Source organism: Nuphar pumila, chromosome 7, assembly GCF_984573655.1.
Source record: "Nuphar pumila chromosome 7, dmNupPumi1.hap1.1, whole genome shotgun sequence".
Lineage (NCBI taxonomy): Eukaryota > Viridiplantae > Streptophyta > Magnoliopsida > Nymphaeales > Nymphaeaceae > Nuphar > Nuphar pumila.
The window spans coordinates 69228088-69300176 of record NC_143255.1 but is presented as its reverse complement, the minus strand read 5'-3'; positions in this window follow the sequence as shown (position 1 = coordinate 69300176).

Here is a 72089-nt window from a genome sequence, read left to right as displayed (position 1 = left end):
CTTGACGAAGGGTATCTCGTTTGTTGTGAACCTTTTTAGACAGAGAGGTAGAAGCCTCGTCGGTGCCAGTGAGCCCTTACTTATCCCGTAGGTGGATACTTGACACTGTCATTTTCCCAGTCGTTCTTGGTGATGAGAACGTATCTATTGTTTCGTGCTTTGCATGTTGTGTGGGATGCCGGTGATGGCATTGGACTCCTGGGAGGGTCGTGTTCTTGGGATGGCTCAACAACGATTTCCAGGGCTTTGCCGCTCGTGAGAGAGCGTTGCGGGAATTTTGTTTCCCCCACCACTGTCTGGAGGATAGTGGTGTGTTGGCTCAGGAGGTGACTCCTGGTAGCGCCAACTGTACCGCTGAATGGAGTAATTCTTCAGCGATGCCGTTAGCGTGGTGATTCGCTAGCGATGCCATTAGAGTGGTGGTTCTCTAATGAAGGTCATTGGAGTGGTGACTCTTCAGAGATACCGTTGAAGTGGTGACGCTTCAGCGATGTCGTTAGCGTGGTGATTCGCTAGCGATGCCATTAGAGTGGTGATTTTCTAATGAAGGTCATTGGAGTGGTGACTCTCCAGTGATACCGTTGAAGTAGTGACGCTTCAGCGATGCCGTTAGCGTGGTGATTCGCTAGCGATGCCATTAGAGTGGTGATTTTCTAATGAAGGTCATTGGAGTGGTGACTCTCTAGTGATACCGTTGAAGTGGTGACGCTTCAGCGATGCCGTTAGCGTGGTGATTCGCTAGCGATGCCATTAGAGTGGTGATTTTCTAATGAAGGTCATTGGAGTGGTGACTCTCCAGTGATACCGTTGAAGTGGTGACGCTTCAGCGATGCCGTTAGCGTGGTGATTCGCTAGCGATGCCATTAGAGTGGTGATTTTCTAATGAAGGTCATTGGAGTGGTGACTCTCCAGTGATACCGTTGAAGTGGTGACGCTTCAGCGATGCCGTTAGCGTGGTGATTCGCTAGCGATGCCATTAGAGTGGTGATTTTCTAATGAAGGTCATTGGAGTGGTGACTCTCCAGTGATACCGTTGAAGTGGTGACGCTTCAGCGATGCCGTTAGCGTGGTGATTCGCTAGCGATGCCATTAGAGTGGTGATTTTCTAATGAAGGTCATTGGAGTGGTGACTCTCCAGTGATACCGTTGAAGTGGTGACGCTTCAGCGATGCCGTTAGCGTGGTGATTCGCTAGCGATGCCATTAGAGTGGTGATTTTCTAATGAAGGTCATTGGAGTGGTGACTCTCCAGTGATACCGTTGAAGTGGTGACGCTTCAGCGATGCCGTTAGTGTGGTGATTCGCTAAGCGATGCCATTAGAGTGGTGATTCTCTAATGAAGGTCATTGGAGTGGTGACTCTACAGTGATATCGTTGGGATGGTGACGCTTCAGAGATGCCGTTAGCATGGTGATTCCCTAACGACGGTGTGCTTGACTAGTTGCGATTAATGACGTTACGATCAACAATGTCTCGTGACAATGCTAGATGAGTATTGATGACTCTCGTATTTTTGCCTTGTCATGTGATGATGACTTTCCTGGTTTCGTTAGAGTGGTGTTCTCTAACATTCGTCGTCGAGAATAGTGGTTTCCAGTGATAGCAACCTTGATTGGTGTCGTTTGAGATCGTTCGTAGAACGCGCTTTCGCCGTGTTGTGTTGCACGATTGAATGTGATGTAAATTTTGTCTGAATTTCTGTGTGCTTATACTTATGATAGTTGTTTGGTTGCTGCGATTGTTGTTTCGTGAGCTAGGTTTTTTTCAGACCTACCTTTTTACTCACCTTGCTTCTGATAATGATAGATGACTTGGAGGACTAGATGCAATGTTGTTATGGGCACGGTGAACAACCTTGCAGAGGTTGTGCATCAGCAAGCGGCTGCAATGCATCAGATGGGCGAGGATCTTCAGCATGTAGCACAGAGTGTGCAAAGCAGTAGTGCGGTTAAGTATAAGCGATTTATGGAGTTAGATCCTCCTGCTTTTATGGGTAAGACAGACCCTGAAGCTGCTGAGTCATGGTTACGTGAAATGGAACGTATTTTCCGTGTTCTGGATGTACCAGAAGAGAAGAAAGTGGATTTTGGCACTTATCGCTTGAAGGACCATGCAGAGAAGTGGTGGGACACTGTCTCTTCGGTCAGATTCAAGGACGCGACTATTACGTGGGATGAATTCGTGGAAGTTTTTAATTCTGCTTATTTTCCTAAGCACGAACGCAGTAGGAAGATACAAGAATTTCTGGACTTGCAGCAAGGAGCGATGACCTTATCCGATTATACTACAAGATTTCGTTGTTTGGAACGACATTGTCCGAACGTTTACGTTACAGAGGATGATCGAGCAATGAAGTTCGCTCGTGGTTTGAGGCCTACTTTGAGAACAAAGGTGTTCACTAACGGGCCTAAATCGCTCGAAGAAGCTATTGAGGTAGCTACTCTGTTAGATGAAGATCAACCCGAGTGCCAGGCTCAAGTTTTCACGATTGTGGCGGAGAAGAAGCCTAGTGTGGTGGAGTCCTCACCACCTACTAGAGGGCGGAAGCGTCAGAGAGTGCAGCAGAATGTCCAACGGAGACGACCTCAGCGATCGAATCGCCAACAAAAGCCACCTCAACGATCGGAAGTTCAGAGGAAGTGTCGGCAATGCAATGTAGAGCATGCTTTTGGAGCTTGTCCTCGTTTCCATGGAAAGTGTTTTAAGTGTAGCCAACCAGGGCATATTGCCAAGTTTTGTTTGGAGAAGCCTCCAACAGACTTAGTTGTTGTCGAGTAGGCGCTGTCAGACGAGATCTGACTCTTGCATTATTGCTTGTTGTTTCGTGATTTCGCGGACGAAATCCCTTTTAAGGAGGGTAGAATGTAATACCCGCGAATTTCTGAGTGCTTTATTGTGTGATTTGAGTTGGAATGTATGTTTGTGTGTACTTGTGAAGTAGCACGTGATTTGATTTGACTATGCTTTGTATTTTTGCCTTGTATTCGCGACCTGAAAATCGCATAAATATAATGTGCAAGTAAGTAGTGTCTAATTCTGGATGAATTAGCCTCTAAGAATTTAAGGGTTGAATTATATTATATTTTTATGGTTTGTCCCCGAATTTGGGACTTATTGGACGTAAAAACTCCGTCAGTACATGCGAATTACGAGTTTTGACCCAAGTTTGGACCCGAATCGTAATACGCTTAATTCTCGCAATTGGATGAGAATTTCCTTATGAGGCTTCATGCATTTCATATTAATTGAGGTTTGGTACAACACTAAATGATTTATCGAAATTTATTTGATATTTTAAGGCATTAAATAAGTATTGTTTTGAAACTTATTAATTGGCAATTTTTGGATCTTGGATCCGGATCACTAGTAGAGGACCCAAAGCCATTGGGCGCCCTCTCTAGAGGACCATTTTATTCATGGTTGACCAGCCGGTCAAGGTTTGACCAGCTGGGTGGCGATTTTGAAAGAAGTTGCATGGCTTTTGAAAAGAAGGCCACGATTGGCCCTTTTCTTCTTTTGAAACTCATGATGAGCCTTGAAGCTCATCATGAAAGGTGTTTTTCAATAAAGGAGACCATGGGGTTGGCGCCCCATGGTGTTTTTGTAATTGTTTCAAAACAATTCAAATGCTAAAATCTGATTGGGTGAGCTTGGGTGGCTCTTTCGTAAAACTTTCAAACATTAAAGGTACTTTGCAATGGCGTTTTTGAAAGATTTCTGAAATGATTTCTAAAGCTCAACATGCATTGGGCGTGGATACCCATGGGTGGGGCGTGGAGCACTCCAGCCCTCCATCTTATGAGTTTTAATCCTAGCCGTTCTTTTTCTAAACCCTATGTACTTAAAGGAAGTAAGAGAGAGAAAGGGGCGATTTTATTGGAGCATCCGCTCTCTCCTCTCTTGCTCTCCTCTCTCTTCTCCTTCTACTTCTTCTTCTCCAAAATTGAGTGAGAGAAGTCATGAGTGTGAGTGTGGTGTAGTTCCAGCCGTGAGCACCTTCTTCATCCCCTTAGTTGATTCAAGCCGCCAAGGTGAGACACCTCTTTTTCCTATGCTTAGTGTGGATTTCGGATAGGTAAATGAATCTTGTTTCATGCATTTTCGTAAATTGCCAATACATGTTTTTCTTTCGGAGTTGTGGATTTTAGTGGGTAAGATTGCATGCATAATGAATGTCCGGTTAAGTATGTTTTTAAGCTCCTTTCTCATGCAATATTGGCATTGTAGTTTAAGGTCATACGGTTCTCCATGTTGGCATGCTTATTGGTACTTTTTAAACCTTGTTTTAGCATTTTAGCATTTGTAAAATGTGTTTACAAGAAAAACGTTTTAGCCCTTGCGGTTCCTTAAAGGCTTTAGGTTCTTTTCCTCCATGGCATGATGTTTTGTTGGCTAGGAAGCCCAAGATCGACCTCCCTTTTTGTTCAACCGCCATGCCCAGCCGGGTCGACCCACCTGGGTTTGGGCGATGTTGACCTCGGTTGGTCGGGCTAAGCCCCACTCATTTCTTTCACCCCTTGGTTCCTGTTTTGGGCGTCCAGAAATTTCTGGACGCACCTTCGCCTTCGGATGACCCCAGACCGACCACAAGGGGCTGGTGCCGCCCTTGGCCGAGCCCATGTTGGGGCTATGGGAGTTCGGTTACCCCTGTCGGCTTGACATGGTCTAGACCGAACTTGGTTCCGACCTGTCATAGGCCCTGGCCGAGCCCAGCCCAACCAGGTTGGGTCTCCAGGCCTTTTGGCTTTTGAAGTTTTCGTCCCCGCCTTGGCTTTAGCCTTTCAGCTGCAGCTGGGTACAGGCGACAGGCCTGCACCCCCACCACTTTTTTTGTGGTGCTAGTTGTAACCAGCTGGGTCTGGACCAATCGGTCCAGACCATGCTCAGATCTGAGTGTGCCTCCTTTTGGGTCTGGACCGATTTCTGTATAGCTGAGCCCATCCGGTCTGGATGTCCCGTCCAGGCCTGGGCTGCCTTGCGTTGTTGCTGAACCATGTCGGGGTCATGTTCTGGACAAGCCCCTACACAGATCCAACACTCGGCCACTGCGTTTTTGTGACAACATAGCTGCCCCTGTTGCAGCCTCGCCATTCTATCCAAACCGGGCTTGCAATGTACGGGTTTGATGTCCCATGGCACCCAGTGATAGTTTGGGGCGGATACGTCTTTGACAACACCATCCGCAGCTGGACTTCTTTTGCCTCACCTTTACTTGTTTAGCACGCATCCAGACTGCAGCCCAAAGGGCTGCAAGTGTGTTCGGAGTGGGATCCAATATCCCTACAAGTGCACTAAGTGTTTTGACTTATGCGATGTAAGTGTGAGGATCGATGTAATGCATCATGATTCGACTTAGCGTAGTTGGTACACAATATTTTTAAGTACATAGATGACATGCGTGATGAATGTGATCACTAACTCATGTTAACTACTCTCGTATGTTTGTCAACTAAGGAACGTGGGCATAATCATGTTTGTTATGTCTTGAGGTGCCTATGGATATTGCAGTAGTGCAAAACATATGCAATTTAGCCTATGGATATTGCAGTAGTGCGAGACATATACAATTTAGCCTATGGATATTGCAGTGGTGCAAGACTTACGCAACCTTGGAACTCCTTGTCGAGTGGTTAGCGAGATGAGCTCGCTTATGGTTGCAACGTACGGGTTGGGAACCTTGGCACTACTTGTGAGTTAAGCCTTTCATGCCAAATGCTTCTAACTGTCCCATCATAGCATCATAAAATACGATGTTGGAATCATCATAGGATAGTTCTTTCACCTATGACACAATGCACAAGACTGTTCACGTACTTTATGTTCTGTGATGCATAATAGTCACTTATGCTTTGACTACTTGCATTGATGTATGCTAGTTACAGTCTTTCATATTGATACATTTCTACTTTATGTTCTGTGATGCATACCTTGTTATAAAGGTGGATCCATTGCTAAATCATGTGTTTTGGTGCATGCTATAGGAATTGTTGATAATGCTCGATGGGTAGATATCATGGTTTTATACTTGTCTATGCTGCAACTGCTCAAATACTATATAATGGCATGCTATGTTTACCATGTATAGCTTGTTTCCAATTTCCACATCCTTGGCATATCATGTTGGTTTGTCTCACCAGCTCGAAAGAGTACTGACCCCGTTTTATGGGGATACAGGTTTACTTCGACATGCGGTGGAGCTCGATGTGCTGCAGCGGACTTCAAACCCACACTTCTGAACCTCGCTTGTTGGATCCTGGCAGTGTTTTGTGTAAGGGATTGGATATACAATTTTGTAAAGATGTATTTAATAAAGGTTGTTTCATTTAAGTGTTGTTTCACACCTGTAGTGACTGCCTAGGGCTTCCCGCTTGTTGGTCTTCCCCTTTGGTTTCTTCCGCGCTTGCGTTTTGGTTTTCAAAAAAAAAAAAAATTCCTCAAAGGTCGGGAAATCTGGGTTTGGGTCGCCACAGAATTGGTATCAGAGCAATGTTTTTAAAAGGAATTAAGAAGTGTGGTTCAAGTCTCTGCACGCATCAGTGTAAACACCCCAAATTTTCACCCTCATCTAGTGTTTGTCCATTTCATAAGTCATTACAGATCATTGCATGTCATTGCATGTATTCTGCATAGCATTGCATGTCATTGCATAGCATTGCAAGTCATTGCATCTCATTTTCGAGATCCAGCACTCCTATTTCAAAACATTCAATCCAGATTTGAATTTTAAAGCTTTTATTTCAAAATCAATTTCAAAACCTGGGTTTTTATTCAATACTCTGTCATTTTCCAACCCAGGACTTTATATTTCGAAATATTTTCTCAAGGAAACAATCTGGATTCATTTCAAATTCAAATTTTAATCAATTTCAATTTACAGATGAAACCCATTGAGGTGGTGTCGCTTCTGAATTCCTCTATTCATCAAATTTCTCAAAATTTTGAAAGTTTCAGTCCGATCAGGACTCTGTCTCAGAGTCCTGATCCGGTCAGGAGTCTGTATTGAAGTCTGATTTACTTCCATTTTTAATCTTTTTCGTTTGTTTTCGAAATTTAGGTCATTTTACTGAGTCTAGTTAGTTCAGGATTCTATTTTAGAGTTCGGTCGAGTTAGGAATCTAACCCTGACTGTGTTTTCTGACTTATTTCATCATTTCTTGATAAAATCTTTTGAAAATTCTTTCATTTGGCTGTTAAAATTTAAAATTTCAGAGTCCTAAGAGTTCAGGACTCTAACCCAGAGTTCCAGTTCGCATGAGACCCTATTTTCAAAAATCTTGAATTTCAAATGTCAATTTTAACCCTTTTTCAAAGCCATTTTCAGTGTTTATTTCAAAATTTCTAAAACTCGATGTGGGCCCACTCAGTTGGCACCATATCCAGAGGAATTCTAATTCAGTTAGGATCCTATATCATTTCAAAAATTTTAATTTCAAAGTTTGCTTTTGAAAAGCTTTTGAAAACTCCTTCAATTTCAAGTTTTAAAATCATTTTTTTTTTGAAAAACTCAAGTAGGGCCCACTCGGGGTGGTGCCATATTCGAGTCAGTCAGGGCTAGACTAGGTTAGTTGATGTCTTGGTTAGTGTTAGAGGTTTAGAAGAGTCAAAACCATTTTGAAAAACTCATTTTTGAAAGTTAGTTTTTAAAACTAGTGTTTTTAAAGGTTTTTAAAGGTTTTTTTAAAAAAGCCAAATGTAGAAAATGCCAAGTGGCATTACATTTGGGGATTTTTTAGGAGAGTCTAGGGGTTAATTAGGTATTAAATAGGATAATTTAGGCTAGGGGTAGGATAGTCTTTACACCCCAAAATCGCCCCCCTTAGAAGAGTCCAATTTTTTTAAAACATTTAATTTTTAACCTAAATTTTTTATATAAATAGAAGGCTATAGGGGGTCGATTTTCCCAATTGACTTTCCTTTGGATTCTTGGAGCTTCTCTCTCCTCTCCAGCCCTTCCTCCATTGCAGCAACCTCAAGGTAACTATTTTCTCTAATTTTTAGTTTTTATTTAATTTTTTTCATTGTTTTAAACATGATTTAGCCATTGGTACCATCATCTTCATGGATTAAACCATAGATTCAACCTCAAGAACCATCAAGAATCAGAAAGAACGATCCAAGAAGGTGATCCAACCCTGTTTTGGGTGATTTACAGAGATTTTAATCCATTAGAATTGATTTTAATATGATTCTTTGCATTAATAACCAATAAAATATATGATTTGCCCTTTTTAATGGGTTAAATCTATGTTTTAAAGGTGATATCAAATTCCAGCCATTGATTCCCTATTTTTATTTTATTTTCATGGTTTATTCATGTTTGTTTTACGTTCTATAGCATAGAAATAATTTTTATTTACTGTTTTATGGTTTATTTTATTTATTTACATTAGTTAATGCATGGTTTTTTAAGTTTCTTAAATTTCTGTGTGTTCTAGGTTTAGAACAGTAAATATGATGTTTTTTCGGATGGAAGCACTCATTGTTTATTTCTGATTTTTTTATATGTGGTGCATGCATGAGTTATTGAGTTACTGTAGAAAAATCAGAGGTTTTGGATCTCGGGAACTCTGTCAAAAAAATCAGACATCAAATCGGGTTTTTAAAGTTTTAAAATCGTGGTTAAAATCAAGAAGGTAACTTGCTGTTATGATATTTCTCTCATCTTATATCCGATTTTAAATCTGTAAAATGCTATGGATTCACATTGAGAAGATTTGTCTTCTGTGAAATTTTCGGATTTTTTGATCACGGTTTAGTATTTTTGCCTTTTTAGAGAATCTGTTTTTAATTTTAAAACTCGTTAGGGTTTACCAAAACCCTAATCAGACTTGTGTTAGTCATAAATCCCAAACCACAGATCCGATTTTAGATCTGTAAAAAGTGAGTATTGTTATTTTTCTATCTACTATTCACCATTAAAATTTCAGAGACTTTTGTTTATAATTGCTATTTATGTCTGTATTTTCAATCTGGAATAGCTGTTTTAATCCCTGTTAAGAGTGATATATTTTAGCTCAGATTGCCGGAAGGGTTTCTCACTAACCGGAGATGATTTTTCCGATCTGTAAATTGGGAAATCTTTGTTTTCCTTCCTAGTTATTCTATGTAAAATTACATAAATTTTCATGGAGATTTGACCCCTGGTTCAGGTCTTGGACTGAGACTGGTTGGTGAATTAGGTCAAAAATAGCATATTTTTAGGGTTTAATGCAATTTTCGGATTAATTTAATGTCAAAAAATTATTTTTATAATTCTAATTCGACATTAGGGTTATAACAAGTGCAGGTACCAATTTTTATGGATTTTGGAATACATTTGATGGCTGAATTAAGCAAATTGCAAAACCGGGTTCCTGAAAGATCCAAAAACACTGCAAAAATCACAAAATTTGTGATATTATTGGATTTTCGTGCATAAGCATATATTTTTAGGGTTTAATCATGTTCATAATCATATTAGGATGCTTTAGGTTTAATTTTGTGCTCATTTGATTTCATTTAGTGCATAAAACCTAAGTTTTTACCAAAATCTATTTCTAAAAACCCTGATTTCAAGGCCATAGTCTTGCTATCGGGGGCAATTTGGTCATTTGACCTAAATTTCGAAATCCCTAACCCTAATTTCATATTTTTAATCATGTCATAGCATATTTGGTTTGAGTTTATTCCATTCAAATTTCAAAATTTGCATTTTATCAAAATATCTTTCTAAAAACCCTAATTTCAAGGCCATAGTCTTGTTATTAGGGGTATTTTGGTCATTTTGACCCCAATTTCGAAATTCCAAATCTTCTCTTTCATATTTATTCAATTTTATTTCATACTTTATCATTTTTATTTAAGGGAATCAAGGAAGAGGCTTATATCTAGCAAAATCCAACAATTTCCTGATATTGTTGGATAAATCTAGAAAAGCCAACATATATTCATTAACCAAGTTTTCTAGTTTTGCAGGTACATTGAAGACTTTATTTTTCATGTATTTAAATTTCAATAGTGATGTAATTTGTAATTAAACTTTGGAATACGAATTTACATTTCCTGCTTAGCTTAGGTTGCATTGCATAGTTTATTTTTATAATTTTAATATGTGATGGATGATGATTCATGAATATTCTTACAAATTCACCATGGTCTACACGAATGACACATGCACTAGCTTTTATGAAGTTTATAAACTTGGTGGAATTCATATTTATGGCCATAGTCAGAATATGAAGGATATCTAGATTTATGATCTTCAAATTAGCCACATTCAGCCTACACTCTTAGGCTAATTTCAAAATGCACTGCATTTCTCAAAAATACAAAGAGTTTTTCCCAATTCCTCAAAATCATATTCATTCATTTCATGAATTTTCCAATTCCAATTCCAATTCAAATTCCAAGTCAAAGGAATCAAATTCTTCAAAATTTCCCAAGTCTTATAGCAAAATCGATTTTCCCAAAAGCATTGAATTTCAAAGAATATTTCAAGTATTTCCCAAGTTCCAAATTCAAATTTTCTAAGTTAGAATTTCAATTTCAAAGTTTAAATTCAGAGAAACCAAGTCTCTCAGAATCGATTTTCACTAAATGTCAAGGATTTCTCAAAATCGATTTTTATTCTCTCAGAAGTATATTTCAAATCCCATTTCATGATTTCTCATGTGATATCATTTCCAAGATTTACATTTTCTAAATATTTCAATCATTCAAAGCAAACATCATGTTTTCAAATGTGCATTTTCTGAAAATTCATAGCACATGCCTGATTCTATGTGCATTTAGAAATTAGAATATGATTTAGACAAGTTGAATAGAATAGAGCATAAGATTGATCCTTGGTTCAATTACCCCTGTTAAAGGTGGCAGGAACGGTTGAACCTCGTACCGACAGGCGAGTCCCATTCTTAGGAATTTTCCCGCATTTTAAAAACGGAGGCGAGTTATTTTCAAAAACTTTTTCAAAGGTCAGTTTGATTCGCAAAAGTAAAAATTTTGCGATGATAACAATCAGCCATCGCACTGTGAGTATTTCTAACCCAGTTTCTGTTGTTTAGTAGCTGCTCTGCTTGATTTGATGAATTGTGTGCTTTCGGGTGTCTTCCGATGTGAGGCCCCATTTCGTGCTTAAGCCTTGTGTAACAGGCTTGAGACATCGTTATCGGAACCTAAGTGTTCGTTTGTGCTGGTGGATATAGTTCCCAAGCTGTATCGAGTCGACTCCGGTGAGAGTAGGAGTTTTCGACTGAGATTTAGGGAGCTACTTGCATAGTTCACCCTTCTCGTTCCACGCTGTGTTAGTGGAAACGATTGAGATGTCATAGCAATTATCAAGCTTTAGCCTTATCGTGTTATAGAGGAGATGGCTTCGATGAGAACCATCGTGTGAGGTTCAGGTGTGGATGTTTTCCCTCTTTTCCAACCTCGTTGGAATTGTGGTAGTCCTGTCCTTGACGAAGGGTATCTCGTTTGTTGTGAACCTTTTTAGACAGAGAGGTAGAAGCCTCGTCGATGCCAGTGAGCCCTTACTTATCCCGTAGGCGGATACTTGACACTATCATTTTCCCAGTCGTTCTTGGTGATGAGAACGTATCTGTTGTTTCGTGCTTTGCATGTTGTGTGGGATGCCGGTGATGGCATTGGACTCCTGGGAGGGTCGTGTTCTTGGGATGGCTCAACACCGATTTCCAGGGCTTTGCCGCTCGTGAGAGAGCGTTGCGGGAATTTTGTTTCCCCCACCACTATCTGGAGGATAGTGGTGTGTTGGCTCAGGAGGTGACTCCTGGTAGCGCCAATTGTACCGCTGAATGGAGTAATTCTTCAGCGATGCCGTTAGCGTGGTGATTCGCTAAAGATGCCATTAGAGTGGTGGTTCTCTAATGAAGGTCATTGGAGTGGTGATTCTCCAGTGATACCGTTGAAGTGGTGACGCTTCAGCGATGCCGTTAGCGTGGTGATTCGCTAGCGATGCCATTAGAGTGGTGATTTTCTAATGAAGGTCATTGGAGTGGTGACTCTCCAGTGATACCGTTGAAGTGGTGACGCTTCAGCGATGCCGTTAGCGTGGTGATTCGCTAGCGATGCCATTAGAGTGGTGATTTTCTAATGAAGGTCATTGGAGTGGTGACTCTCCAGTGATACCGTTGAAGTGGTGACGCTTCAGCGATGCCGTTAGCGTGGTGATTCGCTAGCGATGCCATTAGAGTGGTGATTTTCTAATGAAGGTCATTGGAGTGGTGACTCTCTAGTGATACCGTTGAAGTGGTGACGCTTCAGCGATGCCGTTAGCGTGGTGATTCGCTAGCGATGCCATTAAAGTGGTGATTTTCTAATGAAGGTCATTGGAGTGGTGACTCTCCAGTGATACCGTTGAAGTGGTGACGCTTCAGCGATGCCGTTAGCGTGGTGATTCGCTAGCGATGCCATTAGAGTGGTGATTTTCTAATGAAGGTCATTGGAGTGGTGACTCTCCAGTGATACCGTTGAAGTGGTGACGCTTCAGCGATGCCGTTAGCGTGGTGATTCGCTAGCGATGCCATTAGAGTGGTGATTTTCTAATGAAGGTCATTGGAGTGGTGACTCTCCAGTGATACCGTTGAAGTGGTGACGCTTCAGCGATGCCGTTAGTGTGGTGATTCGCTAAGCGATGCCATTAGAGTGGTGATTATCTAATGAAGGTCATCGGAGTGGTGACTCTCCAGTGATATCGTTGGGATGGTGACGCTTCAGAGATGCCGTTAGCATGGTGATTCCCTAACGATGGTGTGCTTGACTAGTTGCGATTAATGACGTTACGATCAACAATGTCTCGTGACGATGCTAGATGAGTATTGATGACTCTCGTATTTTTGCCTTGTCATGTGATGATGACTTTCCTGGTTTCGTTAGAGTGGTGTTCTCTAACATTCGTCGTCGAGAATAGTTGTCCAGTGATAGCAACCTTGATTGGTGTCGTTTGAGATCGTTCGTAGAACGCGCTTTCGCCGTGTTGTGTTGCACGATTGAATGTGATGTAAATTTTGTCTGAATTTCTGTGTGCTTATACTTATGATAGTTGTTTGGTTGCTGCGATTGTTGTTTTGTGAGCTAGGTTTTTTTCAGACCTACCTTTTTACTCACCTTGCTTCTGATAATGATAGATGACTTGGAGGACTAGATGCAATGTTGTTATGGGCACGGTGAACAACCTTGCAGAGGTTGTGCATCAGCAAGCTGCTGCAATGCATCAGATGGGCGAGAATCTTCAGCATGTAGCACAGAGTGTGCAAAGCAGTAGTGCGGTTAAGTATAAGCGATTTATGGAGTTAGATCCTCGTGCTTTTATGGGTAAGACAGACCCTGAAGCTGCTGAGTCATGGTTACATGAAATGGAACGTATTTTCCGTGTTCTGGATGTACCAGAAGAGAAGAAAGTGGATTTTGGCACTTATCGCTTGAAGGACCATGCAGAGAAGTGGTGGGACACTGTCTCTTCGGTCAGATTCAAGGACGCGACTGTTACGTGGGATGAATTCGTGGAAGTTTTTAACTTTGCTTATTTTCCTAAGCACAAACGCAGTAGGAAGATGCAAGAATTTCTGGACTTGCAGCAAGGAGCGATGACCTTATCCGATTATACTACAAGATTTCGTTGTTTGGAACGATATTGTCCGAACGTTTACGTTACGGAGGATGATCGAGCAATGAAGTTCGCTCGTGGTTTGAGGCCTACTTTGAGAACAAAGGTGTTCACTAACAGGCCTAAATCGCTCGAAGAAGCTATTGAGGTAGCTACTCTGTTAGATGAAGATCAACCCGAGTGCCAGGCTCAAGTTTTCACGATTGTGGCGGAGAAGAAGCCTAGTGTGGTGGAGTCCTCACCACCTACTAGAGGGCGGAAGCGTCAGAGAGTGCAGCAAAATGTCCAACGGAGACGACCTCAGCGATCGAATCGCCAACAAAAGCCACCTCAACGATCGGAAGTTCAGAGGAAGTGTCGGCAATGCAATGTAGAGCATGCTTTTGGAGCTTGTCCTCGTTTCCATGGCAAGTGTTTTAAGTGTAGCCAACCAGGGCATATTGCCAAGTTTTGTTTGGAGAAGCCTCCAACAGACTTAGTTGTTGTCGAGTAGGCGCTGTCAGACGAGATCTGACCCTTGCATTATTGCATGTTGTTTCGTGATTTCGCGGACGAAATCCCTTTTAAGGAGGGTAGAATGTAAGACCCGCGAATTTCTGAGTGCTTTATTGTGTGATTTGAGTTGGAATGTATGTTTTGGTGTACTTGTGAAGTACCACGTGATTTGATTTGACTACGCTTTGTATTTTTGCCTTGTATTCACGACCTGAAAATCGCATAAATATAATGTGCAAGTAAGTAGTGTCTAATTCTGGATGAATTAGCCTCTAAGAATTTAAGGGTTGAATTATATTATATTTTTATGGTTTGTCCCCGAATTTGGGACTTATTGGACGTAAAAACCCCGTCAGTACATGCGAATTACGAGTTTTGACCCAAGTTTGGACCCGAATCGTAATACGCTTAATTCTCGCAATTGGATGAGAATTTCCTTATGAGGCTTCATGCATTTCATATTAATTGAGGTTTGGTACAACACTAAATGATTTATCAGAATTTATTTGATATTTTAAGGCATTAAATAAGTATTGTTTTGAAACTTATTAATTGGCAATTTTTGGATCTTGGATTCGGATCACTAGTAGAGGACCCAAAGCCATTGGGCGCCCTCTCTAGAGGACCATTTTATTCATAGTTGACCAGCCGGTCAAGGTTTGACCAGCTGGGTGGTGATTTTGAAAGAAGTTGCATGGCTTTTGAAAAGATGGCCACGATTGGCCCTTTTCTTCTTTTGAAACTCATGATGAGCCTTGAAGCTCATCATGAAAGGTGTTTTTCAATAAAGGAGACCATGGGGTTGGCGCCCCATGGTGTTTTTGTAATTGTTTCAAAACAATTCAAATGCTAAAATCTGATTGGGTGAGCTTGGGTGGCTCTTTCGTAAAACTTTCAAACATTAAAGGTACTTTGCAATAGCGTTTTTGAAAGATTTCTGAAATGATTTCTAAAGCTCAACATGCATTGGGCGTGGATACCAGTGGGTGGGGCGTGGAGCACTCCAGCCCTCCATCTTATGAGTTTTAATCCTAGCCGTTCTTTTTCTAAACCCTATGTACTTAAAGGAAGTAAGAGAGAGAAAGGGGCGATTTTATTGGAGCATCCTCTCTCTCCTCTCTTGCTCTCCTCTCTCTTCTCCTTCTACTTCTTCTTCTCCAAAACTGAGTGAGAGAAGTCGTGAGGGTGGTGTAGTTCCAGCCGTGAGCACCTTCTTCATCCCCTTAGTTGATTCAAGCCGCGAAGGTGAGACACCTCTTTTTCCTATGCTTAGTGTGGATTTCGGATAGGTAAATGCATCTTGTTTCATTTATTTTCGTAAATTGCCAATACATGTTTTTCTTTCGAAGTTGTGGATTTTAATGGGTAAGATTGCATGCATAATGAATGTCCGGTTAAGTATGTTTTTAAGCTCCTTTCTCATGCAATATTGGCATTGTAGTTTAAGGTCATACAGTTCTCCATGTTGGCATGCTTATTGGTACTTTTTAAACCTTGTTTTAGCATTTTAGCATTTGTAAAATGTGTTTACAAGAAAAACGTTTTAGCCCTTGCGGTTCCTTAAAGGCTTTAGGTTCTTTTCCTCCATGGCATGATGTTTGGTTGGCTAGGAAGCCCAAAATCGACCTCCCTTTTTATTCAGCCGCCATGCCCAGCCGGGTCGACCCACCTGGGTTTGGGCGATGTTGACCTCGGTTGGTCGGGCTAAGCCCCACTCGTTTCTTTCACCCCTTGGTTCCTGTTTTGGGCGTCCAGAAATTTCTGGACGCACCTTCACCTTCGGATGACCCCAGACCGACCACAAGGGGCAGGTGCCTCCCTTGGCCGAGCCCATGTTGGGGCTATGGGAGTTCGGTTACCCCTGTCGGCTTGACATGGTCTAGACCGAACTTGGTTCCGACCTGTCATAGGCCCTGGCCGAGCCCAGCCCAACCAGGTTGGGTCTCCAGGCCTTTTGGCTTTTGGAGTTTTCGTCCCCGCCTTGGCTGCAGCCTTTCAGCTGCAGCTCGGTACAGGCGACAGGCCTGCACCCCCACCACTTTTTTTGTGGTGCTAGTTATAACCAGCTGGGTCTGGACCAATCGGTCCAGACCATGCTCAGATCTGAGTGTGCCTCCTTTTGGGTTTGGACCAATTAGTCCAGACCTGGACCGATTTCTGTATAGCTGAGCCCATCCGGTTTGGATGTCCCGTCCAGGCCTGGGCTGCCTTGCGTTGTTGCTGAACCATGTCGGGGTCATGTTCTGGACAAGCCCCTACACAGATCCAACACTCGGCCACTGCATTTTTGTGACAACATAGCTGCCCCTGTTGCAGCCTCGCCATTCTATCCAAACCGGGCCTGCAATGTACGGGTTTGGTGTCCCATGGCACCCAGTGATAGTTTGGGGCGGATACGTCTTTGACAACACCATCCGCAGCTGGACTTCTTTTGCCTCACCTTTACTTGTTTAGCACGCATCCGGACTGCAGCCCAAAGGGCTGCAAGTGTGTTCGGAGTGGGATCCAATATCCCAACAAGTGCACTAAGTGTTTTGACTTATGCGATGTAAGTGTGAGGATCGATGTAATGCATCATGATTCGACTTAGCGTAGTTGGTACACAATATTTTTAAGTACATAGATGACACGCGTGATGAATGTGATCACTAACTCATGTTAACTACTCTCGTATGTTTGTCAACTAAGGAACGTGGGGCATAATCATGTTTGCTATGTCTTGAGGTGCCTATGGATATTGCAGTAGTGCGAGACATGCAATTTAGCCTATGGATATTGCAGTAGTGCGAGACATATGCAATTTAGCCTATGGATATTGCAGTGGTGCAAGACTTACGCAACCTTGGAACTCCTTGGCGAGTGGTTAGCGAGATGAGCTCGCTTATGGTTGCAACGTACGGGTTGGGAACCTTGGCACTGCTTGTGAGTTAAGCCTTTCATGCCAAATGCTTCTAACTGTCCCATCATAGCATCATAAAATACGATGTTGGAATCATCATAGGATAGTTCTTTCACCTATGACACAATGCACAAGACTGTTCACTTGTACTTTATGTTCTGTGATGCATAATAGTCACTTATGCTTTGACTACTTGCATTGATGTATGCTAGTTACAGTCTTTCATATTGATACATTTGTACTTTATGTTCTGTGATGCATACCTTGTTATAAATGTGGATCCATTGCTAAATCATGTGTTTTGGTGCATGCTATAGGAATTGTTGATAATGCTCCATGGGTAGATATCATGGTTTTATACTTGTCTATGCTGCAACTGCTCAAATACTGTATAATGGCATGCTATGTTTACCATGTATAGCTTGTTTCCGATTTCCACATCCTTGGCATATCATGTTGGTTTGTCTCACCAGCTCGAAAGAGTACTGACCCTGTTTTATGGGGATACAGGTTTACTTCGACGTGCGGTGGAGCTCGATGTGCTGCAGCGGACTTCGAACCCACACTTCTGAACCTCGCTTGTTGGATCCTGGCAGTGTTTTGTATAAGGGATTGGATATACAATTTTGTAAAGATGTATTTAATAAAGGTTGTTTCATTTAAGTGTTGTTTCACACCTGTAGTGACCGCCTAGGGCTTCCCGCTTGTTGGTCTTCCCCTTTGGTTTCTTCCGCGCTTGCGTTTTGGTTTTCAAAAAAAAAAAAAATCCTCAAAGGTCGGGAAATCTGGGTTTGGGTCGCCACAGCCCCACATCGAAGTTTTGAAAAATTTGAAATAAGGATTGAAAATAGCTTTAAAAAGGGGTTAAAATCAACAAATGAAATTCAAAGGTTTGAAAATAAAGTCCTAAGCGAACTAGGACTCTGGGCTAGAGTCCTGAAACTTTAAGACTCTGAGATTTTGGATTTTAAAAGCCAAATGAAGGAGTTTTTGAAAGATTTTATCAAAAAAAAATGGTAAAATAAGGCAGAAAATGCAGTCAGGGTTAAAGTCCTAACTCAACCAAAACTCTGAAATAGAGTTCTCAATCAACTCAGACTCTACAAAATAACCTAATTTTTGAAAAACAAATGGAAAAGAGTAAAAATGGAAGCAAAAAATGGACTCTAGAACAGACTCCTGACTGGATTAGGACTCTAGGACAGAGTCCTGATCGGACTGAAACTCTAGATTTTTTTGGTATTTTCTGAAAAAAAGATGAAAAAACTTGTGAAAACAATGAAAACAATAACAAATATTGAAATAAAACAGAGTTCTGATTCAATTGAGACTTTGGGGATAGAGTCCTAATTGAACTAAGACTCTCAGATTTTTGCATTTTCTGAGAAAACAAATGAGAGAATTTTGAAAAACAGTTAAAAACAGGATAAAATTAAAGTTTTGGTTCAGAGTCCTGATCTGATTAGAACTCTGAGAAAGAGTCCTGATTCGATCCGAACTCTAACAATTTTTGGTTTTCTGATAAGCAAATGATGAAATTTAAACATAAATTTTGAAAATCAGTGAAAATGGAGTGAGAAAACAAACTTTGTATAGAGTCCTGATTTGATCAGGACTCTGGGGCAGAGTCCTGATTCTATCAGGACTCTAGGATAAAATCCTAGAATTTTGAAATTCTTTGCTAAGAGTGTAATTGTTTTGATAGATGGAAAGATTTTTGAAAGATTCTCTCAAAATTGAAATCAGGATCAGAGTCCTGATCCAACTAGGACTCTCTGAACAGAGTCCTGTTTTGACTGAAACTTTGAGTTTTGACTCATTTTGAAAGATTTGGTTAAAAACAGGTAAAAATAGTGACAAATGACAAAGTCCTAATCTGACTGAAACTCTGAAGAAGAGTTCTAATACGATGGGGATTCTTGAAGAAGAGTCTTAATCCAACTAGGACTCTGGGATTTTGGCCAAAACGGAAGATTTTGAAAGGTTTTCTCCAAAACAGGTAGTAAAAAGTAGAGTTCTGATCCGACTGGGACTCTGAAAAAAGAGTCCTGATCCAACTAGGGCTCTAAGATTTTGGCCAAAAGGGAGGAAACGGACAAGAGATATGACCATAATTGGTTTAAAATCAGAATGGTATTTTAAAAAGGTTCAAAAAGATTCAAAAAAATGAAAATACAGAGTCCTGATCCAACTAGGACTCTAAAATTTTTGAGATTTTTGATAAATGAAGAAATCCAGAAGCGACACCACCTAAAAGGGTCTCATCTGAGAATTGAAATAAATTGAAAATTGAGTTTAAAACGAATCCAGATTGTTTTCTGCAAAAACATTTCAAAATAAAAGGTTCTGGGGGTTGGTAAATGATAGAATGTTGATTAAAAACCCAGATTTTAAAATTGATTTTGAAAGAAAAGTTTTAAAACCCGAATCTGGATTAAATATTTTGAAAACAGGAATGCTGGATCTCTAAAATGAGATGTAATAACATGCAATGCTATGCAATGCAATGAAATGGTATGTCGAATGCATACAATGATATGCAATGACACATGAAATATATAAATACTGGATGAGGGTGAAAATTTGGGGTGTTTACAGATGCCCCTCTTTGCTACTAAGCCGGTTATAAGCCGAGCTTAGTGGCAAAGAAAAACACACCAATTTTGGACTATAAAAATGCCCCAGTTAGAAAAATCTGGCTGGGTGTGAAGGAATTAATTCAAATGATGATGGTAGATATGGAATGGAGAATAAAGAGGAAGATTCACCTCATCGAAATGAGGCTTAGGCTAAGCCCTTAACCTGGATGGGACGATGTGATCATCGCAAAATTTTTCCTCTCTTGTGGTTTCTCTCTCTTCCTTCTCTTTCCCTTTTCTAACCTCTATTTTCCTCCTTTTTTGAAGGGAAGAAAATAAAAGAAAGAAAAGAGAAAGAGAAAAGAAAAGAAAGAAAGAAAGAAAGAGAGAAAGAGAGAGAAGAGGAACTCTTTTGCGCGGTCTCACTTGACCTTGATTTGAAAATATTTAAAAAATTACTCGCCTCCATTTTGAAAATATTGCGGGAAAAATGGAGAGACGGAATTCGCTCGTCGGTACGAGGTTCGACCGTTCCTGGCGCCTTTACCAGGGGTAATCGAACCAAGGATCGAATCTATGCCTTTTGCTTTGCCTAAATATAATCTAAGAATTTATTCTAACCCTAAATGCACAAAGAATCATGCTTGTGCAATGCAAGGATGTATGCTCTTTTTGAAAATTTGATTTAGAAATTTCCAAGTATTCTGAGATGAAAGTTGGTAAAGGAGTGAAGAAATAATTGAATTTTAACTTAGAACTGGAGATAGATCAGAGAAATTCTAAGTTTTTGAAGTAAATTAGGATTTGGAAAAATAAATGAGAGAGAATGACTTGAAGTTTTGAAATGAAAAGAAAATGAAAAAGTCAAAATCGACTTTGAATTTGGATTTGAATTTAGAAAAGGAAATGAATACTTGAGATGGAATTGAATTTGGATTTTTAAGTTTGGAATGGATCTGAGGTAATCAAATGGTATTTAAGAATAGAAATGGATTTAGGGAGTTTTGGAGGAGATCTGAAAATGGAATTGGATTTTGAAATCTAGAATTGGGAATGGAGTTGGATCTAAAGATGGGTTTAAAATCTAAAATCTGAGGTCCGATATAAAATTGGGTTCTGGATCCTAAGAGGGATTTGGATCTGAAGTCTGAGATCCAATGTAGAATTAAACTCTGGATCCTAACGTGGGTTTGGATTTGAAGTCTGAGATCCAATGTAGAGTTGGATTCTGGACCCTAAAGGAGAATTGGATCTGAAGTCTGAGATCCAAAAGTGGAATTAGACTCTGGATCCTAAAGAGGAATTGGATGTGAAGTCTAAGATCCAATATGAGTGTTGAATCCTGGATCCTAAAATGGATTTGGAGTTAAATTCAGAAGATGAATCAAGAACTTCCAAGTTTAATTTGAATTTGGAAAATGAATTTTGGAAATTGAATCTTTGAATACACAAAATGAATTTCAAAGTCAAATGAGACCTTGAATTTGAAATTTAGAAGATGAATCAAGAATCTCAAAGTTAAATTGAACTTAGAGATTGGATTGGAATTTAGAATGAATTTGGAATTTCAAAGTCAAATTTGATTTTTTTGAAATCTGATTTGAAATCTGATTTGAATCTGAATATAAAATGAATTCGAAATCTCAAATTTAAATTGAACTTTGAGATTGAAAATGGAATTTTGAAAAATGAAAGGATGAATCGGATTTGATAAGGATTGAAGATAGATTGAGGAAGATATTTACATTTACTTGGAGTTCTTGAAAAATGAATTTTTGAAAGTATGATGTAATTCTATCCTAAATGATGAACGAATTTGAAGATTTTGAAATTGGATTCGAAAAGCTATCCCATTCTTTGGATGAATTAACATAAGATTGAAGATATAATACATCATTGACTATGGTCATTGAATGTATTATATAATAATCTATATTTAAATTCAAGAGAAGAATAAAATACATTCGGTGCTTTTATAGAATTTAAAATGAAATTAACTCTCAATATACCCTAACTATGGCCATTGGTATATATTTTGAGTCAATTTTAAGTTAAATTCTAATAAAAGGAAAAAAAAAATATTTAAGGAAATATGATGAATTTTGAAAATGGATCCAGTGCGGATCCAGTGTTATTTCGTAAAAGATAAAAATCCTAAGTTTTGTCCACAACCTGACTATGGCCATTGATGTGGATCATCAACTTAGGATCAATTACCTCTTACGAAAATGGTGCACGTGCCATTCGTGTTTCACCATTTGTGCAATTTTGAGGGAATAAAAAAAAATGATATGAAAATACATAATTCTAGAGAATGTTTATGCTCATACATTCTAATCTAGAGCAGGAAATGTAAGATTTTCATTAAGACCTAGCTATTACATTCCTGAATTATAAATTACAATTCCTAAACAAAAAAAAAAAAGATGAAAAATGACCCTTTTCTACCTAATTCCCGCAACATTCACCGCAGGATGAACATGGAGGGAAATTGAGAATACCATATCCAAGATTAACATGCCCATGATTATATCTAAGTCATGCTGGAAATGCATATATTGATGAGAATGTAATGCTAATGTCTAATGTATGGACCTCCCCGTACTGGCCCAAACATACTGAAGGATAGAACGCCTGTATGATGCCTATGCATAATGGATGAAGGGGGGGGGGTTCAAAGAACTGGCTAAATTGCCTATGTTAGTGGAGAATGCCTGTACATATGAAGCTATGACAACATCAGGGATTGATGAATGTAAATGAGTCTTCAGCGACTCGAGAGTCATGATGGGTGCAAATGAACCAGCAATAGCCTTTAGGCTGTTGAGGCTGCGGATAAACTACAATGGTCCATGGGCTATCACATGTGTTAATGGGGGACAACAATTCATGGACTGCTATATGCAAATAAATCCCTAGTAATCTATAGACAACTGTGTCTACAAATGTTATTATAGCAGTCTGCGGACAGCTATGCATGCGAATGAAAATTTAGCAATACATGGACTGCTTTATGAAGCTACAGCAAATGAAGCTATGATGACTTTATAAGAAACCACGAATGTTCAGTGCTGGGCATATATATGTAATATATCAACAAATGCCAATATATAGTGTGATACAAGAGATGACAGGGAGCCAAACAAAGATGGTATACCCAGTGAATTGAATATCTCGAATGGGGTAATTTGCATGCAGTAGGTGTATAAGCAATAATCCTACAAGACATATGCCAGAGTGATACACTAATGAATATATAATGATGACCTACAGGAAGCATACAAAAATGCTATATACAAATGACAATGAGAATGTAAAGGGCGGCAGTGACAGAAGTGATTGAATGTACCAATGCTGATAATGGAATCTAAAAAAAAATGAGAAATAAAGCACACTTATATAGCTGCAAACTAAAATGGTGCAGCAAAAAAAAAAATGTTGATACTGTAAAACAAAATGTGGATAACAGTGGAGGTGGGAAACCATTTTAGGTGTTGGGGCATTGTGTTAGCAATGGAGGCAAATATCTCAGATGCCTTAATGAAGTGTTAAGTACAAGGTGTACAGGGAAGATGTTGTGACTGAATAGTGGTGTAAAACGACAGTGAGCATGGTATGCATACCGTGGAAGGAGTGTGATGTCATATCCAATGTGGATGGTGAGATGTGTATTATACAGTAGCGCTGAATATAAAACACTAATTATTTTCTGCACCTTGAGCCCTCGGCAAAGCGCTTTCTTGTAATGACATGCTGATCTTGCGTGGCTTTCTGCAAGTGCCGGTAAATTTTCTTCAAAATGATTACATAGCAAAGCAAAACCTATAGTATCCTTGGGATCCAATATACAGGAATTGGGTGCGTTGCCTAATCAATTGGCCTTGATACAACAGACTGAGACTCATGTTAGCGAGTAGATTCTTCTAGCCGATTTATGATAATTATTCCCAGCGGATCCGAATTTATACAACACCATTGAATGTAGAGCACAACGAGAATCAATAGTAGATGGCGATTGTAACTCAATGAATTGGTCAGAATGAATATCAATACGAATCACAACTTAATGTACAAATTGTAAGGCGATGGATAGGACACATATAGTAAACTAACAAGACATAAAATTAATAAACAAATGAGTGAACTAATGAATTGAGATGCACGATGCAGGATGCCATAGGATGGATCCAATCAGAAGATGTCCCAGCGAGTGACTCAAATGAACCGGACAGGTCAAATGACAATAGACATACAGAGTGATCGACTATAGGTACATGGCTTTATATATCCTACAAACGTTGATCAATGACTTGAATAGTGCCCTACAAATATCCCCGATGCAACAGGAAAATTGCACAGATGGATTGATCTCCACAGATCGATTCCCTCAATCTGTTCAGATGACTTGAACGTTGGTTTTATCTTTTCAGAACAACTTGCTTTCGTAACCTTAGTTGTTTCTATGAGATGATTCCTGTCATCAAATCGATTTTAATCCTCGCCTAATGAAGCAACCTAGTACTGTTATGAGCCAGGCCATGAGCGATGCTCTGCTACACTTTGAATACTCAAAGTTGATACTAAATTGTCTCCAGGGATGCCTTGGGATTATTACTAGCCATCACCCATGCGTATGTTACCAGATGCAGGGGAGGTAAATGCAGGATGAATGGAGAAGAGGACGACCGAATATTATTCAAACAAGGGATAGATCACAAATCAATGGCTAGGCGAAGATCATATTCACACAGGGTCAAGATATAGCCAGGGAATCGTGGACCCACAGAAATCATGAAGTATATTTAAAATGACATACGCAAATCTCAATACAGGGGGAAGAAAACAGGAAGTCAAAATTTTAAATAGAAAGTTAATCAACCAAGAAGAGGGAAATGAAAATCCACTCATAGGCATATGATGGTAAATACAAATGGATTATGGTTGAAGATTACGATAACAAAATATAATAGGAGATCAGTTAAATAACATGAACATTACAGGAATTTAATCAAACAACAGAAATGGCAATGTAAAACGAAGGACACAGACATGATGTGCGCAACATACTGTAGGCAGTATGAACACCAAAAAAAAAAAAAAAAAGGAAAATATTCATATTACGATTTGCAGAAAATAACAGAAAGAATGCATGAAAGAAAGGAAAACAGGAAATCTAAGACTGAAGAACATGCGTAAGTAAATACATAAGATATTGGAATCTGAAAATTCCATTTGATATCGCACGATGTGCGAGAATCCGTGTTTGCTATAAGCAAAACAGATATCTCGGTAGTGCTTTAATGAAAAAAAAAAAAAAAAGAGAAGAAAATCAGAAAGTAGAGAGAGGTTCTTACCTAGTATGCAGGGGTTCTGAAAACCGGAGGAGAACTTTCGCCCTTTCCTGCCGTGAAGATCTTCTCAATCGACTAGTGATCGATGGACGAGTGAACCAAAAGGGGCCGGGAATGGATGATGCTCACGATCGATCAATAGGGGATCCGATTACAGATAACCGCAATCATTCTTTCAATGCTCTTTACAACCTTGTTTACAAGAGTTCTGAAGGGAGAAGGTGATAGAAATGATGCTCCGCTTGTGTATTTTCCTTCAGAATCCGAAATAAAGAAGAAGGCTTAGAAAGGGGGACCGAGGGGAAGGAAGGCACTGGATTGGAAAGGCAACAAAAGCCAAGACGGGTGGTCCAAAATCGATGCCAAAAAGTTCTCCCCCCTTTTAGCCGTCCCCTTCAGTTGTTTATATAGCGGACTGAGGAAAGATCTGGAAGAGGGGCAGTTAGCGTTTAGTGGTGGATGCGAGAGGCGATCAAGGGTCGCGATGAAGCAGAAGGTCGATCTAATGGTCGAGATGGAGAGAGATGGGGGATGTAGATGGAGGTCGCACATGGGGCTGGCGGGGTGGGGAAGAAGGCCTGCGAGGCCGTTGAAGATGAAGGGTCGAGGCGAATGGCCATGGTGATCAAGGGCGGAGGATAAGGAAGGTGGTTCTGCGAAGAGGGGTCAAGGGAGGCCATGGAGGGAGAGATGGTGGCGGTTGAGGGAGGAAGGCGAGTTAGGGTTTTCAAAACCCTAACTCGACCCTTAAACCTCAAAAATTAGTTTTTCCAAAAAAAGGCCTCCTTTTCAGTTTTTTCTAAAAAGATGGTTAAAGGTGAGTTTTTCGGCAAAAATCTTCAAAAACCACGTAGTTTTTCCTAATTTCTTTGGTTTTTTGCATGATTTTTCCATTTTTTTGTATTTTTGGAACAAAATCTAAGTTTTTTACACGAAAACAAAGATTAAACACTAATTTTTTATATTTTTCTGAGAAATATTTACAAGAGTATTTTTCTGAGAATTTCAGACCATTTTGTGGAAATTTCTTCAGAAGAATGGGTTTGGACCCAAGTTTTGAGAAAATATTCGAGTTTTAAACCTCGATTTGAGGACTATAACACAATGGATCCAAACGGATATGTTATCGTCGCGAAATTTTTCCCCCGTCTTCCCTTCCTTGCGGAAGAGAGAGAGAGGGAAACGCTTTCGCGCCTCAAACTTTGACCGGATTTTGGAAATTGTTTTGAAATACTCGCCTCCGTTTTTGAAAATTGCGGGAAAATCCATGGGATGGGGCTCGACCTGTCGGTACGAGGTTCGACCGTTCCTGCCGCCTTTAACAGGGGTAATCGAACCAAGGACCAAAACTATGCTTGACTTGGTTAAATTATCGAAGTTATGTTCTATCCTAAATGCACAGAGAATTCAGGCATGTGCTATGAGATTTTGGAAAATGCCAGTTGGAAAACATGATGTATGCTTAGAAAAACATTTGGAGTTGGAAAGAATCTCTCAGGAAAAAGGTCAATTTCTCAGGAAACTCAGATAAAAAAGGGGTTTTTGAAAACATGAGAAAGCTTATAAAGATGTGGAAAAATCAGAAATAGTTGAAAATCTTGGGAAAATGGAAGTGATTCCTGAGAAAAGATGAACCTTTTTGAAAAGGGAAACACTTCTTAGGAAAACTTGGACTTTGAGAGTTTTCTTAGGAAAATGATGGAAAATTTATAGGAAAACTCATTGGAGAAGGAAATTCAAAACTTGGGGAATCGAAATCCTGGGAATTTTACCTTTTTAAATACTTGGAAATCGATTTTGGATCTTGAAGAAAGATTGGAAAACTCTTTTGAATATCTTAAGAAAATATCATTTTCCTGGGAAAACTGTGGAAAAACTTGTCTTTGGAAAACCGATTTTGAAAGATTCTTAGAGTTTCTTGAGAAATCGATTTCTTGAGAATGAAGTTTTCTTGAGAAAATCTTGAGAAAATCAATGATTCTATGATGCAAATGACATAAGTGAATGAATGCACTTTGAAAAGATTTTCTAAGAGATTTGTTGGAAAAATGTGCATTAAGTCAAGATAAATCCTTCACATATTCTGACTGTGGCCATGAATATGTTCAGAATTTAGTTGATTTGATGCACATGATTTTGAAAACTTTGGAAATATGATGTGCATTTTAAGATAGCCTAAGAGTGTAGGCTCAATGTGACTAGTAGAAAGATGACGGATCTGAGTCTCGTCCATATTCCGACTAGGGCCGTAAATATGGATCCCACCGAGTCCATCAACTCCCTAAGAGTTGGTGCACGTGCCATTCGTGAACATCCATAGTGCTTTTGAAATAAAATGCATGAATCATAGAAACAGGATATTGCATAAAATCAAACTATATGATATGCATCCTAGTCTAAGCAGGAAATTAAATCTCTTATTCCAAAATTTACATTATTACATCACTAAATAAAAGAAATAAAAGAAATTTGCAGACTTCAGCTCACTGGGAACAATATTAGTTCGATTAAGAACAACCATCAGTGGGAATAATATCAGTTCAATTAAGAACGACTATCAGTTCACTTGGAACACTATCAATTCGATAAGGAACGACTATCAGTTCACTTGGAACACTATCAGTTCGATAAAGAATGACTATCAGTTCACTTGGAACACTATCAGTTCGATGAAGAATGACTATCAGTTCGCTTGGAATACTATCAGTTCAATGAAGAACGACTATCAGTTCACTTGGAACACTATCAGTTCGATGAAGAACGACTATCAGTTCACTTGGAACACTATCAGTTCGATGAAGAACGACTATCAGTTCACTGGGAATAATATCAGTTCAATGAAGAACGACTATCAGTTCACTTGGAACACTATCAGTTCGATAAAGAACGACTATCAGTTCACTTGGAACACTATCAGTTCGATGAAGAACGACTATCAGTTCACTTGAAACAATATCAGTTCAATGAAGAACGACTATCAGTTCACTTGGAACACTATCAGTTCAATGAAGAACGACTATCAGTTCACTTGGAACAATATCAATTCACTTGAAACACTATCAGTTCAATGAAGAACGACTATCAGTTCACTTGAACACTATCAGTTCAATGAAGAACGACTATCAGTTCACTTGGAACACTATCAGTTTGGTTAGAACACTATCAGTTCGATGAAGAACAACTATCAGTTCACTTGGAACACTATCAGTTCGATGAAGAACGACTATCAGTTCACTTGGAACACTATCAGTTCAATGAAGAACGACTATCAGTTCACTTGGAACACTATCAGTTCGATGAAGAACGACTATCAGTTCACTGGGAACAATATCAGTTCAATGAAGAACGACTATCAGTTCACTTGGAACACTATCAGTTCAATGAAGAACGACTATCAGTTCGTTTGGAACGACTATCAGTTCGCTTGGAACGACTATCAATTCGCTTGGAACGACTATCAGTTCGCTTGGAACACTATCAGTTCAGTGAAGAACGACTATCAGTTCGTTTGGAATGACTATCAGTTCGCTTAGAACACTATCAGTTCAGTGAAGAACGACTATCAGTTCGTTAGGAACACTATCTGTTCAATGAAGAACGACTATCAGTTCGTTTGGAACTCTATCAGTTCAATGAAGAACAAGGACCATTATAGAGAGTTGAATCGCTTCTATGAATGGTTTCAGGATTATCCCCTTATCCTGAACGGGGAATGAAAATTGGATGACCTGGCGATCAAAATTGAGAATTTTGGTGATTTTAAAATTGGGAATTGGGTGACCCGGAGATCGAAATTGAAGAATTGGATGACCCGAGGGTCGAAATTGAAGAATTATGGAAAATGATTCAGGTTTATCCCTTAACCTGAAGGGGAATGGAATTGGGTGCATAGTCAATGCAAATGCAATGCACATGCACATGAAATGCAAATGAAGTGCAAATGAGTGCATATATATGAGAGAATGGTTTATCCTGCCTGCATACAGGATGTTTTGAGGTAAAGATAAATTTTTCAAAAAAATGCCCCAGTGTAACTAGGGAGAAAGTTTTGAATAGAAGAACGACAATTGATGAATAAGGCGACAAGTTTCTTGACTGATAGATGTCCTCAAGATCATTCCTTACAACAGAAACATTATGAAAAGGAAGAGAAAGTAAATAAGATGACACCAAGCTATTGAAAAAAATTTGATGACTTTATTGATGCTTTAAAATCAAGGAAAGAGAATGGGATTACATTATTCTTTTGAAAAAGCAAGATGGGAAATGGGAAATTGTTGGCATTGTCATCTTCTTGAATGATTGCAGAAAAAATCTTTGTCAGGATGACTAGTCTTCCTTTTCATCTTCAACGAGGAGCTTCTTGTCAATGCAGTCTTGAACAATGTTCTTAAGGACGAAGCAGTTTTCTGTATCATGCCCTACTGCTCGATGAAACTTGCAAAATTGTTCTTTGAATCTGCCCATAATTGTTGGAGGATCAGCAGCTTTAGGCAACCGGACAAGGTCTTTCTCAAGCATATACTCGAGGATACTCTCGAGTGTCTGATCCAGAGGGGTGAATTCTCGATCAGTTCTCCAGTCCTTGCGCTTTGATTTTTCCTGATCTTTCTTTTGATGTTGAGGGCTGGATTGGAGAGGTTTATCACTGTTGATGTCCTTCCCCTTTTGCTTTTTGATTCTCTCCAAACTATGATCATTCTTGTTGCCTTTGCTATTAATGAAAGATTTGGCCGCAAAAGTGAAGTGAGCCTTCTTCTTTTGTTCACCTTGAGAGTTATTCTTGGAAAATGTGAAGCCTTCATAGACTCCATTCTCCACACTCAACTCGAGCCATTTTGCTCGTTCAATGAGTTCAACGAAAGATTTGGATGGTGAGGTAGAAATTAATCCTCTCAGAGGTTGCAAAAAATTATTGAGGATCAATGATAAAGCATGTCTTTCTGATATAGGATCCCTCATTTTGTTGCAGGTCTCTCTCCATCTGCGAATGAAGTCCCTTGCCTTTTCATTTTCATTCTGCCTTAGGTTGCAGAGATGGCTCAATGTTGGGAGCGCTTCAGTATTGAACAAGAATCGTTCAACGAACAAATTCACGACTTTGTCGAACTCTTTCAGTTCTATAGGATTGACATGTTCCGCGTACCATTTGGCTGCGACTCCTTCTAGGCTGCGGGGAAAGCATAAGAACAATGCTCTGTTGTCTCTCTTGAACCTAGAGCATTCAGCGAAGAACATGGCGAGATGGGCTTTTGGGTCGCCAGAACCATCGAACTTGATGAATTTTCGGGGAAGATTCTCCAGATCATCATCCCCTTCTAAACCGTCGTAGAAGTCCTCGCTGGTGAAGACTTTATTGCCCTTGTCGCGGGCTTGCAGATCCTTGACCACTCTGGCCATTTCCCTGAATTGTGCTTGCAGGGGCTCTTCTGCGACCTGACTTTTTGATTTGTGACTCCTCCTTTGGCCACATTTATGAAATGCCGGAGGCACCTCATATTCTTCATCGGTATCATCTTCGTCTAAAGTATCTTGAACATTCTCCTCAGAGGACTTGGTTGACCTCTTGGCCACACGATCTCTAATTCTCTGACTGAATGGATTTTTGTCTGAGCTGGTGCCAGCCTGCTCACTCATCATCCTCTTCATCATCTTCTGAAACATTGCGTACATCTGAGGGTCGATACCATCATCTTCTGGCTGCTCTTGGTCTTTGTCTGACCTTGGCGAATTCATCTCTCCTTCTGATGTTGATGAGTAACTGATACGCTGAATTGGTGCGGTCTTCTTCCCTGACCTTGTCTGAACCATCAAATGTTGCGAAGGCTCTCTGCAGGATAAGGTCTTGATTAGACTCTGAGGAAATTTTTGGATTGGGAAGAAAATTATATGGTGGACAATTGGAAAAATATCCCATTACTAGGGATGGAGTCGTCGTTGGAGTCACGACAATTATGTTGTCATTCTTTGTAAGAGAAATGAACAACGGAAAATGTGCCTTGTTACCTAGGCGAGGTCGTCAACCACGAGGAAAATACCATTTTGAAGGAAAGAGATACCTCTTGGAAAAACAATCCGGAAACAGATTTAAAGTAAGAAGAAGGCAAGTGGGTAAACAATTTCCACCACAATAATCAAGGTATGCACGAGGAAAATGCGGTGAAGAATTTTGCAAGTAAACAACAGGATCGAAAATCCAATGAGAGAAAAGATATGATTTTGAAAAATTACAGGCAGGATAAAAATGCAGCTGGAAATTCGAGATCCAGTAGAAAGGGAGAATGAAAAATCACCTGGAGTTTTGGAAGAAAAGGGATATTTGGGAAAAACCATCCAGGGTTTTAGAAAATAAAGGAAAATATGAGAATATGGATATTTGGAAAGATATTTTTGAAAAAAATATGAGAGAAATAAAAGTACCATACAAACTCACATCCTGCATAGACATTTATGCACATTCAACACTCCCTAAGAAGCTGACTCTAGATGCATCATTTTGAAAACAGCTGTAGGACCTTAATCCTAACTCTAAGTTCAGATCATCTTTGTCCAATTCAGTTATGCCGATATACCCGAATCGAAATCCGAGGTACGTGGCATAGAATTTCCACTCCGGTTCTAAGGTAAGGTTTTCCAACATCCTTGAGCGCCTACCGATATACTTCGGACTGTGGCCCGCGGTACGTAGTAGGGGGGTGTTAACCCAAATAGGTGGCCCAGTTGTGAGGCTCTGTCCCGAACTAGGGTTCTGGAAGAGAGCCCAGCAACGTAAAGACCGGGTAATGATAGGTAATGGAGTTTTGAAAAAATGATCACATGCAAGAAATAGATGGCTCTAAATCCTAGAGAGATAGATTTTGAAAATCTTTGAAGAAGCATACATTGTTTGCATTCAGATCCTAAATTGAGGAGAGTTGTATTTAGACCTAAGTCTATGTGAGCATGAAAATATCTCCTCAATCTGGTCCTACCAAACCATGCCTAAGCTATATGCAATCAATGTCAGCTAGGTCAGAATCTAGGCTCCTAGGCTCACATGATATTGAAAGTAAAAGAGCTGACATTTTGTGAACATAATTTTGATAATTTAACTAAGTCAAGCATAATTTAGGTCAGACAAGGACAGGTCCCATCACGGTCGCCAAACCTGTTATCGTCGCGAAATTTTTCCCCCGCCTTCCCTTCCTTGCGGAAGAGAAAACGAGAGAAACGCTTTCGCGCCTCAAACTTTGACCGGATTTTGGAAATTGTTTTGAAATACTCGCCTCCGTTTTTGAAAATTGCGGGAAAATCCATGGGATGGGGCTCGACCTGTCGGTACGAGGTTCGACCGTTCCTGCCGCCTTTAACAGGGGTAATCGAACCAAGGACCAAAACTATGCTTGACTTGGTTAAATTATCGAAGTTATGTTCTATCCTAAATGCACAGAGAATTCAGGCATGTGCTATGAGATTTTGGAAAATGCCAGTTGGAAAACATGATGTATGCTTAGAAAAACATTTGGAGTTGGAAAGAATCTCTCAGGAAAAAGGTCAATTTCTCAGGAAACTCAGATAAAAAAGGGGTTTTTGAAAACATGAGAAAGCTTATAAAGATGTGGAAAAATCAGAAATAGTTGAAAATCTTGGGAAAATGGAAGTGATTCCTGAGAAAAGATGAACCTTTTTGAAAAGGGAAACACTTCTTAGGAAAACTTGGACTTTGAGAGTTTTCTTAGGAAAATGATGGAAAATTTATAGGAAAACTCATTGGAGAAGGAAATTCAAAACTTGGGGAATCGAAATCCTGGGAATTTTACCTTTTTAAATACTTGGAAATCGATTTTGGATCTTGAAGAAAGATTGGAAAACTCTTTTGAATATCTTAAGAAAATATCATTTTCCTGGGAAAACTGTGGAAAAACTTGTCTTTGGAAAACCGATTTTGAAAGATTCTTAGAGTTTCTTGAGAAATCGATTTCTTGAGAATGAAGTTTTCTTGAGAAAATCTTGAGAAAATCAATGATTCTATGATGCAAATGACTGTGGCCATGAATATGTTCAGAATTTAGTTGATTTGATGCACATGATTTTGAAAACTTTGGAAATATGATGTGCATTTTAAGATAGCCTAAGAGTGTAGGCTCAATGTGACTAGTAGAAAGATGACGGATCTGAGTCTCGTCCATATTCCGACTAGGGCCGTAAATATGGATCCCACCGAGTCCATCAACTCCCTAAGAGTTGGTGCACGTGCCATTCGTGAACATCCATAGTGCTTTTGAAATAAAATGCATGAATCATAGAAACAGGATATTGCATAAAATCAAACTATATGATATGCATCCTAGTCTAAGCAGGAAATTAAATCTCTTATTCCAAAATTTACATTATTACATCACTAAATAAAAGAAATAAAAGAAATTTGCAGACTTCAGCTCCTTCTTTGGAATGTCCCTGCCAAGCTTAAAATAAAGTTAGCTCAAATATGTGGGTTTTTCCAAGATTTTCCAATAATATTATGAAGTTATTGGATTTAATTGGATATAAACCCTATTCTCATGCTTCCTTGATATTTGAAATGATGTAAATGCAGGAAATTCAGTAGAAAATAGTTTGAAATTCGGAATTGGGGTCAAAATGACCAAAATACCCCTAATTATAAAGTTATACCTTTAAAATCAGGGTTTTTTGAAGGAAAACTTGGTAAAATTGAGATTTTGAAATTCAAATTGAATCAAATGATGATGAAATGCAGCATGACATGCTTCTAAACACATTAGGACGGTAAATCAGAATTTGACATTTGGAAATTTAGCCAAAATAACGAATTTCGCTTGTTTTTCACTTGGATCCGGGTCCTGCGGGACCCTGTTTTGGTATTGTGGATAATCCGAACCTCAAATGGATTCCAAATTGCACCAAATTCGGTATGAAGCATCTACTTACTCTGATAAACAGCCTAGAATGCTAAAAATCATGAAATGATATGATTTAAATGCCAAAATTCAAAGAAAGTCCTAAAATGGTGGATTTTGCCTATGGATCCGAACCAAATGCAATGCCTAATATGATAATGCAAGATTTACACCATGGAAACTTCTGATATTTTGCAGACTGCTAAAAGACCCGAAATGGAACATTTTTGGTTTTTACATCCTCGGGATTTGAGCCATGGTGAGTTCAATAAGAGGGATTTAGTTCAGACAGAGGTAAAAATCACACTAATCTGATGTAAAATGCTAAAAAAATACAAAACGGCTATGGAAATTTATGAAATTAATCAGAGCTATGAACGACACCTACATGAACAACTTTCATGTTTATGACTTCGGCATTTGATCAACATAAACACCGATAAAAATATAACTATTCCTGCCTAAACTAACAGAACAGACAAATGTAGCAAAACAAGGGGCTGACAAGAAAAATCCGAAGCAGGGATCAACACTGTTCTAAAAATTACAGGCTTTCAGATTCAAACAGAGGACATCTCGGACACCACTTTCACTTTTTACAGTTTCGGATTTGGAGCAACACACAAATAGAAACCATAGCCCTAAGTTGATCCAAGATCTCAGAGGCCCAAATTAGGCTCTGACACGTGTACCGACATCTCGGATTTTTGTCAGACATAAAAAAAATCATAAAAATCTGAGAAAATCATATTAAAAACTAGACATTCTTTCGAGCTCAAAACATCTTTTGGATCGAAAATCGGATCTCCCATGAGGGATATCTCGATTTTACAAGTCGGAAAATGATTTTCAAAATGTATCCCGGGTAACAAAACCCGACTTGCCATTTTGAATGTTTACCGCAGTAAACAAATTCAAATGCCTCCGAATTTTTGGCAAAATTTCAGGGACACCTAAGGGCGCATTCCGTGATTGTTTTGGGATTTTTAATAAAAAACAAATGCATGAAATGACGTGTGGACTGACTGACAAAAACAGAGACCTACTGAAAATAAGCAGAATTGAAATAAAGGTTAAATTAATCCTAATTAATTCATGAAATGTACTAAATGAATGAAATAAAATGCAAATTAAACCTAGCTAACTATATGAATGTTAAAAATCATCAAGAAAGCATAATGAAACATTTTTATATATGTCGTTTTATGAGAATAACTCAATCCATCCCTCGGATGAGCTTTTTCTTCAAACGACTCCCGATTCGGATTATAGAATCACATCGAGGGGAAAAGAAGTGCACCTTGTTTCATTACGCAGCGTAGGAGCTCTTGAAATGGGCAGCTATCACGACCTTCCTTCGTCCTTCGCTCCAAGCTTCGGATGGTTCACAAAAATCGACCTCTGTTGGAATCGAATTCGCCACAGCACGAGCTCTACTCCACCTTTCTTCAATGAGCCAAAGGGGGCCCGATTTCCAAAGTTCAAAATCGGATTTTAGGAAGGCTAGGTCGGATTTTCCAAGTTCACCAGAGCTAAAAATGATCTCCCTTAGGCTGGGCGTGAACCCTTGTTTTTATAGCTTTTCTGAAAATTTTTGAAATTCAAACAGGTTCAATCCGAGCCCTCCATGTGGCGCCATCTCAGGAGGTGTCATCTGAGGGGTTTGAAATTCGAATTTGTCTTCTGCAGGGAGCCCTCAGGTGGCACCACCTCAAAAGGTGTTTTAATTTTTGAGAAAATAAAAAAAATGGAAATTTTGTGGGTGAGACACCTCAGCAGGGGGAATTTGGAATTTTTCAAAAGTTAGCTTGATTCTCTCTGCAGGGAGCTCCCAGAAGGCGCCACCTCAGAGGGTGCTCTCTTGGAGTTTGAATTTCAAATTCACTTTTTGTAGGGAGTCCTCAGGTGGCGCCACCTCATGGTGGGCTACCTTTATTAAAAATAAAATAAAAAATAAAAATGGAGCCAAGTGGAGTCCTGGAATGGTGCCACCTCAAAAGGTGTTTGACACATGTCAGAAGGACAGAGCAGTGGGCTCAGAAGGCGCCACCTCAGAGGAATTTGAATTTTGCTTTTTCTGGTGAAAGGAGATCTGGACATGTGGTAGTCCAGGATGGTTCCAAGTGTCAGCCTGCTGGAGGAGGTTCTTCAGATGGCACCACCTCAGAGGAGAATTCGAATTTCAAATGGAGGTTGGCCCTGGAGGAATGGAGGATGGACATGTGGCGCCACCTCAGGGTGGCTCCTACAATGCCATGTGGCAAGAGGGAGGAAAAAGAGGACAGTGACATGTGTCTCCTACTTTTCTGAAAAAAATAGGGAGAGGACATGTGTCCTCTACTTTTTCTGAAGGAGTGAGAAGGAGACATGTGTCACCTTCTTTTTCTGAAAGAAGCAGAAGATGACACGTGGCTGAGGGATAAGAAGGAGGGAAGGGACATGTGGCGCCCTCATAGGCCATCTGGAAAAATCAGAGCTCCGGATTTTCGCCACCTAATGCCTTGTTTGAATTTTAAATGGTTTGCTTTTTCTGAAGAAAGCCAGGAGTGACATGTGTCTCCTACTTTTCTGAAAGAGGTAGGGAGAAGACATGTGTCCTCTACTTTTTCTGAAAGAAGCAGAGAATGACACGTGGCAGAGGGGAGAGAAGGTGGGCCAAGCCATGTGGCGCCATCTCAGACAGGATGAAAAAGGTAGGAGTTCTTGATTTTCGCCACCTATGGGGATTTTTGAATATTTGAATTCTAGCTTTTCTGAAGAAAGCAGAAAATGACACATGGCACTTGCTTTTTCTGAGGAAATGAGAGCTTGCCATGTGTCCTCTGCAGGAGACACTCCAGATGGCGCCACCTCAGAGGAGACAAGCCTACCTTTTCTGTAGGAATTTAGGAGTGACACATGTTTCCTACTTTTCTGAAAAAAATAGGGAGAGGACATGTGTCAGGCTACTTTTCTAGAAGGAAGGAGGGGTTGACACGTGTCCCCTGCAGGAGACACACTTCAAGTGGCGCCACCTCAGAGGAGACAAACTCCACTTTTTCTAGACAGGACAACCTATGACACTTGGCATCTTCTGGTAGTCTTTGAAATGACACATGGCGCCGGATGGATAGGGTGACACATGGCAGATAATTGGGATGACATGTGGCGGCTTCTGAAGGTAGCCCCACACTGACACTTGGCATGTGGATGAGAGGAGAGAGAAAGGACAAGTGGCACCAATCCAAGGGACAAGGCTCCTATATTTTTGGGTTTTTCGAAATTCAAATTTTCAAAAGGAAAGCTTGTGTGACACCACCTCAGTGTGGGTCCCACATTGCTTCTTTATTGAAATAAGGATAAAACCACAACTTCTTTTTGGAATTTTCATAAAATCTGGACTAATGGGCAAAACAGGAATTTTGGAAAGAGTTGGCCCTTGTAGGGCGATTTTGTAAAAGAAAGATATTTGAAATTGTCAAAAAGGGCAAAATTTGAGTTGAAGTGACTGAAATCCATATTGAAAACTATCCAGATGGTTTTCCTGAGGAAATATTTTGAAATTCAGAGTCCAAGGGGTAAAATGGGAAGAATTGATAATTTTGAAGACCCAGGGTTTGGAAATCAATTTTGAAAATAGTTAAAATTCGAATCTGGATTGAAAATTTTGAAATCAAGAGTTCTATACCTCGAAATGACATGCTGTGCAGTGCAGTGATTTGAAACACTCATGCAATGATATGCAATGTCATGTCTTATGAAATGCAATCTTGAATCAAGACTTGGAGATGTCTGTCTCCATTCAGGAGTAAAATTTTTGAATATCTAAGTTAAAATTAGAGAAATTTTGAGAGTTTCAGATAAAATTTAGACTTTTGCAAGGCTCGGGCTCAGAAAATGACCATTTTGCCCTCCAGCGATTTCAGAGGCTGGATGTTGATGCTTGGTGGAAATGTAGGGGAGGTGAGTGAAAATTTGGGGTGTTTACAGATGCCCCTCTTTGCTACTAAGCCGGCTCATGGCCGAGCTTAGTGGCAAAGAAAACACACCAAATTTGGGCTATACGAAAAAAATGCCCCAGTTAGAAGGATCTGACTGGGTGTGAAGAAATTAGCCAGAGGAAGATGGTAGATATGAAGCGAAGAATGGAGAGAAAAGATTCACTCTATGAGAGTGAAGTTCAGGTTTATGCCCTTAACCTGGATGGGACAGAAATACCTCGCATGGAACGAAGCTCAGGTTTTGACCCTTAACCTGATGGGACAGAAATACCTCGCATGGAACGAAGCTCAGGTTTTGACCCTTGACCTGATTGGGGAATGGAATATCTCATCGAAATGAGACTCAGGTTTGTACCCTTAACCTGATCGGGCGGAAGATGAAATACCTCTTTGATTGAGGCTCAGGTTTGTACCCTTATCCTGATCGGGCGGAAAATGGAATACCTCTTTGAATGAGGCTCAGGTTTGTACCCTTATCCTGATCGGGCGGAAAATGAAATACCTCTTTGAATGAGGCTCAGGTTTGTACCCTTATCCTGATCGGGCGGAAAATGAAATACCTCTTTGAATGAGGCTCAGGTTTGTACCCTTATCCTGATCGAGCGAAAAATCAAATACCTCTTTGAGTGAGGCTCAGGTTTGTACCCTTATCCTGATCGGGCGGAAAATGAAATACCTCTTTGAGTGAGGCTCAGGTTTGTACCCTTATCCTGATCGGGCAGAAAATGAAATACCTCTTTGAGTGAGGCTCAGGTTTGTACCCTTATCCTGATCGGGCGGAAAATGGAATGGAATCCTCGAAGGAAGAGACCATGATGGAACCTTTGGATTTTGCACAATAAATCCAATAGGGTTTTTGCAAAAGGAAGGAAAATGGGGTCCCTAAAGCTTGAAAAGGGATTGGTTTTGGGCGTCTCATTGCTGAGACTAAAATCAGCTTTTGAAATTGCCTTTTGCGGGAAATGATTGGTGGTTCGACCTCGAACCGAAATGGGACTGTCTATGGTGGGACAGTGGGGACACAGGGAAGTGTGCAAATTTGAGAGTTCATGCTCTCAAAGAAGGGAAGGAATCAAGTCCTTAGGAGGGATTTAAAATTGGTGTCAGGATGCATCGAAGACGGATATCGAGCTCTCACTTCATGTCAGGATAGCTAGAAAATATTATCAAAATATTGAGAATTTTGTTGTTGATTCCAAGTTTTTGAAAATGTTGCAAATGGCTACAAAGATATTCTTTCTTTTCTACCCAAAGCATTACCTCCAAACAGGGTTCACTTCGTAGAATCGAGATTTGAAACCCAAATTGCTCGCAATTGACCTTCTTCAAAGAAGTTATCAATTTCCTTGATATGAACAAGAAAGAGAATTTGATATTATGAAAGCAATTGATGAAAGAATATTGATAATAGAATTTTACAAATTTAAAGAGGATTCTTGATAAATCTGGCAGCTTGATATCCTGAGAACTTCTCTCTTGATAATCTTTCTGCACTCTTTTGGCTCTCTGGGTTTTTGCTACACTCTCCTTCATTTTGGAGATATTTTGACTTTTTTTTTCTCTCTTTCTTTTTCCTCTCTTGCTCTCTTTTGGAAGGGTACGTCACAAACTCCTTCATCTTGGAGATGTTTCGATCCTTCTTGGACGATGGGTTTGGAGATCTTTGGATGATAGCTGAAATTAAATATCTTTTAGGGATTGTCGAGAGGTTCATCGCATCTGCCTTCATCTTGGCAGTGCTTTGGACTTTCCCTGGAAGGACCCATCACAAACTCCGTCATCTTGGAGATGTTTCGAATCTTCTTTGGCCCCAGGGGTCTACTCGCCTAATTCGCCTTCATCTTGACGACAGGTGAGAGCTCCCTTTTGCGGATATTTAATTGCAGCTTAGGTGATTTTGAGGAAACGGGGCTTGGGTAAACGCTCTCTTTTCTAGCGCTCAGGATATTTCCACTGCCTTGTCTTTACAATAATAAACCTTAAAGATGCGCCATTGACTGTGATCAATATCGATCATCTACGGCTTTTCAATAACATTGAATCTTCTTTTCTGGCCATATCGAGGATTTATCCTTCATCCTTTTGGTTGGTCAAATAGAACGAATTTGAAGATTGAATCTCTTTTCGCAAAAGCTTCACTCTTTTGAAAGTAATGCTGAAGGTAAACTGAGGTAAAGATTTATGCAATAAAATTTTGAAATCAACAATTGATTGACAAATTGACAAAATTTTCTTGAAATCCTTGATGAAAGAGAGCACATGAGGTCCAGCTTAACGCATCCGTGACGAAAATTTTCCTCTCTTTTCCTCAAAGGAGGTGACTATCAGTTCACTGGGAACAATATCAGTTCAATTAAGAACGACCATCGGTTCGCTGGAAACAATATCAGTTCAATTAAGAACGCCCATCGGTTTGCTGAGAACAATATTAGTTCGATTAAGAACAACCATCAGTGGGAATAATATCAGTTCAATTAAGAACGACTATCAGTTCACTTGGAACACTATCAATTCGATAAGGAACGACTATCAGTTCACTTGGAACACTATCAGTTCGATAAAGAATGACTATCAGTTCACTTGGAACACTATCAGTTCGATGAAGAATGACTATCAGTTCGCTTGGAATACTATCAGTTCAATGAAGAACGACTATCAGTTCACTTGGAACACTATCAGTTCGATGAAGAACGACTATCAGTTCACTTGGAACACTATCAGTTCGATGAAGAACGACTATCAGTTCACTGGGAACAATATCAGTTCAATGAAGAACGACTATCAGTTCACTTGGAACACTATCAGTTCGATGAAGAACGACTATCAGTTCACTTGGAACACTATCAGTTTGATGAAGAACGACTATCAGTTCACTTGAAACAATATCAGTTCAATGAAGAACGACTATCAGTTCACTTGGAACACTATCAGTTCAATGAAGAACGACTATCAGTTCACTTGGAACAATATCAATTCACTTGAAACACTATCAGTTCAATGAAGAACGACTATCAGTTCACTTGAACACTATCAGTTCAATGAAGAACGACTATCAGTTCACTTGGAACACTATCAGTTTGGTTAGAACACTATCAGTTCGATGAAGAACAACTATCAGTTCACTTGGAACACTATCAGTTCGATGAAGAACGACTATCAGTTCACTTGGAACACTATCAGTTCAATGAAGAACGACTATCAGTTCACTTGGAACACTATCAGTTCGATGAAGAACGACTATCAGTTCAATGAAGAACGACTATGAGTTCACTTGGAACACTATCAGTTCAATGAAGAACGACTATCAGTTCGTTTGGAACGACTATCAGTTCGCTTGGAACGACTATCAGTTCGCTTGGAACGACTATCAGTTCGCTTGGAACACTATCAGTTCAGTGAAGAACGACTATCAGTTCGTTTGGAACGACTATCAGTTCGCTTGGAACACTATCAGTTCAGTGAAGAACGACTATCAGTTCGTTAGGAACACTATCAGTTCAATGAAGAACGACTATCAGTTCGTTTGGAACACTATCAGTTCAATGAAGAACAAGGACCATTATAGAGAGTTGAATCGCTTCTATGAATGGTTTCAGGATTATGCCCTTATCCTGAACGGGGAATGAAAATTGGATGACCTGGCGATCAAAATTGAGAATTTTGGTGATTTTGAAATTGGGAATTGGGTGACCCGGAGATCGAAATTGAAGAATTGGATGACCCGAGGGTCGAAATTGAAGAATTATGGAAAATGATTCAGGTTTATCCCTTAACCTGAAGGGGAATGGAATTGGGTGCATAGTCAATGCAAATGCAATGCACATGCACATGAAATGCAAATGAAGTGCAAATGAGTGCATATATATGAGAGAATGGTTTATCCTGCCTGCATACAGGATGTTTTGAGGTAAAGATAAATTTTTCAAAAAAATGCCCCAGTGTAACTAGGGAGAAAGTTTTGAATAGAAGAACGACAATTGATGAATAAGGCGACAAGTTTCTTGACTGATAGATGTCCTCAAGATCATTCCTCACAAGAGAAACATTATGAAAAGGAAGAGAAAGTAAATAAGACGACACCAAGCTATTGAAAAAAATTTGATGACTTTATTGATGCTTTAAAATCAAGGAAAGAGAATGGGATTACATTATTCTTTTGAAAAAGCAAGATGGGAAATGGGAAATTGTTGGCATTGTCATCTTCTTGAATGATTGTAGAAAAAATCTTTGTCAGGATGACTAGTCTTCCTTTTCATCTTCAACGAGGAGCTTCTTGTCAATGCAGTCTTGAACAATGTTCTTAAGGACGAAGCAGTTTTCTGTATCATGCCCTACTGCTCGATGAAACTTGCAAAATTGTTCTTTGAATCTGCCCATAATTGTTGGAGGATCAGCAGCTTTAGGCAACCGGACAAGGTCTTTCTCAAGCATATACTCGAGGATACTCTCGAGTGTCTGATCCAGAGGGGTGAATTCTCGTTCAGTTCTCCAGTCCTTGCGCTTTGATTTTTCCTGATCTTTCTTTTGATGTTGAGGGCTGGATTGGAGAGGTTTATCACTGTTGATGTCCTTCCCCTTTTGCTTTTTGATTCTCTCCAAACTATGATCATTCTTGTTGCCTTTGCTATTATTGAAAGATTTGGCCGCAAAAGTGAAGTGAGCCTTCTTCTTTTGTTCACCTTGAGAGTTATTCTTGGAAAATGTGAAGCCTTCATAGACTCCATTCTCCACACTCAACTCGAGCCATTTTGCTCGTTCAATGAGTTCAACGAAAGATTTGGATGGTGAGGTAGAAATTAATCCTCTCAGAGGTTGCAAAAAATTATTGAGGATCAATGATAAAGCATGTCTTTCTGATATAGGATCCCTCATTTTGTTGCAGGTCTCTCTCCAACTGCGAATGAAGTCCCTTGCCTTTTCATTTTCATTCTGCCTTAGGTTGCAGAGATGGCTCAATGTTGGGAGCGCTTCAGTATTGAACAAGAATCGTTCAACGAACAAATTCACGACTTTGTCGAACTCTTTCAGTTCTATAGGATTGACATGTTCCGCGTACCATTTGGCTGCGACTCCTTCCAGGCTGCGGGGAAAGCATAAGAACAATGCTCTGTTGTCTCTCTTGAACCTAGAGCATTCAGCGAAGAACATGGCGAGATGGGCTTTTGGGTCGCCAGAACCATCGAACTTGATGAATTTTCGGGGAAGATTCTCCAGATCATCATCCCCTTCTAAACCGTCGTAGAAGTCCTCGCTGGTGAAGACTTTATTGCCCTTGTCGCGGGCTTGCAGATCCTTGACCACTCTGGCCATTTCCCTGAATTGTGCTTGCAGGGGCTCTTCTGCGACCTGACTTTTTGATTTGTGACTCCTCCTTTGGCCACATTTATGAAATGCCGGAGGCACCTCATATTCTTCATCGGTATCATCTTCGTCTAAAGTATCTTGAACATTCTCCTCAGAGGACTTGGTTGACCTCTTGGCCACACGATCTCTAATTCTCTGACTGAATGGATTTTTGTCTGAGCTGGTGCCAGCCTGCTCACTCATCATCCTCTTCATCATCTTCTGAAACATTGCGTACATCTGAGGGTCGATACCATCATCTTCTGGCTGCTCTTGGTCTTTGTCTGACCTTGGCGAATTCATCTCTCCTTCTGATGTTGATGAGTAACTGATACGCTGAATTGGTGCGGTCTTCTTCCCTGACCTTGTCTGAACCATCAAATGTTGCGAAGGCTCTCTGCAGGATAAGGTCTTGATTAGACTCTGAGGAAATTTTTGGATTGGGAAGAAAATTATATGGTGGACAATTGGAAGAATATCCCATTACTAGGGATGGAGTCGTCGTTGGAGTCACGACAATTATGTTGTCATTCTTTGTAAGAGAAATGAACAACGGAAAATGTGCCTTGTTACCTAGGCGAGGTCGTCAACCACGAGGAAAATACCATTTTGAAGGAAAGAGATACCTCTTGGAAAAACAATCCGGAAACAGATTTAAAGTAAGAAGAAGGCAAGTGGGTAAACAATTTCCACCACAATAATCAAGGTATGCACGAGGAAAATGCGGTGAAGAATTTTGCAAGTAAACAACAGGATCAAAAATCCAATGAGAGAAAAGATATGATTTTGAAAAATTGCAGGCAGGATAAAAATGCAGCTGGAAATTCGAGATCCAGTAGAAAGGGAGAATGAAAAATCACCTGGAGTTTTGGAAGAAAAGGGATATTTGGGAAAAACCATCCAGGGTTTTAGAAAATAAAGGAAAATATGAGAATATGGATATTTGGAAAGATATTTTTGAAAAAAATATGAGAGAAATAAAAGTACCATACAAACTCACATCCTGCATAGACATTTATGCACATTCAGCACTCCCTAAGAAGCTGACTCTAGATGCATCATTTTGAAAACAGCTGTAGGACCTTAATCCTAACTCTAAGTTCAGATCATCTTTGTCCAATTCAGTTATGCCGATATACCCGAATCGAAATCCGAGGTACGTGGCATAGAATTTCCACTCCGGTTCTAAGGTAAGGTTTTCCAACATCCTTGAGCGCCTACCGATATACTTCGGACTGTGGCCCGCGGTACGTAGTAGGGGGGTGTTAACCCAAATAGGTGGCCCAGTTGTGAGGCTCTGTCCCGAACTAGGGTTCTGGAAGAGAGCCCAGCAACGTGAAGACCGGGTAATGATAGGTAATGGAGTTTTGAAAAAATGATCACATGCAAGAAATAGATGGCTCTAAATCCTAGAGAGATAGATTTTGAAAATCTTTGAAGAAGCATACATTGTTTGCATTCAGATCCTAAATTGAGGAGAGTTGTATTTAGACCTAAGTCTATGTGAGCATGAAAATATCTCCTCAATCTGGTCCTACCAAACCATGCCTAAGCTTATGCAATCAATGTCAGCTAGGTCAGAATCTAGGCTCCTAGGCTCACATGATATTGAAAGTAAAAGAGCTGACATTTTGTGAACATAATTTTGATAATTTAACTAAGTCAAGCATAATTTAGGTCAGACAAGGACAGGTCCCATCACGGTCGCCAAACCTGTTATCGTCGCGAAATTTTTCCCCCGCCTTCCCTTCCTTGCGGAAGAGAAAACGAGAGAAACGCTTTCGCGCCTCAAACTTTGACCGGATTTTGGAAATTGTTTTGAAATACTCGCCTCCGTTTTTGAAAATTGCGGGAAAATCCATGGGATGGGGCTCGACCTGTCGGTACGAGGTTCGACCGTTCCTGCCGCCTTTAACAGGGGTAATCGAACCAAGGACCAAAACTATGCTTGACTTGGTTAAATTATCGAAGTTATGTTCTATCCTAAATGCACAGAGAATTCAGGCATGTGCTATGAGATTTTGGAAAATGCCAGTTGGAAAACATGATGTATGCTTAGAAAAACATTTGGAGTTGGAAAGAATCTCTCAGGAAAAAGGTCAATTTCTCAGGAAACTCAGATAAAAAAGGGGTTTTTGAAAACATGAGAAAGCTTATAAAGATGTGGAAAAATCAGAAATAGTTGAAAATCTTGGGAAAATGGAAGTGATTCCTGAGAAAAGATGAACCTTTTTGAAAAGGGAAACACTTCTTAGGAAAACTTGGACTTTGAGAGTTTTCTTAGGAAAATGATGGAAAATTTATAGGAAAACTCATTGGAGAAGGAAATTCAAAACTTGGGGAATCGAAATCCTGGGAATTTTACCTTTTTAAATACTTGGAAATCGATTTTGGATCTTGAAGAAAGATTGGAAAACTCTTTTGAATATCTTAAGAAAATATCATTTTCCTGGGAAAACTGTGGAAAAACTTGTCTTTGGAAAACCGATTTTGAAAGATTCTTAGAGTTTCTTGAGAAATCGATTTCTTGAGAATGAAGTTTTCTTGAGAAAATCTTGAGAAAATCTTGAGAAAATCAATGATTCTATGATGCAAATGACATAAGTGAATGAATGCACTTTGAAAAGATTTTCTAAGAGATTTGTTGGAAAAATGTGCATTAAGTCAAGATAAATCCTTCACATATTCTGACTGTGGCCATGAATATGTTCAGAATTTAGTTGATTTGATGCACATGATTTTGAAAACTTTGGAAATATGATGTGCATTTTAAGATAGCCTAAGAGTGTAGGCTCAATGTGACTAGTAGAAAGATGACGGATCTGGGTCTCGTCCATATTCCGACTAGGGCCGTAAATATGGATCCCACCGAGTCCATCAACTCCCTAAGAGTTGGTGCACGTGCCATTCGTGAACATCCATAGTGCTTTTGAAATAAAATGCATGAATCATAGAAACAGGATATTGCATAAAATCAAACTATATGATATGCATCCTAGTCTAAGCAGGAAATTAAATCTCTTATTCCAAAATTTACATTATTACATCACTAAATAAAAGAAATAAAAGAAATTTGCAGACTTCAGCTCCTTCTTTGGAATGTCCCTGCCAAGCTTAAAATAAAGTTAGCTCAAATATGTGGGTTTTTCCAAGATTTTCCAATAATATTATGAAGTTATTGGATTTAATTGGATATAAACCCTATTCTCATGCTTCCTTGATATTTGAAATGATGTAAATGCAGGAAATTCAGTAGAAAATAGTTTGAAATTCGGAATTGGGGTCAAAATGACCAAAATACCCCTAATTATAAAGTTATACCTTTAAAATCAGGGTTTTTTGAAGGAAAACTTGGTAAAATTGAGATTTTGAAATTCAAATTGAATCAAATGATGATCAAATGCAGTATGACATGCTTCTAAACACATTAGGACGGTAAATCAGAATTTGACATTTTGAAATTTAGCCAAAATAACGAATTTCGCTTGTTTTTCACTAGGATCCGGGTCCTGCGGGACCCTGTTTTGGTATTGTGGATAATCCGAACCTCAAATGGATTCCAAATTGCACCAAATTCGGTATGAAGCATCTACTTACTCTGATAAACAGCCTAGAATGCTAAAAATCATGAAATGATATGATTTAAATGCCAAAATTCAAAGAAAGTTCTAAAATGGTGGATTTTGCCTATGGATCCGAACCAAATGCAATGCCTAATATGATAATGCAAGATTTACACCATGGAAACTTCTGATATTTTGCAGACTGCTAAAAGACCCGAAATGGAACATTTTTGGTTTTTACATCCTCGGGATTTGAGCCATGGTGAGTTCAATAAGAGGGATTTAGTTCAGACAGAGGTAAAAATCACACTAATCTGATGTAAAATGCTAAAAAAATACAAAACGGCTATGGAAATTTATGAAATTAATCAGAGCTATGAACGACACCTACATGAACAACTTTCATGTTTATGACTTCTGCATTTGATCAACATAAACACCGATAAAAATATAACTATTCCTGCCTAAACTAACAGAACAGACAAATGTAGCAAAACAGGGGGCTGACAAGAAAAATACGAAGCAGGGGTCAACACTGTTCTAAAAATTACAGGCTTTCAGATTCAAACAGAGGACATCTCGGACACCACTTTCACTTTTTACAGTTTCGGATTTAGAGCAACACACAAAGAGAAACCATAGCCCTAAGTCGATCCAAGATCTCAGAGGCCCAAATTAGGCTCTGACACGTGTACCGACACCTCGGATTTTTGTCAGATATAAAAAAAATCATAAAAATCTGAGAAAATCATATTAAAAACTAGACATTCTTCCGAGCTCAAAACATCTTTTGGATCGAAAATCGGATCTCCCATGAGGGATATCTCGATTTTACAAGTCGGAAAATGATTTTCAAAATGTATCCCGGGTAACAAAACCCGACTTGCCATTTTGAATGTTTACCGCAGTAAACAAATTCAAATGCCTCCGAATTTTTGGCAAAATTTCAGGGACACCTAAGGGCGCATTCTGTGATTGTTTTGGGATTTTTAATAAAAAACAAATGCATGAAATGACGTGTGGACTGACTGACAAAAACAGAGACCTACTGAAAATAAGCAGAATTGAAATAAAGGCTAAATTAATCCTAATTAATTCATGAAATGTACTAAATGAATGAAATAAAATGCAAATTAAACCTAGCTAACTATATGAATGTTAAAAATCATCAAGAAAGCATAATGAAACATTTTTATATATGTCGTTTTATGAGAATAGCTCAATCCATCCCTCGGATGAGCTTTTTCTTCAAACGACTCCCGATTCGGATTATAGAATCACATCGAGGGGAAAAGAAGTGCACCTTGTTTCGTTACGCAGCGTAGGAGCTCTTGAAATGGGCAGCTATCACGACCTTCCTTCGTCCTTCGCTCCAAGCTTCGGATGGTTCACAAAAATCGACCTCTGTTGGAATCGAATTCGCCACAGCACGAGCTCTACTCCACCTTTCTTCAATGAGCCAAAGGGGGCCCGATTTCCAAAGTTCAAAATCGGATTTTAGGAAGGCTAGGTCGGATTTTCCAAGTTCACCAGAGCTAAAAATGATCTCCCTTAGGCTGGGCGTGAACCCTTGTTTTTATAGCTTTTCTGAAAATTTTTGAAATTCAAACAGGTTCAATCCGAGCCCTCCATGTGGCGCCATCTCAGGAGGTGTCATCTGAGGGGTTTGAAATTCGAATTTGTCTTCTGCAGGGAGCCCTCAGGTGGCGCCACCTCAAAAGGTGTTTTAATTTTTGAGAAAATAAAAAAAATGGAAATTTTGTGGGTGAGACACCTCAGCAGGGGGAATTTGGAATTTTTCAAAAGTTAGCTTGATTCTCTCTGCAGGGAGCTCCCAGAAGGCGCCACCTCAGAGGGTGCTCTCTTGGAGTTTGAATTTCAAATTCACTTTTTGTAGGGAGTCCTCAGGTGGCGCCACCTCATGGTGGGCTACCTTTATTAAAAATAAAATAAAAAATAAAAATGGAGCCAAGTGGAGTCCTGGAATGGTGCCACCTCAAAAGGTGTTTGACACATGTCAGAAGGACAAAGCAGTGGGCTCAGAAGGCGCCACCTCAGAGGAATTTGAATTTTGCTTTTTCTGGTGAAAGGAGATCTGGACATGTGGCAGTCCAGGATGGTTCCAAGTGTCAGCCTGCTGGAGGAGGTTCTTCAGATGGCGCCACCTCAGAGGAGAATTCGAATTTCAAATGGAGGTTGGCCCTGGAGGAATGGAGGATGGACATGTGGCGCCACCTCAGGGTGGCTCCTACAATGCCATGTGGCAAGAGGGAGGAAAAAGAGGACAGTGACATGTGTCTCCTACTTTTCTGAAAAAAATAGGGAGAGGACATGTGTCCTCTACTTTTTCTGAAGGAGTGAGAAGGAGACATGTGTCACCTTCTTTTTCTGAAAGAAGCAGAAGATGACACATGGCAGAGGGATAAGAAGGAGGGAAGGGACATGTGGCGCCCTCATAGGCCATCTGGAAAAATCAGAGCTCCGGATTTTCGCCACCTAATGCCTTGTTTGAATTTTAAATGGTTTGCTTTTTCTGAAGAAAGCCAGGAGTGACATGTGTCTCCTACTTTTCTGAAAGAGGTAGGGAGAAGACATGTGTCCTCTACTTTTTCTAAAAGAAGCAGAGAATGACACATGGCAGAGGGGAGAGAAGGTGGGCCAAGCCATGTGGCGCCATCTCAGACATGATGAAAAAGGTAGGAGTTCTTGATTTTCGCCACCTATGGGGATTTTTGAATATTTGAATTCTAGCTTTTCTGAAGAAAGCAGAAAATGACACATGGCACTTGCTTTTTCTGAGGAAATGAGAGCTTGCCATGTGTCCTCTGCAGGAGACACTCCAGATGGCGCCACCTCAGAGGAGACAAGCCTACCTTTTCTGTAGGAATTTAGGAGTGACACATGTTTCCTACTTTTCTGAAAAAAATAGGGAGAGGACATGTGTCAGGCTACTTTTCTAGAAGGAAGGAGGGGTTGACACGTGTCCCCTGCAGGAGACACACTTCAAGTGGCGCCACCTCAGAGGAGACAAACTCCACTTTTTCTAGACAGGACAACCTATGACACTTGGCATCTTCTGGTAGTCTTTGAAATGACACATGGCGCCGGATGGATAGGGTGACACATGGCAGATAATTGGGATGACATGTGGTGGCTTCTGAAGGTAGCCCCACACTGACACTTGGCATGTGGATGAGAGGAGAGAGAAAGGACAAGTGGCACCAATCCAAGGGACAAGGCTCCTATATTTTTGGGTTTTTCGAAATTCAAATTTTCAAAAGGAAAGCTTGTGTGACACCACCTCAGTGTGGGTCCCACATTGCTTCTTTATTGAAATAAGGATAAAACCACAACTTCTTTTTGGAATTTTCATAAAATCTGGACTAATGGGCAAAACAGGAATTTTGGAAAGAGTTGGCCCTTGTAGGGCGATTTTGTAAAAGAAAGATATTTGAAATTGTCAAAAAGGGCAAAATTTGAGTTGAAGTGACTGAAATCCATATTGAAAACTATCCAGATGGTTTTCCTGAGGAAATATTTTGAAATTCAGAGTCCTAGGGGTAAAATGGGAAGAATTGATAATTTTGAAGACCCAGGGTTTGGAAATCAATTTTGAAAATAGTTAAAATTCGAATCTGGATTGAAAATTTTGAAATCAAGAGTTCTGGACCTCGAAATGACATGCTGTGCAGTGCAGTGATTTGAAACGCTCATGCAATGATATGCAATGTCATGTCTTATGAAATGCAATCTTGAATCAAGACTTGGAGATGTCTGTCTCCTGTCAGGAGTAAAATTTTTGAATATCTGAGTTAAAATTAGAGAATTTTTGAGAGTTTCAGATAAAATTTAGACTTTTGCAAGGTCCGGGCTAAAAAATTGACCATTTTGCCCTCCAGCGATTTCAGAGGCTGGATGTTGATGCTTGGTGGAAATGTAGGGGAGGTGAGTGAAAATTTGGGGTGTTTACAGGATACCGGACGAAGTGTCTGAGTTTTTTTCAAAAGGTTATTTTTGATAATTTTGAGAATTTGATTTAAAATTGGATAATGAAGCTCAGATTTGGATTTTGTTGTAGATCCGGATCCGAAATTGAGTCAGATATATAAAATGAATTTAATTTCAACAAAATTTGAGAAACAAAATGGAATTTTGATTTAAAACCGACTCAATTACCCCAAAAAAAATGGGGGAAAAGGGCAAAAAAAGGATATTTACAACATTTTGAAAAATTTGGGGTGTTCACAGATGCCCCTCTTTGCTGCTAAGCCGGTTGAAAGCCGAGCTTAGTGGCAAAGAAACACTCCAAATTTTGAAAAATGCCTCAGTCAGCCGATCTGAACTGGGTGTGGAAGAATTTATTTTGAAAACACGGCTTTTCGGGCTTAAAACCTTATCCTGAATGGTCCTGGGGGGATGAAATCCTCGACAATGATATGACTGAATGATAGAAATGAGGAAATCGTGATGGGACTTTGGGTGAAAATCCCAGGGATGGTGAAAGATAAGAATTTTGATCAAGTCTCATGGGTGAGACAAGATCAACCCTTTGGAATGACTCAGGTTTAGCCCTTAACCTGGATGGGACGAAGATAGATCAAGATAATTTGGATGGGGGAAAGGAAATATAAACGGTCCTCGATGGGACATTTTGAGAGAAATGCCTCGTGAGATGAAACTCAAGGACGATCCTTTCCTGGATGGATGCACAAAGAGCACGGATTCCTTTGTGGGGAAAACCATGATGGGACGGGAAGGATTACCTCGTCTAAACGAGGCTCAGGTTTAACCCAAACCTAAAAGGAAGGTACCTCGCGGAGCGAGGTTCAGGCTTCACCCTTATCCTGGGAGGGACGACCATACAGAATCTTTGAGTGAAGAAATCGTGATGGGACAACAAATGCATCGCCGAAGCGAGATTCAGGTTTAACCCTTGACCTGAGTGGGAGATGATGTGGAATCTTCGAATGTAGAAACCGTGATGGGACTAGAAAGGATATCTAGTCGGAAATGGGACTCAGGTTTAACCCTAACTTGAATGGAAGGTACCTCGTGGAGCGAGGTTCAGGCTTAACCCTTAACCTGAAAGGGACGACCATACGGAATCCTCGGATGAAGAAACCATGATGGGACCTTCGAAATTTGGACGAATAAATCCGAGAGGGGTTTGCGAGAAGAGAGAAACAAAGGGGTTCCCTAAAGCTTGGAAAAGGGATGATCTTGGGCACCTCATTGCTGAGGCTAAAATCAGCTTTCTAAAAACAGACGACCTCTCGCAGAAGGTTTTGGGTGGTACCTCGAGGAGCGCGATAACAAGTTTAATCCTTAGCCTGAATGGATACAGCATCCTCGAGGAGCGAGATAAACTGTGATGGGCCTCCAGACTTTGCACAAGTCCAAGAGGGGTTTTTTGCAAAAGGATAAAAATTGGGGTCCCTAAAGCTTGAAAAGGGGTTGTTCTTGGGCGCCTCATTGCTGAGACTAAAATGGCTTTTGACAATAACAGATCTTTTGCAAAAAGTTCAGGTTTAACCCTTATCCTGAGCGGGAACTGTCTATGGTGGGACAGTGGGGAACACAGAGAAGTGTGCAAATCTGAGAGCACTCAGATCAGACGGAAGGAAAGGACTTTTCAGTCCTAAGGAGGGATGACGTCAGGATACGTCAAAACCAATCATCAAGTTCATACTTCATGTTGGGATAATGAGAAAATATTGCCAATAAGATGCCAAAATTGTAGTTGATTCAGAATGATTGAATTGTGCTCATGTGTGAAAATATCACCTCTTTCTACCTAGAGTATTAGCTCCAATTGGGCTAACTCTGTAGAATCAAGAATCAAATTCAAATTTGTTGCTGTTGAGTTTCTTCGAGGAAGATATCAATTTCCTTGATATGAAAGAGAGGAAACATTCTTAGCTTCATAAAAGCAATTAAGTGAAAAGATATTGATAAAGAATTTCGCATAGATAAAGATGATTCTTGACAGTTTCAGGCAGTTTGATATCCTGGGCATCTTCCATGATGATCTTTTTGCACTCTTTTGAACCATGGATCTTTCCTAGGTTCTTTTACATCATCCTTTATTTTGGAGATATCCTGACTTTTCTCTCTTTTTCGGGGAAGGGTACGTCACAAACTCCTTCATCTTAGAGATGATCTGATTCTTCTTTTTCTTTCTTTCTCAGAAATTATGACATTGGTTCTTGGGTTGAAATCTCTAAATGATAGCAGAAATCAAATATCTTTTAGGGTTTGTCGGTAGGTTCATCGCATCCGCCTTCATCTCGACGGTGATCCAAACTTTCCCTGGAAGGATCCGTCACAAACTCCGTCATCTTGGAGATGTTTCAAATCTTCTTTGGCCCTGAAGGTCTACTCGCTTAATTCGTCTTCATCTTGACGACAATTGAGAGATCCCTTTTGCGGATATTTGATTGCAGCTTAGCTTGGATGACTGAGGATATATGGATTGGGTACGTCCTTTTTACTGCCCAGGATATTTCCACTATCTTACCGTCAGAAGAATAATTTTTAAGAATATGCCACAACTATGATCAATATCAGCTCACTTATGGCTTTTCATCATCTTTGAATTTTCCTTTGCCGGTCATATCGAAGATTTTTCTTGATCCTCTTGGTTGACTAACAGAAAAGCTTGAATTTAGTTCTTATTTCGCAAGAGTCTTGCTCTTTTGAAAATGATACTGGAGGTAGTTTGAGATAATTCTTTGTGTGATGAAAATTTTGAGATCAACAATGACTTTTGATCACAAATTGGCAAAAGTATTCTATAAATCCCTGATGAAAGAAATCGCTTGATATCGAGTCGACACGTCCGTGACAAAATTTTCCTCTCTTTTTCCCCCCAAAAAAAAAGAGAGACTCAGGCTTAGCCTTTACCTGAATGGGAAGTTGGAAATACTCCCCTCTTCCCTGAAAGAGGAGGTGTTTGCAAATTGTAACTTTCAAAGAGAAATTAAGTTTTCGTCAAAACTCCCTATCTCTAGGCTTCTCTTATGGAAAGGTGGCCGAAAAAAACAAAGTTGAGAAAGTATCACAGAGGAACGAGTCCATCACACTCTCCCTAGAAGAGGGTCCTCTGCGAAAGGATTTGGCCAAAGATGAGAGAAACAAAGGGCCAAAAAAAAAAACGAGCTTCCGTCGAAGCTCTCCCAAACAAAAAGGGCTCTTTTGTGTAAAGTTGGTGGTTGTTTTGCAAACTGTTCGCGAAGAAAACGAGTCCCTTCAAACTCTCCTTGAAAGAGGGTTCTTGCGAACAAAAGATGGTTGCATGCGAAAGGAACGAGCTCCCTCGAACTCTCCCTAAAGAGGGTCCTTCGCAAGAAAAGATTTTGAATTTTTGACAAAATGATAACCCGAAGGTTGAAATTTGAGAATTTAGAACTTGAATGATGATGTTTGGTTAGTACAAAGACTGAACCTTGAGGGCTAACTGATTAGTCAGCCAAACACTAGCACGAGCGCTAGATGTACCAACACGAGTACTGGATTTCGAAAAATGCCCCAGTACGAGCGCTGGGTTTTGAAAAATGCACACCAGTACGAGCACTGGATTTTCGAAATGCATACCAGTACGAGCACTGGGTTTTCGAAATGCACACCAGTACGAGCACCAGGTTTTCGAAATGCACACCAGTATGAGCACCGGGTTTTCGAAATGCACACCAGCACGAGCACTGGATGCTTCAATAGGAGAATTTGAAAAATGAGACCGACATTCGAAGATACTTGAGAATTAAGCGAGAATGATTGTCGGTGTTTCAGGATTATCCCTTATCCTAAAGGGGAAGTTCAAGGAGAGCTCCGCTCCACAAGTGAGCATTAAATTGGCAAGGAGATTCAAGTCAAAATTTTGAAAAAAAATGAGGATGTACAAAAGCGAAGACCCAAGTCGGGACTCAGTTTTTCAAATATAAGAAATGGGTGAGAACTGAGCTTAAAAAGCTCGAATTCTCAACACAACAATTCATCCAACACGAGCATTGGATTCAAAAGGAAGTTCAAGTCGGAACTTGAGACTTCAAAAAAAGAATATACAAAAAGGAAAATCCGAGTCGGAACCCGATTTTCAAATGAGTGAGAATTGAGTTTGGAAAAACTCGAATTCTCAAAACAATGATTTGTCTAACACGAGCATTGGATTCAAAAGGAAGTTCAAGTCGGAACTTGAGACTTCAAACGATATATAAAAGGGAAAAACCCGAGTTGGAACCCGGATTCTTTAAAATAATGATAAAATGGAAGAACCCGAGTTTTTGAAAAACTCGAATCTTCAAGGGTACAATCGGTTCCAACACGAGCGTTGAATCCGATAAGAAGTCTGAGTCGAAACTCGAAACTTCAAACGATATGTAAAAAGAAAAAGAATCTGAGTCGGAACCCGGATCTTGAAAACAAAAATAAAAACAAAACAAAACGAAAAACCTGAGTCGGAACTCAGACAGGAAGGAAATAATTACTACCCAAGAGTCGGATCGAAAGGATTGACAAAGGCATGAATAGATTCTGACGAATATAAAGATTTATTCAAGATTCTTGACCCAAGATGGTCTGAACCTTGAATTATTTATGATGACTTCAAGATTTCCCTTATCCTGAAGGAGAATAAATAAAGATTGATATGAATGGAAGAATTTATGGGAAATAATTCTGGTCTATCTCTTAACCTGAAAGGGATGTACCTCGAAGAACGAGGTTCAGGTTTATCCCTTAACTTGAAAGGGGAAAGAACAAATGACAAATAGATTTTGAAGAATAAAGAAGAATTTAACAAAAAATCAACAAAATTAAAAATTGATAGAAAATTGAGAGAGAAATTGATGAGGAAAGACTTCAGGATTATCCTTTATCCTGAAGGAAGAAGGAAAAAGAATGGGGAAGAATTTAAGGAAATTTATTTAAAATTTATTTTGAAAAAGAATTTCTCACGGGTAGCATTGATGCTCTTATGAGGGATTTCAGGATTACCCCTTATCCTGAATGGGAAAAGAATAGAATTTAAGGAAAATTTAAATGAAGAGAAATTGATATAAATTTAGAAAATCAAATGAAGGTTGATAAAACTTGTTATTTATAAAAGAATCCTCATAGGTAGCACTATCGCTCCTACGAGGGGTTTCAAGATTCTCCCTTATCCTGAATGGGAACACCTCGGACAACGAGGGTCAGGTTCACCCCTTAACCTGAAAGGGCCAAAAAAGAAGATTTAGAAAAATACCTCATGGGAAAGAGGTATCAGGTTTATCTGTTAACCTGAAAGGGGTTAAAAATAAGGGAATAAAATTTAGTAAAATTGATAAAACTTAATGAAACTAAACCAATTGATAAAATTGACAATAAATCGATAAAATTTGATTAGATAAAACGAAACGAATGCAATCTTAATAACGACAACCAAGTTATCAAAGAGTTGGTAAAAATTTTAGAAAAGGATTTGTTTGATCCTGCCTGCATTTATGATGAAGGAAAATAAGCATAGATTAAAATAAAATGCCACAGTATCAGGGAGAAGATGTGAGAATTTAATAGAAAATCATTGCTTTATTGAGAGAGATTTTTGAAGAGTACAAAAGGCTAGGAATTTAAGTGTAAAATCTCTTCAAATGTAGGGCATTAATAGGATCTAGCAGTTCCATTCTATTTGCGTTGATCAGACGATAGGAATTGCGAGGCAGCCCTTAACCACATAAGGGCCTTCCCAATTGGGTGACCACTTGCCCTTTGGCCGATGCTTGAGATGAGCTGTTGATCTGAGCACAAGATCATTAACTCGAAACCTTCTCTCAATAACTGACTTGGCGTAATGCCTAGCTATCCTTTGACGGTAGGCCTGAGCGTGCTCTGCTGCCTTGAGTCTTTTCTCGTCTAATAGATCAAGCTGTACCAATCTCTGCTGCTGATACTGATCAAGCGGAAGTTCCATGAGTGACGCAAACTTGAGTTCGGGCTTCTGAACATGTAGAGGTAACACCACCTCCGTCCCATAAACAAGCTCTGAAGGCGTAGCATTGGTTGGGGTTCAAATGGTGGTTCGGTACGCCCAAAGTGCGTCGTGCATCTTCTCGTGCCAATCACGGCCTGTCTCCACAGTTCTTTCCAGAATGCGGATCAAAATCTAGTTGGTGGCCTCTGCTTGGCCGTTCCCTTGGGGATAGTAAGGAGCTGAGAAGTGGTGATGAATCCCGAACTTCGAGCAGAAGGTCTTCATCTTCTCATTCTTAAAGTGATTGCCATTATCAGACACGATGTCACGTGGGACGCCGAATCGGCAAAGAAGATTTTTATGAATAAACGAAACCACATGCCAGCCTTCTACTGTTCGCAGAGTTACAACCTGTGATCATCGTAAAAATTTTCCTCTCATAATATTCTCTCTCTTCCTTCTCTTTTCCTTTCCAACCTCTTATTTTCCTCCTTTTTTGAAGGGAGAAAAGATAAAAGAACGGAAAGAAAGAGAGAAGAGAAAAGAAAGAAGAGAAGAGAAGAGAAGAGGAACTCTTTTGCGGGTCTCACTTGACCTTAATTTTGAAAATATTTGAAATAACTCGCTTCCATTTTAAAATATTTGCGGGAAAACTGGGAGACGGGATCCGCTCGTCGGTATGAGGTTCGACCGTTCCTGGCGCCTTTACCAGGGGTAATCAAACCAAGGGTCGAATTTTATGCCTTTTGCTTTGCAAAGAATTTATCTAAGTATTTATCCTAAGTCTAGATGCACAATGAATCATGCTTGTGCAAATGCAAAGATGTATGCTCTTTTGAAAATATTTTAAAGAATTCCAAGTGTTTCTGAGATGAATCTGATAAAGTGAAGAAATGATTTCTAACTTAGAACTTAAGATTAAAGTTCTAAGTTTTAGAATATTCAAGAGCTTGGAATATGAATCTGGATTTGGAAAAAATGATCTTGAAATTGAGAGGAAAAGAGAAGAAAGGAAATTTTAAAGTCATAAATGGATTTTGAATTAGAAATTTGGACTTAAGTTTTTGGAATGAAATTGAATTCTATCTTTGAAAGTTTTGAAGTTAGAAGGAAATGTGTGGGATCTAAAGGAATTTGAAGAATGGGATTTGAATCTAAAATTCTGAACGAAATTGGATTTAAGAATTGAGGACTTGAGATGGAGTTGTATCTAAAGTTTTGAATGGAATTGGATCCAAGATTTAGAATCCGAGATGAAATTCGGATCTGAAGTCTGAGATCCAAAGTGGAACTGGGTTTTGGTTCCTATAATGGATTTTGGATCTGAAGTCTGAGATCCAATGTGGAATTGGGTTCTGGATCCTAAGAATTGGAATTTGGATCTGAATCTGAGACCCAAAGTAGGGTTGGACTCTGGATCCTAAGATAGAATTGGATCTGAAGTCTGAGATCCGAAGTAGAATTGAATTTATACTTGGAAATCTGGATCCAAGTTGAGATTTAACTTTGGATTTGGGCTTTTGAAAGTCCAACTGGAACTTTTATGGATCTGGGTTTTGAAAACCCAGATTAAATTTAAGAAAGGTCAAACTTTTGAGAATGAGTCAAGAATTTCAAAGTTTAAATGGAACTTTGAAATTGAGTTTTTGAATTGAGTTGGATTTTTGAAATTTCAAAATTGATTTGAGAATTTGAACTATAAATGAATTTCAAAGTCAAATTTGGACTTTGAATTTGAAGCTTTGAATTTGGAATGAATCAAGAATATAAAGATTGAATTTTGAATTTTCAAAGTCAAATTGGACTTTGAACATAGAATTTAAATCTTTGAAATAAGATAGAAGAATGAATTAAACCATAGATTGAAGAAAGATATTTGAGATCACTTGGATTTTTGAAAGAGAATTTTGAAAATATGATGCAATTCTACCCTACATGATGAATGAATTTGAATAAGTTTGAAATTGGACTTTGAAAAGCTATTTCATTCTTTAAATGAATTAAAATTTGATTGAAAATATAATACATCCTTGACTATGGTCATTGAATGTATTGTATGATAATCTATATTTAAATTCAAAAGAAGAATAAAATACATTTTTAGTGCTTTTATAGAATTTAAAATGAAATTAACTCTCAATATACCCTGACTATGGCCATTGGTATATATTTTGAGTTAATTTTAAGTTAAATTCTGATAAAAGAAGAAAACATTTAAGAAAAATATGATGAATTTTGAAGACGAATCCAGTGTGGATCCAGTGTTATTTTGTAAAAGATAAAATACTAAGTTTTGTCCACACCCTGACTATGGCCATTGATGTGGATCATCAACTTAGTATTTATTATCTCTTACAAAAATGGTGCACGTGCCATTCGTGTTTCCATTTGTGAATTTTTTTTTTTAAGAAGTAAGATGAAAATGATATAAGAGCAAGTGGTTCATGATATTTATATGATCATTCATTCTATTCTAGAACTGGAAATATAAATATTCTCATTTAGCATCTAGCTATTACAATCTTAAGAATCGAAACTAAAATAATCAAAACTTAATCTAAAAGAGAGAACCAAACATCTCACGTATCCCTGCAAGAAAAATGGAGTTAGCACAAACCAAGAATGTGAACGTGTAAAGAAAGATGAAAAGTGTTGCATCAGAAATTAACATACATATGGTCATACAAATAATGAAATGCAAATGTATCTATCTAACTATAATGCTTATACTAAATAAAATGAGATTATGACAAATATAACATGTAGATAAGAAACTAGAAACATTAATGAAGGTGACATACAAAGAAGCATGACGGATGAGGTTTAATGTATTTATTAACTATAAGATGAATGCCACACAATTTTGTGGAAGGTTTGTGAATGGTCTAGTATGCCCATATGCATGGTGATTGAGTAACCTACATGATCTATTTACAAAATATGCAAGAAAAGAAAAAAAAGGAATGATGTAAGGATATGCTGAGATGTAGAAATGCTGCTGTTATATAACAGAAAAGTGAGTTTCAGCAAGGCGAAGATGCTGACAGATAAGTTACACAGAAAATTTTAGCAGAGAGAAAGGAAATAAATAAAAAAATGTGTTGTATCAAGTGAGGTGCAGAGGAACGGGTGACAATAGTATTTAACAGCAAATGAATGTTATAAAGAAAATACAACCACTCACAGATACGCAGCAGATAGCTTAACAGAAACAACATATGGGTGATGACTACCGGAAGGGATATTGGGGCATTTAACCTGTTATTTGAAGCCAGACCTAGGCACTGGTTTGAATGATGCTCTGTAAGTGCCTCTTCAACCAAAGAACCAGAAAAAAATGAATTTATCTATGCAAACTGATTTCAGCAATCCATTTCTGCCACTTGAACATGTTTGATATATTCTGGCATTTTTATTGAGATGGTCCTAATCGCCTGGTAAATCTCAGCTTCAGATTCTCACAGGATGAGGTTGCCCAATTCTGATGTAATTCATGCTACGAACCATATTCTAACACCTCTTTGATGGCTCCTTTTGCCAAAGCAAAAAAAACTCGGCTTCAAAGCATTGATTGTTGGCTTCGGAGGGTACCCAATTAACTGTGTCTCACTAAGACCAGCTAATTCCAGATTGCTTTCCCATTTCATAATAACAGATAGATTTCCAATGAGCGGATTATTTGATAGATCAGATATGAGGAAGATCCCTGTGAGCAGTAAAAGCTCATCGGAAATGAAGTTTGCTAACAGGTCGACAACCTGCTACCTGATTGCTGACAGGTTAGTTACCTGAGAGGGAACTACTATCTCAAAAACTCAAACGATATGAATCCACACGATTCATTACTGCTAAATCTAGGAACTTCAAGAATATATGTAAGTTGGAATGCTGGAAACTTCCCCTTTGAGAATTGGTTATCATTGAGATTCGCATATTCTATTGATGCAAAATGATATATAAGACATTACAGGTAAACCAGAGACCAAAATTCAGAAGGATCAATGAGGATATAGTGAATCAGCTAATGAAGGTTAGTTCTGTTGCTATTTCAAGTCTTGAGCAATGGTTCTGACTATACAACCCCAATATCGTTCCTAACGAGGATGTCAACAGCAGCACAGGTGGGTTATGCTCAGAAAGAAAATGTAGCAGAGAAAGTTGATTGAAAACAGAAGAAAATAACAGAGTCCACTATTCCACGGATCTAAGAAATTGCCCAGAACATGGCAATCGACATGTATGGATGGAAGTTATGAAACAGGGCCAGCATATAATGCCATACGAACAAGGTTTACAAAAGCTCTGAGTGTTCTTCTAACTCCTAATCAAAATGAACGAGGAATCAGATAGAGTAAAAAAAAATGAAAGGATTACATCTGAGTAGGGGAGAAAGCATAAAATCAAAATATCACCGGTGATCCCTAATTAACAGAAAGCAATCAGGAAACAATAGGAGATCAAACCTTAATGTATACGAGAAACCAAAAAAAAAAAAAAAAATCATAGATTACAAATTGATTACCAACAGAGCATCAAAAACTAGATATAAACTGGGAATTACAATAAGTGAAGAAGATTGAAGATGGCATAAACCATAAACTGGAATATAATGTAGACAAAATAACGAAAGAAAGAAGAAAAAAAAAGAGAAAGAAAAGAAAAGAAAGAAAAAAAAAATAAACTGATATAAGGCCCATCTTTAGAATAAATCAATTACGAATCAAAATTTTTTGATCGATTAAGTAGAGCATCTCACGATGGATGCTGGTATCTGTGACATATTGATGCTCAACTATCCAAATGCTGATACTTTGTTCTATCATGTTAAGGCCAAGAGGATTAAGAAAAGAAATGAAGATGTCATGAAATAAAACATAAAAAACGATGATGAATCACAGAAAAATTAATAGCAATCCGACTATATGTTAACCCGAAATAACAATAACGACTGCCAAAAGTAAACAATGGAAAAAAAAATCCTAATGCAAACCAGGAATGGTTTGACAATATAACCCTTAATACGAGTATTGCTGCCAAGAAAAAAAAAAAGAGAGGCAGAGACTATTCCGGCAAACAAAATCGATCGGAGAATTGGGCTGGATTGCAGTCGTGACAGGAATCTGGCGAGATTCCGACATCTATCCAGGAAATTGATCGAGGTAATCCAGCAACTCGACTATTAGCACCAGCACGGTTGCCGAAAAACAAAAAAACTGACGAGGACACTTCTGACGGAGCAGGGTCGACCCACAATTCTGAGCAAGACAATCCAGCGACACGGCTATCAGAATAAGCACGATCGCCAGAGAATCAGCGGATAGTCATCTGATTAAGTCGAAGAGAGAGAAAAATTTTGACACATCGATGGTCAATGGGACATTATCCAGCTCAGGTGATCGGACGATTGCCGGACTCCGGCAGAACTCAGCGACAAACGAACGGGAAATAATAATAATTAAAAAAAAAGTACACATAACCGATCAAAATTAACCAAGAGGGGAAAATTAAAGCAAAGTAGGAAATCGAAGTAAAATGGGGAAAACATGCAATCAGAAGCAATGTCGGAATGCAGAGATTCTATCAATGTCGCACAGAGAGTTGTTGAAGTTGCCATAAGCAACTCAACGCCTTCAATGGTGCATTTATGGGCCTGAAATAAGAAACCGAAAGCAAAGGCAAATAAAAGAGAAAATGAAGAAGGGAAAGGAACGACGCTTACCTTCTTTGATGGAGCAGGGAGATTCGCCCTTCTGGCTTGCTCGTATTGCGTAACCTTGCGTAGGGATTGACTTCTTTCAGCCGATTGGGGAAGAACCAGAGGAAGAAAGGAGAGGGATTAGCAGAAACAGGAAAGAGAGAAAGTAGGGGGAAGGCGATCGGTGCAGAGGAAGCAATGAAGCTTCGAGAGGGAGGAGGGAAATGGATACCAGAATGATCGATGCCCCAACGGAGGCCTGTGGCTTCTGTTTTATAACAGAAGGCCGTTAGGCCTTCTTCTCATTTGGTCCTGAATTTTTTGAAAATTTTAAAAAAGGGGTTCCTTTTAAGAATTTTTTCTAAAAAAAAAAAAAATAGTTTAAGATGGGGTTTTAAGTAAAACTTAACTTCAAAAGGCTAGAAATCATTTTGTTTTTCTCGTAGTTTTCCAATTTTTTTTTTATTTTTGTGATATTTTTCTATTTTTTGTATTTTTAGAATAAAATCCTAAAGCTTTACGAGAAATCAAACACTTAAAACTAATCTTTTTATGTTTTTATAAAATATTTACAAAAGGGATTTTTTCAGAGCTATTTTGAGAAAATTTCTTCAGAAAATGGATTTGTGTCCGAATTTTAGAGAAATATTCGAGGTTTACAACCTCAAACTGAAAAATATAGGGCCGAGGATCCAACAGAGTGTCGGATGAGCCGCGCGAGCCTTTCAAAATTATTTTTTTGGTATTTTTGTGATTTTATTTTGGAAATCGGGCTATGGGGCTCAGATTTGGATTTAAAATACTGAGTTCAGACCCGGAGCTGAATTTGAATATATCAATGTGGAATTTAATCCAGAAATCTGAAGAAAGACTGAGTTTTAGCTTTTGAAATCACTTTGATTTTCTAAAAAAAAATGGAGTCAGGGGCAAAAAGGTCATTTTTACAAAACTTTGAAAAATTTGGGGTGTTCACAGATGCCCCTCTTTGCTACTAAGCCGGTTGAGAGCCGAGCTTAGTGGCAAAGACAACACTCTAAATTTTGAAAATGCCCCAGTCAGCAAGTCTGAACTGGGTGTGGAAGAATTATTTTGAAAATATGGTTTTTCAGACTTAAAACCTTATCCTAAATGGTTTTGGGGGGACGAAATCCTCGAAAATGCTATGATTGAGTAGAGAATGAGGAAATCGTGATGAGACTTTGGATGGAAATTCTGAAATGATGGGAAATGAAAATTTTGATCAGGTCTCATGGGTGAGACAAGATACTCTTTTTGGAATGATTCAGGTTTAGCCCTTAACCTGGATGGGACGAAGATATATCAAAAATGAATTTGGAAATGAGGAAAGGAATACATGAGGACCTTGATGGGACATTTTGGAAAAAGCCTTGTGAAATGAAGCTCGAGTATGATCCTTTCTTGGAGGAATATATGAAGCATGGGTTCCTTGATGGGAAGAACCATGGTGGGACTGGAAGAAAACATCTCGTCAAAAATGAGGAATCTCATTGGAATGTGACTCAGGTTTAACCCAAACCTGCAAGGAAGATCTAAAAATCATGCTAAAACAGGAAGCCAAATCTATAGATTCATAACAGGTTATACTCATCAATATCAGAAGATCAATACAGCTCACCATAACCTTTCATGGCACTCAAAGTCACACAAGTTCCTCGTCGGACCTCCTGATCCGGGAAATGTACAACCTCAGAAGGGATTACCGCTCTAGATGGTATACCTGGTCTTGGACAGTACACTTCCTCACAATTCACCGTCTCTGCGGCTACCCGCTCTTGGACAGTGTATATCCTCACAGAGATTCTGCCATTCTAGTCGGGTTACCAGATCTTGGTCATACGAACCCTCACAGAAAATCTTTGGGAACCCAAACCTCAACAAAACCATAATCAAAGAAAAATCACTACGATACCCGCATCAACACAAATGACCTCTCACTGGGTCGATAGCCGCTAATAATCAACAGGATCCATGCCGAATCACCTGGTCTAGGAAAATGTACGACCTCACAAGGAATTGCCGCCCTAGATGGTATACTTGGTCTTGGACCATACACTTCCTCACAGTTCACCGTCTCCGCGGCTACCCGGTCTTGGATAGTGCACGTCCTCACAGAATTCTACCACTCTAGTGGGTCACCTGATCTTGGTCATACACCCCCTCGCAGATAATCCATTGGAGATTAGATCCTCAACAGGTGCCATACATAGTGATACATGAATCAAAACAATCGACTGATCAAAATAATTGACCGCATACAGGGTCAGAAGCCACCAAGATGGGCGTAAGCATAAATACCAGCAATATGCATCGTATCACTTCTCATGGCAGAACAAAACACATAATCACACATTCTTTCAACAATTCTTATCACATGACATATCAATCACATCACATAGAAGATTTAAACTACGCAATTCATCAATGCCACAAGAAACATTATATCCTCAGATAGGACCTCAAAGCGTGTGCAATCAAAGCATAAATTTTATACACAGAAATACGCAAATAACGTATTATGAATCAACTAAACTTCAACTTACGTAGTTCCTACATAATCCAATAAATTCACAGGATTCAAGTTGTATGTGCAAATAAGAGAATTCAAATCTTTGCACCATCATATGCATCCACAATTCTTACCTCGAAGCACATCGCATTCGACCACTTCAACGTGAAACACACGCACATATCTACAAGACATCTTAGTCCAATACTCATGATATTCATCAATCATACTATACAAGGATGATATAATCACACAACCAATCATAATAGGAATCCCTGCAACACAGTTACGTAGGCGTGATATATCATCAAAAACTAATCATTTGTAGTCGTGAGGTGTCATATATCAAAGTGATCTAAACTAATGATTTGTAGGCGTACAAGTCAACCACCTAAAAGCTAATCAGTTGTAGGCGTGACACGTCATTCTCCTAATAAGCATCACAATAATTAAGACCACAAAGACATCAAAGTCATACATAATTCAATCGATAAGCTTTTACTTAACAAAAATACGCAACAACACACACAAAAAGCCTAAAACTAAGACTAACAAAAGTGTCTACTCGACAGTTTCTATGTGTTTTGATGCTACTACTGAGAAGGTTGGGGCGTACTGCCCACTCTCCGAAGGTCATCGACCTTCTCTGTGTGACAATCACGGATAAAGTGGCCCACTTTTCCACAATAAAAGCAACCACCAGAGGCTCGAGGACATGCCTGTCCACGGTGAATACGATCACATCTCAGACATTTTGGGTTTAACGGTCGTTGAGGCTCATTTCCTTCACTTAGTTTCTGTCTTTTAGCAGTTCAACACTTGTTGTCAGCACTATCTTCGACAAACTTTTGGTCGCGCCGTTGGTTAAAGTGGCATTCTTCAGCAGAATGCCCCATCTTTCTGCAAAAGTGACAATCAACAGGGTTCCGAAGGCACATCGGATCGGACAAAACATGAGGGCTGACACCTCACTCTAGATTGGTGCTCGTGCAAACCAACCTATCAACCTTATGATCCAGGTTCTGGACCATCGCTTGGAGCTGCTCAACTGCTCCGATCAATGCGTCTATAGATTTGATCAGTGTATTGAACGACATTTAAGCAAAACACATTCTTTAATTAAAATACCTACAGAACAATCTAAAAGAAGTAGATACTCACAGTGCGATGCAGATGGCGGATGATCAAGGATTACCACTTTCCCAGTTGCTTTGATACCAAAAGTTGTAACGCCCCAAAATCGTAGACTTGAAACCTTTTATGAAAAAGGTTGAAAGCTTTGAAATCAATCATTTATCAGAGTTTAAAACAGAAGTTCAGCAGAAGATCAGGTTCAAAACAACAAGTCCCTAGACCTTGGGCACATTACAACCAAAAAGCAGTTTCCCTCTTACAAACCGATTTGCAGTTCAAATAGATATTTTATTGAAATTAAAGAAGAACCACATTTTGGTAATACAATTTTAGAAATGCAGAGTTATAATCAAAAGAGATGCTTTAAAAAAAAACCTTATACCGCATCTATCAAAAGTATCCCCAGGAGCGCAACGTCAGGAAAGGGCATTGCCTTGAGTGCATCGCGTCATCATGCCATCGCAAGCTGTCTCAACCTGTTCACCACCTGCCCATGAAAATGGGTCAGTCACACAACAGACTAGTAGGGGTGCAAAGGACAAGAAAGAGCAGAAGCTGCAATAAGTAAGATAAACGCTAGCTCAAGCAGGAACAAGCAAGACTAGCAGATCTAACCAAATATGCTGTGGAGTAAGCAAAGCTCTAGTAAAGCAGACAGCTACGTAAAAGAGCAGGAAGGATCAGAGTGCTTGAACAGACCACTATAGCAACCACACAAATATAATAGGTGAAGAGTAACTAACTCTATCCACTAGCCAAGCAAAAGCAATTGCAAAAGACAGGTATTCATAACAACATTCGAAATAAATACAAGTACCATTATATGGTTCAGCCTATCGACCAGCAGCTACATTAATCGTGAGGCACAAGCTATTGCATCACAAGCAATTATAAGCTACACAAGATAAGCAATCAACTAGTATGAGAAACTAGTTATCACCAAGCACAGAACTGCGCAAGCAGTTTAACCAATAAGGGTAACGCCTCGACCAGCGTACCTAGCTCAACGAGTAGCATACCTAACTACCGAGCTAACAAGCAAGCAAGCAATGCACATCACAATATGCATATCTCAAGATCATGTGTATAAGTTATATCTTGTCTCATTACTGAGCAGGCCATTGTGGGTACGCACAAGGCAAAACGTAGAAACAACCGAGATCGATTCGGGGGTCCATTATGCTATGTATTTTATTATACCCCGAATGACTGACTGAGTCCGCTTCCTAAGGGGACGGTCTGTGACCAAGAGAGTAAATCCCCAAAGGCAAACAAAGGCCCAATGGATGCGCATCCGTACTTCTGCAGAAGTGGCCCGAAGGATTTCCCCTAACCTCCGATGATTGGGGAAGGTCGGATCTTTGCCCGAGATTGCCATATATGACTGTCCATCGGAGTTTTGTACCATCCATCCTCTCTCTTGATGAACCGTTCCGAATGAGCGCGAAGGAGGGTTTCTTAACCGTCGTCTCATTCTCATGCTCTGGTCTTTCAACCCAATCAAGCATCTTGCCTGTGAAGGCGCATGATTATTATTTAGGTGAGTTATACGCGCCATTGCGCGTTCGAGACAAGCACACAATTCACATCTTACTCACAGCAGTACGCATCGTAACTATGCACATATACAATCACAATGAAAAAGGGGGTCAATCCTCAGTGAGGGTAGAAACATCACTCTTGTGATCTCAAACACATGCCATTGCATGTTCGAGGCAGACATAGACCTCTCATCCTACTCATCGTAGTACGCAACGTACCTGTTCAAAAGTACAACCACGATCAGAGGGGTGTGGATCTCTCGTAGAAAATCCCAATGCTTCTACTTTATAGAAGCCTGCAGTGAACTCATTCCAGTTCCAACTTATCGTGCTCGGGTCCTTTAGACAATCGCGAGCAATCTGCCTATTAGGCGAAAGCAACATAACAGGATTAGCTTAATGTGTCAATACACGCTTAGAGGTTACTGTAGACCTCTCATTCTGCTCTCGTAGCCCAAACCTATCGTATGTGACTAAGGGTACAACTACAAGAGGAGGAACATGGATCCTTCGTAAGAGATCCAACAATACCTTCACAATGGAAGGCACTGCAATCTTGGTTGAACCAGAAAGCCTAGAGACTAGGTCTCGCATCAAAAGTGAGGTAACGTCGATCTAGTGATGGCGCAAGTACCTTGCTAGGATCCCTGCCCCATTCGTGCACAGGATCCTAAATAAGGTTATCTAAGTCGTATCGAATAGGCAAACTAAGGTTGTAGCACATCTATCCCAAATACATCAATTTGGGAGGTTCGACCGCTACCTCTGTTTTACAAGCTATACATATTGAAAATAGGTTTGCACCTACGACGATGTATTTTGAGAACTGAAGTGCATAAGTGTGTGTCGTGGCTTGAAAGCCAAGTGAGACGATATACACTATGCACTCGAAGTTGCACTTAGGGAGTGCAAGCTGACAAGAGGCAAACTCATGCATATACTAATACAAAGGCAAAACGAGGGACAAGACTCGGTGGGCGAAGCCGCACCGCGAGGGTAGAACACTAAAGCTCCACACGAGGTATGAGATCATACCTCGATCATCGTAACGCACAAGCAGGCAACTACACAAGCAACTCGTGAGGTAAGAGATCTTATACTGACTACGCAAGTGTAAAGGATGACTTACGGGACATAGGGTTGCACCTCGATAGATTGATAAGCGTAAGCAAGAAAGAAAGCATACGACAAAGATAATAATACATGCATGAAGGGCAACGGCAAGGTAAGAACAAACACAAGCAAAAGGCAAGTGCAAGAGCAAGCACGACAGTACAAGAAGGTAAAGCGCGAGAAGTAAAGCAGGAGCAAGGCCATGGCGCATAAAGCGCGGGGCAACAAATAAATGCAGGAAGTAAAGTGCAAGAACGTAAAGAAGGACCAGGATCTACATCCTGGAGAACAAGGCAGACATAAGCAAGTAAATGCCAAGGCGCAAAGCGCGGGGCAGCATGAAAGTAAAGTGCGGAAAAGTAAAGAGGACAAGGATCGCGAAACCGCGTCCTTGAGTTAAAAGACATGGAATGTAAAGATAGGAATAGAAAGCCTAGGCACATATAGCGCGGCGGCGACAGAAAGGAAAGTGCAAAAAAGTAAAGAGGACAAGGATCGCGAAACCGCGTCCTTGAAGGTAAAGACATACGTATATATATTATATGTATACATATATCGTCCTCTTTTAGTTATCTTTCTTATTTTAGCATTTATCAGTTCATTGTCCTTTCACGCAAGAATCCCCTACCTTAAGGGGTTGCGGGTCCTCGTACGCATGCAGCGTAGGCAAGCAAGAGCTCGAGCCACAGAGGGCGAGCTGGATCCACCGTTCAACCTGGAGATCTCATAACATTAGCATATGTCGAAGGTAAACAAGAAGCAACAAGGCAACCCGGCCTCTTGCCTGCAGGAGGCAGAGGCAGGAGCTCTGCATCCTGCAGACGAGGGTGCCAGAGGCAGAGGCCTCGGCCCTGCTTGGCAACAACAGCAGAGGCAGGGAGCAGGAGCTCCCTGTCTGCTAGCACAAGGAAAAGCAGGGGAGGGAGCAGAAGCTCCCTGCCACACCTGCCACAACAAGGTAGGGGGGGAAAGCACCCCCTGTCAGAACACGAGACAGGGGCGCAGCCCCTGCCGGCAGCAAGAACAAGGCAAGGGGGCAGAGCCCCTTGCCAGAGAACACAGAGATGCAGGGAGCAAGCCCCTGCACGAAAACAGAAAAGCAGGGGGGGCTTCGCCCCCTGCTGGCACAACGCAGGAGGCAGGGGGGCCTCGCCCTCTGCCGACACAATGCAAGAGGCAGGGGGACAGAGCCCCCTGCCGAGGATCAACAGAAAGGTGCAGGGGGCTCCGCCCCCTGCAGGGGAAACAAACAGAAGGCAGGAAGGCCTAGCCCCCTACCAGCAAACAAAAGAAGACAGGGGGCGAAGCCCCCTGCCGAGAAGCAACATCAAGGCAGGGGGACCCCTCCCCCTACCGAGAACCAAAAAAAAAGAGCAGGGGGGGCTCAGTCCCTTTGCTAAGCCACTGCAAAAGGCAGGGGGGTGACCCCCTGCCGACAAGAGACGACAGGGGCTCAGCCCCCCTGTCGACCCCGAACAAAAAGGCAGGGGGGTTAACCCCCTGCCAAAACAAGAGGCGACAGGGGCTCAACCCCCCTGTCGTTCAACAGCAAAAAGGAATGACAGGGGGCGGAACCCCCTGCCAAGAAGAGCCAACGACAGGGGGCTCAGCCCCCTGTCGACCAATAACAAAGGGGGGGTGGCAGGGGTTTAGCCCCCTGCCAACAAGCGGTGATGACAGGGGGCTCAGCCCCCCTGTTGATCCACCCAACACACAGGAGAAGGAGGGGAGGGTTATACCTCCGAAGACCTCAGCGACCGGGGGAGGAGCTGAGTGGAAGGGGCGCTGATGGCATGCTCGGGGTCCCTGGCGGCTGGTCGGCAAGACGCAGGGAGGAAGAAAGGGTGGTGGCCGGCGACGATTCATCGGTGCACGAGGTCACTGGAGACGCTGGCTGCGAATCACCGGTGACTGAGAGGTTGTCGGTGGCTGGCGCAGTCTACAGCAGACGGGAGGGTGGCGACGATCGTCGGCGGCTGCTGTCGACCGAGGTCACCGAACGGAGGGTGGTGGCGCTGCCGAGGCTCAAGGGCTGCCGGAGTGTCTGCGGCTGAAGGGGAGACAGCAAAGGAGGATTCGGGGGCTCACCGGAGCTCGAAGGGGGAGAAACGCCGGTCGTCAGGGAGGCCGAGGGATGCTCGCGTCGTCGGGAGGTCCGCCGGACTGAGAGAGGAGGCGGCCGGACGAAGCCGTTCGTCGGCGTCTCTGATCGCCGGCGACAGCTCGAGGGAGGCAGAGCAGAGGAGTGAGAAGGGGCGAGGGTTTTGCCCCTCGCCCGAGACGCCTGTGACTTAAAAGTCACAGGCTTCTCGATCATTCGAGAAGCCGGGTCCGAGTTCGGGCTCGGGTCCAGGTCCAGCTCGGATCTGGGTCCGAAACGACGGACCAACCTTGACACGTGTCCGACACGTGCAGAGCATGTGTCTGACACGTGTCCGACACCGATTTTTTTTTTTTTACGGGTCTTTACACCTAAGGCTTGCATGGAAAATAGAGCTGACATATAAAGGATAAAGACTTAGATAATGTCAAAGCAAAGGAAAAGGCATTAAATTCAACCGAACGAAGACGGGTCCCATCACGGTCGCCAAAACTGTGATCATCGCAAAATTTTTCCTCTCATAATATTCTCTCTCTTCTTTCTCTTTTCCTTTCCAACCTCTTATTTTCCTCCTTTTTTGAAGGGAGAAAAGATAAAAGAACGGAAAGAAAGAGAGAAGAGAAAAGAAAGAAGAGAAGAGAAGAGAAGAGAAGAGAAGAGAAGAGAAGAGAAGAGAAACTCTTTTGCGGGTCTCACTTGACCTTAATTTTGAAAATATTTGAAATAACTCACCTCCGTTTTAAAATATTTGCAGGAAAACTGGGAGACGGGATCCGCTCGTCGGTACGAGGTTCGACCGTTCCTGGCGCCTTTACCAGGGGTAATCAAACCAAGGGTCGAATTTTATGCCTTTTGCTTTGCAAAGAATTTATCTAAGTATTTATCCTAAGTCTAGATGCACAATGAATCATGCTTGTGCAAATGCAAAGATATATGCTCTTTTGAAAATATTTTAAAGAATTCCAAGTGTTTCTGAGATGAATCTGATAAAGTGAAGAAATGATTTCTAACTTAGAACTTAAGATTAAAGTTCTTAGTTTTAGAATAATCAAGAGCTTGGAATATGAATCTGGATTTGGAAAAAATGATCTTGAAATTGAGAGGAAAAGAGAAGAAAGGAAATTTTAAAGTCATAAATGGATTTTGAATTAGAAATTTGGACTTAAGTTTTTGGAATGGAATTGAATTCTATCTTTGAAAGTTTTGAAGTTAGAAGGAAATGTGGGGGATCTAAAGGAATTTGAAGAATGGGATTTGAATCTAAAATTCTGAACGAAATTGGATTTAAGAATTGAGGATCTGAGATGGAGTTGTATCTGAAGT